The sequence below is a fragment of the Pinus tabuliformis genome, chromosome 7, assembly GCF_031772625.1.
Source record: "Pinus tabuliformis cultivar Carrire ecotype Pingquan chromosome 7, CPIR1, whole genome shotgun sequence".
Lineage (NCBI taxonomy): Eukaryota > Viridiplantae > Streptophyta > Pinopsida > Pinales > Pinaceae > Pinus > Pinus tabuliformis.
The window spans coordinates 1,466,820,307-1,466,892,395 of record NC_142293.1 but is presented as its reverse complement, the minus strand read 5'-3'; the positions used below and the strand labels follow the sequence as shown (position 1 = coordinate 1,466,892,395).

At 37.8% G+C, this 72,089-nt stretch overlaps 1 protein-coding gene and 1 pseudogene across 1 annotated transcript; one reads left to right on the top strand and one right to left on the bottom strand.

Moving 5' to 3' along the window:
• Positions 1-38,731: 38,731 nt before the first annotated feature.
• LOC149253327 (fasciclin-like arabinogalactan protein 21) lies at positions 38,732-39,172 on the top strand. Its single transcript, XM_089454442.1, has one exon. It carries the CDS (start codon positions 38,732-38,734, stop codon positions 39,170-39,172), a length of 441 nt encoding a protein of 146 aa, XP_089310568.1.
• A 1,293-nt stretch (positions 39,173-40,465) lies between these two features.
• LOC149253326 (UDP-glycosyltransferase 72B1 pseudogene) lies at positions 40,466-40,990 on the bottom strand (annotated as a pseudogene).
• Positions 40,991-72,089: the final 31,099 nt, after the last annotated feature.

The following is a 72,089-nucleotide window of genomic DNA, read 5'->3' as shown; positions in this document are numbered from 1 at the left end:
GCCCCTTCCATAGGCATAGGTGAATTGGTATAATTTGAACCTCGAACCTCCTTACAAACATAAGAGATAAATTTCATAACCATCACTAATTGAGTTTCCTGTCTAGGAATAGTTGACATTGTATTTTTATTTAAAGAATATTTCATTTTCACTTTAAAAGGGACTTTTGTAAACTCCATGTTAGGCACAAATGAAATTTCACATCACTCTGATATGGTGTTATAGAATGCACCTCTTAGATCAATAATTATTAGGTGGATGGAAGGGATTTAAATTCCATGGAGTATTCTAGAATATTCTTAGTAGTATACACAAATGAAAGGTTGAAATTTATCTCAAAAGTAGTTATTCTTTTTCTACTCTTTTAATTAAATTGATTAATTAAAAAATGTGATATAAACAAGTGTCATATGAAATGAGTTTTGGTATTTTAGGAATGTGGTATTGATAAGCCATGGTATTGTAGAAAATCCTATTTACTTATTAATAATCTCCATGGATAATAATAGTGGTCCATGTTTTATTAAATGTATATATGTTTAACTTTAAATACTCAATACATCACTATAAAAGAAAGGTCAAACTAAACATAAATTTTATTTCAAAAATTGTTTAAATAAAAAAAAAAATGTTAGTTCTTAGTGGACATAAGTAATAAATTAATACATGCATGTGACAGTGGCTACGACAGAGGTTATACAGTGGTTCCATAATTTCATTATGACTATATTGAATATCATTTATGTAAGCTGCCATCTCATTACGATCTTCATACTTGTGATCCCTGAGAATGTCCTTATTGAATTGGATATTTCGAAATTGCTCTACTATGGACTCCATGGCTATTGGAGCCACTACATGACCTAGAGAATGCGTTACAGGTCTATTTGGGCTCACTAATGATCAGATCAGTATAATTAGGGATCATCAAACCCTAATTCAGTTGTTACATGCCCTAGACAAGTCATCAAATTGAATGCTTCCATCCATGAAAGTTTCCTAGCTTGAAGCCCTGCTAAAATGCCTCCTTGGGAGACTAGCACAGCCTTAGTCAGGGGTAACTATGCTACAGATCATGTAGTCCCATTCAATCCTGCACTGTAGTGAACATCGGTAGACTTTAGCCTGCATTGGGTGAGAATGAGCGAAATTGACATAGGATTCTAGGAATATTCCTTGATTCTAGAGCATTCTAGAAGGATTCCCAACTCTTATCTCATCCTATGAGGTCAACTTTGGACAATATATGGATCAATTATCCCTCTATCCTCTCATTCCTTTCTCCATGGAAACTAGATCCAAATTTGCAAAATAATTCAATGCCCAATTTATGACATAACCACTTGCATTTCCCTATAAATTGACTACTCATCATAGTGATGAGGGGCTAGAATTTGAGGATTGTAGAGAAATACTATTGGTTTGAGATTTGATTTCATCTCAAGTAATGTTATGTTGCTGGATCGATGTGCTTTTGGTGTGACGAGGGTTAGGACTGAAGCTAGATGGGTGACACGTGCTCCAACCACATTGGGTGTAACTCCTCCTTCTACACCAATAAAGTCGTTTGTTACTTTTCCCATATTATTGTTCATATCTATGATGCATATATGTTTCAATGTTGTTGAGTCCATTTATTTATAGTGGATAGATCATATACTTTGATCGTTGTTGTCTTTTGTTTCTGTTGACATGTACCGATTGAACGAATTCAGTTCGAGCGGGAGCGACGAGAGCAATTCAAAGGAGATTAAAGGAAGAGAAAGATCATAAGTAATTTCCTTCATCTCATCTATCTATTATAGGAAAAGGTTAAACCACTTTCTTTCTGTTGTTCTAAGTGTAGCTACCCACTTAGGGAATATGTACTTATCGGTAGTTATAAATTCCATATAAAAAATTGGTGACTCCAATTCGAAACAAATTTCCTTCCTGGTAGTTTAACCTTATCATATTACATCATAGTAGACTTTACTTGATTTCATTGATCTCTTTTCAGTCATTTTGAAGTGTTTGTGGTTAAAAATTGTGCTTAAATGTCTCCTAATTAGACTCTCTAGCACCAGCGTAGTGTTGGTCTTAACACAGTGTGTTGTAGAGTAGCCTTAGATTAGAGAAAGTGCATTGTAGTGCACTGTCTCCCAGTCAGGGCTGTGCTGATCCCTGTTAAGCTAAAAAACCCACCTTTGGCTTGGTTTTTTCCAAATTTCCTTTTGATGTTGTTTGTTGAAAGATCAATGTTTTGTATGGTTCTGAAATAAATTTGCATTTCTTCTCCTAGCCCTGCTTTGGCCTTGATTGTTTAGTGTTTCTTAAGTGATTTATGTATCATTATAAAGTATGTTTTGAAAGTTATCTTACGTTGATTAGTCTTTTCTGAAAAAGAAGTGTCGTAAAGCCTTCATTTCTTTGAAAAAGAAATTGTCGTAAAGTCTTCGTTTCTTGTGAAAGGCATTGATTGATCATTTGTGCTTTTAGTTTCCTTTTATTCATCTAAACATTAAAGGAATGAAAAGAAAAACATGAATTATGAATTTAGATGTTTGTGTGTGCTTGTAGGAATAGTATAGGGAAAGTTGTTGATTGCTCTATCCCTTTTAGTTACGGTTTTCATGTTTCAGATCAAATGAAAAGAATGTTTCTCATCATAATTTCATTCTAGGAGTTTTAGAAACATCACACGGTGAACCTGAAAGGCAAACTTTTAAACAAGATCAACTAAAATTTATCTCAATAAACGTAATGGAGCATTGTAACTTAACGCATAACATTTATAGGTCTAGGCTAGAGATGTGTTCCAACATCGTTAAACATAGAATCTATCGCTAATTGTTTGTGATACATTCTGAGTGTGATACCTCATTCCACATACGTAAGTATATCATAGCTCATCCACATACTTTTGGGTATATAGGGTGGTGTTATAGTATGAAAAGTATAAAGGAATGTTGTCACTGTGCAGTTTCACATTAGACAATGCTAGCACGGATTGGACCTCCACATACTTTTGGGTGTATATGGGAGGACTACATTAGGTTGCTATCCATCCGTAGGTAACCGAGTCAGTCTCCTTGTACATTGTGATACACCGAACACAACATTCGAGGAGATTGTCTACATGTATGTTAAGTCCTTGGTTTACTAAGGCATTATATTACATTTCACAGTTACTTGGTAATCCTTTTGCCTAGATTATCCTCTCTTTTTTTATTTCTTTTTGTAATAAATGGAGGAAGATTAACCATTACCCCATTTTCCACAGAGGACATCAAGTAAACTACCTTTACCCCCTGAAGCTACACATATTCGACAAAAGCGGTCTCATTTAACTGAGTCCAGTACATCACAAACTTCTAGTTCTTCATTTGATTTACCAGAGTCAACTATACCAGTATGTGTTGTGATCACAATTACTCCTACTATTATTGGTTCATCTGCTATTGAATTGGAACCTTTAGAATTACCTAGGACACTAAAAGTGAACTTAGTGAAACAGTATCTGAAGTTGTCCAACAAGAAGTTGATCCTCAACTCAAAGTTGTTCAACAAGAAATTACTTTGGAACTTGAACTTGTTAAACCAGAAGTTGGCCTGGACCTATCACAGTTCAACCATAAGTTACTTCTAAACCAGAAGTTGTTCAAGAAACTCATCCTGAACCCATTGTTCTTTTATTAGAACACTTGGATCTCGAAGTTGAATAATCAGAATTCTTTCTCATAGCAGAAGACGATCAATCGGTTTATCCGCAAACATCTGTAACTGTTGAAACTTCTCCTTTACTACAAAGTCAAACACCAAAAATTTATTATGGACTTGATGGTGAAATCCTTCCACCTGGTTTGATTGTTATTGAAGATAAATCTGAAGAAGAAACACCCAGAACTCCAACTTGTTTTGGACTAGGGATTTATTTTTATCCTTCTTATCTTCAGTTAACTACTCCTTTAAATCTTGTTTACTTTCAAACTCCCGTAGATTCATTAGGACATTTATTGGGTCATTTGACTATGGATGAAACAACATCCTAGACTATGTCATCTATTACAGTTGTGACAACATCTACTGTTGTTTCTTCTTCGATGTTCACCACAACACTTGAGTCACATTTGTATGGTGTTCTATCCATCCCACTGGGTTATCAATCATTATCTGGAACTCACTTCGGTGTTGCTTATAGTCCATGGTCTTCACCCATGTCATTCACAAGAATTTTACCTAGTTCTTCACTTATGGATACTGAACAATTTGATCCATCAAGTCAATATCAAGCTAGTCCATCTGGTTACTGTCCAATGTATCCTCTTTACACTAGATTACCACCATATGGAGAAAAATATTCCCAGTCTGCTTATCCTCCATATTCTAGGGGGAAACCATATGGCAGTATATCGTCATCTTTAGGTCCAACTTATTCTAGAATGGCTATTTGCCAGTGGAAACCTACAATGCCCATTCAACCAAGGCTTGTTTATCTATCACAACCAATGCAATCTGTTTCATCCATACCTACTACACCTATCATTACGACTTTACCATAGTCGCAAACTCCATTGATTGTAGCTCAAACTTTGTAAGTGTGTCCTTCAATATCTAACCGTCAAGTTTTAGGCTCATAAACTCAGTCTTCTTAGGCCATTTTACAACAACCATTTTCATCTAGAATCCAACCTCAGGCCAATTTACCATTAACTTGGATGACTCAGACTTATACTGGTCTAATTTATTCACAACCTGGTCAAACTTACACTGGTGGGAAAATACTGTTACATCAACAATCGTGGCAGCCACAATATCAACAACAACAATTCCAATAGTAGCAAACTTATCCTAGACTTGGTCAAAAAGCCTATGCTAGGTTTGGACAATAGAAAATTTATCCTGGTTCCCAACAACCACCTTATACTGGATAGGCTCAAAAACCTTACCCCTATCAATGTTACCAATAATAGATTCCATATGTTGGTATGAAAAGGCCTATTGCCCATGAAATTCCATCTTACCCTAGTTATGCTCAACCTGACCTAAATCGATAATTGCCTTTTATCACAACACTTGAATTACATGATTTAAATTAGCTTACTAATGATCCCATTCTTTATGCACCTTGGTGGCCAGTGATTCCACACAAATTTCCTTCTGATATTCCTAAGTTCAATGGAAATCCCAGAGAATATCCATCCAACCACGTTATGACTTTTCATTTATGGTGTTCATGCAACTCCTTAAATGATGATTTAGTTAGAATACGTCTTTTCCAGCGAACACTTACTGGTTCGGGTGAAAAGTGGTATATTGAATTACCATGAGTTTCATTTGACAACTTCACATCCTTAGCCACTATATTTTTAAGCCACTTCCAGTTACCCATCAGATATGAAACTTTTACAGAACTATTGACCAACTTTAAATATACCATTGCTACTCACATTTCTGATCATATTCATGAGTGGTGTCATCATCGTCGAATGGTAAAAAAATTTGTTCCTGATTATCTTTTAGCTGAGTGTTTTATCAAATCCTTGTTGCCATCTATCACCGAGGATGTGGCTAAAGGAAGAGTTGTTACTCAAGAGCAAGTAATTGCTCGTGCCCAATACTTAGACTTGATTTACACCCAGTCTGGCACGCTCTATGATAAAATTCCAAATGCACCCAGACCAACTTTCACTGCTCCACCACCTCCAGCTAGTAAGGACTCTCATGCCAGTGATGGTGTGATAGTTTCTTCAAGCACTCAAACAACAAGTAGACCATCTAGTTAAACACTTTATATTTCAAATCAAACTTCTAGTGCACCTGATAATACACTTTCTTTCGAAATAAATGTTGTGTCATCTGACAAAGGTAAAAATGAAAACCTGGAAGCAAGAAAAAGGGGAAAAGAAAAAAGAAACAAAATACTCCCCCTCAAGAGAAATCATTTGATTCCTCTTCTCTAGCTAGGAAACCTCATTACCCATGTTTAATTTGTAATGAGGATCATTTTACAAGAGAATGTCCCCACTGCTCAGAAGTATCAAAACTTCTTAAGACTTCTAGTGCATCCGCTATGTTGACAGACCCTTTTCCAAACCCAGAGACTCATATGGTTTACAGATCATGCTTCCGCTTCACAAGTATTTATGCTATCTACCACTAATCCTAAGACTGATGTTTTGGTGACCACATGAAGTAAAGATTACGGTAATCCAATGTCATCGTCGAATAACTAGGCTACATATCAACACAGTGCTTCGACATCGACTTCATCTGATTCCATTCCACCACCCATTGCACTAGAGTTAACAATAAAATTATCCAAGGGACTTGTACATAAATCTACATCCAACCCTCAAGCTCAATTAGCACAAATTTATAACATAGTAGAATATTTTGCTCAGTCACCTTCTCCTATGTTGATGCTTGAGGTACTTCATAATTGTCCCTCCAAAAAGCAAGCTTTATTGTCAGCAATTGGTGGAATTGATCCAACAGATTCCAATCTCATGGTTGTTAACCATGTCGGTTATATGCCACAATTACCAGCACAGTTAGCATTCTTGATCCAATTAAAATCTTTGAATAAACTTGTTCACCGAGCCATTGTTGATGAGGGTGCATCTACTTGTATCATGTCAATGAATTGCTGGAAAACACTTGGTTCACTATCTTTGTCATGATCACCTGCAACGTTAAAATATTTTGACGGTCGCACTTATACACCTTGTGGAATTTTAAGTAACTTGCAGATAGAACTAGGGGGGAAAACTGTAACTGTTGAAGTTAAGGTTGTTGACGGACCCCTTGACTACAAAATTTTACTAGGAAGACCATGGTTTTACGCTATCGTTGTTGTGGTTTCGACATACTTTCGTATGATCACTTTCCCTCATAGAGGTGGAATCACAGTAATTGACCAAATCAACTTCTTCACCTCTAATTCATAGGAAAATAGAAGCGTTCCATTAGTTCATGGATGCCCACTATCTCTTCAGAATGTTGGAGTAGGTCTCTTCAAAGATTCTTCCCTAATGGGCACTTTTTCACTACCGTCAACATCACAAATGGCGAAAGTTGCAATAGTTGAGACCTGTAACATGATATATTCCACCTCATCTAATTCATGGAAGATTTCCAATAATTCCAAAGTTGATATGTGTAATGAAACCATGCCTCTAAGCCCCATTGAGCTCGCGTAGAAATCAATCTTTTTGGATTGTGCGACAAATCCAAATCCACTATCACGAATTGTATGGGTTGATCGTTCGTTAGAATATGGTACTTCCTCTGATCCTTTTTCACGTACATTTTCTATGGATGAAGGAATCATCCAATCAATTATGACAAAAGAAGAACCATGGATAGATTATCATCATCGATCCCATCTTTCAAATCCCATGAAAGATATTTCAAATGAACTAAATCACCTTTCAATTATTTCTTTCCTTTCGAATTTTGTATTTATAGACAAAATGGATTATGAACGAAACTTATCGAATATCAAAGAAACCATTTCTATCGATATTTTGACCAAACCTAGAATTGTAGAAAACATCCGTGTTGGCAAATCTTGTTCTCCATCGGAACTTGAAACTCATCATGCTATTTTTTATGAATTCTACAATATATTTGCTTGGTCATATAAGGAAATTCTAGGTATTGTCTCTAGTATAGTTGAACATGAAATTAAACTGTATCATGGCGTCAAACCAGTATGACAACACCTCCATCCTGTTCATCCAAAGAAGGTTGCTGCCATAAAAGTAGAAATTGAAAAACTTTTGCATGTTTGTTTCATATACCCTGTTCCTCTTAGCGATTGGGTTTCCAATCTTGTTCCTGTCATGAAGAAACAAGTAACAATACAAGTGTGTGTTGATTATAGGGATGTTAATCATGCTTGTCCAACAGACAACTATCCCCCTCCCTTTATTGACCAGATAATTAATGACTATGCCAGATGTGAAATATTTTCATTTATGGATGGTTTTCCAGCTATAACAAGATCAATATCTGCCCAGAAGACCAATATAAACCTGCCTTCATTTGTCCTGGGGTACATTCGCATATAGGAAAATCCCTTTTGGTTTGAAGAACACTGGGGAAACTTTTCAAAGGGTAATGAATTATGCCTTCCATGACATCAAACACATTGTTCAACACTATCTAGATGATTTACCTGCTCATTCACATAAACAGGTTGATCACCCACAACATCTGAGAGCCATTGTTTTACGCTTCTGACACTAAAAAATTCGACTCAACCCACATAAGTGTGTGTTTTGTGTTAGTTCTAGTCATTTGCTTGGTTTCATAGTGTTTAAAGAAGGAATTCGACTCGACCCTTTGAAGGTTAAGGAAATTCTTGATTTGCCTCCACCTTCCAATTTACTTCAGTTATAGAGACTCCAAGGGGAGGCTAACTTTCTAAGGAGATTCATTCCCAACTATGCTGAAATGGCTAAAGGATTTACTCATCTTTTGAAAATGGGAATTCCCTTCCATTGGGACCAGGTTGCGTAAGCTTCCTTTGATTCTCTAAAATATACCCTGATCCAAGCATCATTAATGTATGCCTCTAATTATCAAAATGACAATTTCATGTATCTCGTCGCTACAGATACAACCATTTCTATGGTTTTAGTCTAAGAAATAGATGGGATTGAACATCCGATCTATTATTTGAGTCACAATCTCAATGATATGGAATTTAAGTACTCTTACGTCGAAAAGATAGCTTTGGCTATTGTTCAAGTTGTATAGATATTTTTCCATTATATCTTGCTTCGAAAGACCACTGTCATTTCGGATTGAAGCCCTATGACATAAATTTTGTCATGTCAATTACTGGGGGGAAAATATTCGAAATGGATCGTCATTGTGCATGAATTTGATTTGGAATTCATCAAATCCAAGTCAAAGAAATATCTAGTTTTTGCCAAGATTATTTGCGACCTTCCCTCTATCACCATCGACTCAATAATGGAAGCATCAATTCTGGATGAGTCTCTATTTCTGATCTCCTCATTTGACCCTTGGTATGGAGATATATTGATTTATCTCCAAACTCAAACTTTTCTCCTCGATACCTCTTGCTTGCAATGATGATGTATTCGATATCAAGCCAAAGATTATCTGATCATTGGCGACACCCTTTACCGTCGTGATATCGATACAATTTTATGGAGGTGCCTCACACATGAGGAATCCGAGAAAGTTATAGATGATTTCCATTCTCATGCTTATGGTGGACGTTTATCTGGTTATGCTACTGTACAAAAGATTCTTTGTGCTGGTTACTTCTGGCCAACCATAATTAATGATTGCATTATTGCGGTCAAAAGTTGTCATACATGCCAGATCTTTGACTGTAAAACTCGATTACCACCTGCACCATTGCATCATGTCTTCGTTGTTGCACCATTTGCAAAATGGGGCATTGATTTTATGACATGTAACCCTCACTCAGCCAGGGCGTATGGGTATATTATTGTCGCCCTGGACTATTTTATGAAATGGGTCGAGGCGATGCCTACATTAAACAACAGTGGTGAGACAACTGCAATTTTTTCCTTCAACCATGTGGTTGTATGGTTTGGTGTAACACAAGCTATAGTTATAGATCATGGTTCACATTTTCACAATCACATGATGACTGAATTAAATGCCAATTTAGGAGTTTCACGTGATAGTTCTACTCCTTATTACCCACAAGAAAATTGACGAGTTGAAGCCATCAAGAAAATATTTAAGCAAATGCTTCAACGAATGATAGGAGTTCACAAACAAAACTGGCATTTGATCTTGTACTCAGCTTTGTGGGCTTACTGAACCTTGGTAAGAAATGCAACTGGATTCACACCTTTTCAATTGGTGTATGGTCTATAGGCAATCTTGCCAATACAATGTGAAATTTCATCATCAAAACTTGCAATTGACTTGTTACATGACACTTCTGATGAGGAAGCACGTTTCTTAGAACTCATCCATCTAGATGAAAAATGTCGTGAAGCCGCATTAGCCAACGAATCACATAAGAAATGAATTAAGGTGCAATATAACCGTAATGTCAAGCCTCGCATATTCTTAGAAGGAGACATGGTCTTGCTTTATGATCAGGGAGTCGATAAATTAGGAGTAGGGAAATTTGAACCATTATGGATGGGACCCTATATTTCTAAGCGTGTTTTGGAAAAAAACGCTTACGAGTAAGTTGATTATGATGGAATTCCATTGTCGCAGCCTCGAAATGGGTTTATCTTAAATGTTACTATGATTAATTATGCATAGTAAAAACATTGTGTATATGCTTTAATTGCATGTGTGTGTGTCACAGTGTGACTTTTAGAGTTTTTATGTGGTTAAGTAATCTGCTTTGCATTTGTTGCAGATGTCAGAATCTTTGGAACCATTTGTTGGTTATGCCAATGGTGCTAGTCATACTACGCAAAACCTATCTTCTATAGCATGGTCCATATTCTGTTGGGTCCCTATAATACTAGTGATTACCCCATTACTATCGTAGTTATACCCCTTATTTATATTGGTGTCCCCCTATTACCCCCATATTGTTATTTTTGTGCCCCATAGAATCCCTCTATTGTTATTTTTGTGGCTTTATATTATTATTGTTAGGTCGGCTGGATTATATTGTGACTCCTTAGACTCCTATATATAGAAAGGAGGTTTTGTCATTTGTATCATCCAAGAATTGTTCATTTATGTAATGTAAAGGAGGTTTCCCCCTCGAAGAGGCTGAATTCTAAGGCGTTGATCTATCTTTTCTATCTTTTCTTGAGCTAGTTCCATAACATTTGGTATCAGAGCTTTGGATTCTAGGGTTTCACTGCTCCAAACAGGTCATCGTGGCATTTTCGCTATAACTTTTTTTCTGTGACGTTTCAGAAGTTTCAAAAAAAACCCATTTGAGAAGAAACCGGGCTGAAGCTTGGGTCCGAATTTCAGAGCTTTTCGCATGATATTCATGGAGACATGATCTGAGGAATTTGGTCTTTTTGCAGACTCCTAAATTACATTCAAAACAGGTGACCTGGGGAAAATCGTCATAACCTTCTCTCTGGGGATCGGATTGAAATTTCGTAAGAAGGTACAGAAAGAGGACAGACTATAGTTTCTTGTGTGTGTGTGTTAGATTCAAAGGTTGAAACAGTGACTCGTGGCACGTCGTACAAGTTCGCTCTATTGAACCAATCTAAAAGCAAGTCACTGTGGGAGATTTCACATAACTCTTCCTTGGAGAATCCAATTTGGCTCAGACTTGTGGCATTGGAAAGAGGACGCAGAAGGCTACTACAGGTAGCATTTTCAGAACTAGATGATCCAAAATTATATAGATACATCAGATTCAATATTGGGCTTCTATAAAGTGAAAAAAGGTGTGTAGTTATTTTTTAAAATTTTTGTGTAATCTTGGTTTAACAGAATTCAAAGGGCATAGTAAATCATTATTATCAGTAACTGATGACCCGAGGAAAGAAAATGCAAACACCTAGTAAGGAACCTGAAAGCTATAGCATGACTCATGAAGAATAGGAAGAAACGCTACATGATATATCAAAATTACAAGAACAAGTGCAACAAATGTCACACTCACAAAAGCTAACAGATGCTAAGATAAATGGCGTGGAAGCTAAGATAAGTGGCATGGAATGTAAGGTAAATGGCTTGGAATCTAAGATAAAGGGCAAGGAAGCTAAGATGGATGAGTCGAAGGCAGATTTGAAGAGAGACATGGCAGATTTGAAGACAGACATGGAAGAATTGAAGAAGTTGCTACAAGAAAGGGTCACTAATGGTGACAAGGTAGTAAAGAAAACTCATGATGAGAACAAAAGAAATGTTAATCATGATTCCATAGACGCGAATGTTGGATCGAAGAATCACCATATTCCAAAAATCGATATGAGGAAGTTTGATGGCAAGGATCCCGCCACATGGATATTACAAATGGAGCAATTCTTCGATCTCAATAATGTGCAAAACGCACAAAATGTACGTATGGCAACTGTATATTTGGAACCAAATCATTTTGTATGGTATCAATGGCTTTGTTCTCGTAAACAATTTATTACTTGGGCAATTTTTACGAAAGAATTGATAGCACATTATGAAGATACAAAAAGCAACACTTTTTTTAGCCAATTGATAAGTCTCAAACAAAAGGGTTCAGTAATGGAGCACATTGAGGAGTTCCAAAAATTGAACATAAGGGTAAAAGATATTCCAGAGGAGCATAGGATTGATGTGTTCATAGGGTCTTTAAAGGATAATATCCAACATGATGTTCGCCTTTGGGAACCTGATTCATTAGAGAAGGAATTCAGGTTAGGAAGAAAAATGGAAAGCAAAATTATGGCAACCAAGAAGCATACCACTCACAACTATAAAGAAGGAAGTGTTGCTGCCCCTAGTCTTCCACAACCTATAAGGTTGACACCACAAAAATTGGAAGAAAAAAGAGCAAAAGGGCTTTGTTACAGTTGTGATAGCAAATACACTAAAGGTCATAAGTGTGCTGAGAAGAAATTATTTTACATAGATTGTGAAGAGGAAGAAGAAAAGGAGCAAGAAAGGTCAAAAGAAGAAGATATACTCTAGGAACGAAGCCTAGATGAAGAACAAATAAACCCGACCATATCTTGTAATGTATTGGCAGGAATTACCACTCCTCAAACCATCATGATAGAAGGACAAATCAAGAAGAAAAAGGTAATAGTGTTGATTGATTCAGGAAGCACCCACAATTTTATTCATTGTAGGGTAGCAAAAGAATTGAATTGCTTCTTATATCCAGCACCAGAGTGTCAAGTTATGATTGCAAATGGAGGAACAATAAATTGCTCTGGAAAGTGCCATAATATCAAGCTATCCATGGGAGAATATGTATTGACTAGCCCAATGATTTCCATTCCAATGGGAGGTGCGGATGTTGTACTAGGAGTCCAATGGCTACAATCCTTGGGTATAATAGCTTTTAATTTTCAAGAAATTTTCATCAAAGTTTCTACGGAAGGAAAGGAAGTTGAATTAAGGGGTATTGCAGGGAAACCAGGAAAGATAATCAGCTCTCATGGTATGAAAAAGCTTCTAAAAAAGGAGCAAAGAGGTGTAATTGCACAATTATGCTCGCTAGATGTTTCCACATTGGAATCATCTATTTCTCCAGAGCTCCAAAAAGTCCTGGACAATCATTCAAAGGTATTTGAGACTCCCATGGGTCTCCCACCTATGCGTGATCATGATCATGCTATTCATCTGATTCCAGGAAGTGTTCCTCCAAACATCAGGCCGTACAGATATCCCTATGTCCAAAAAAGTGAAATTGAACGTATGGTTGCAGAAATGCTAGAGGCTGGTATAATTCAACCAAGTCAAAGTTCTTTCTCAGCTCCAGTAGTATTGGTGCACAAGAAGGATGGATCATGGCGCATGTGTCCGGATTATAGGGAGCTCAACAAGCTCATTATTAAAGATAAGTTCCCCATTCCTATTATTGATGAATTACTGGATGAATTGCATGGATCAATTTACTTCACCAAGTTGGATCTTCGTTCGGGATATCATCAAATCAGAATGAAGATTGAAGACATTCCGAAAACGGCATTTAGAACTCATGAGGGTCATTATGAATTTTTGGTCATGCCTTTCAGCCTTACCAATGCACCTTCAACATTTCAAGGTTTGATGAATTCAATTTTCAAACCATTCCTTAGAAAATTTGTGTTAGTATTTTTTGATGATATACTAATCTACAACAAGTCTTGGAAGGATCATGTTGAACATGTTGATAGGGTGCTACAGCTATTGGAGGAGAAACAATTATATGCAAAAAGATCCAAATGTTTCTTTGGAGTCCAGGAGGTGGAATATTTGGGTCATATTGTATCTCATGAAGGAGTTAAGGTAGACCCTAGCAAAATTAAAGCCATTAAGGAATGGAAAATCCCCACATCCATAAAGCATCTACGGGGATTTCTTGGGTTGACAGGGTATTATCGCAAGTTTGTTAAGAATTATGGGAGAATAGCAGCACCTCTAACAACATTATTGAAGAAAGATTCATTTTCATGGACTCCGGAAGCAACAAAGGCCTTTGAACATCTTAAAGAGGCAATGTGCCAAGCACCGGTCTTAGCTACAACGGACTTCACAAAAACCTTTATTGTGGAATGTGATGCTTCAGGAAATGGAATTGGTGTTGTTCTAATGCAAGATGAAAGACCCATTGCTTTTGAAAGTCGTCCAATCAAGGGAAAGTTTTTAAGCAAAGCTATTTATGAGAAGGAAATGTTGGCAATACTCCATGCACTTAATAAATGGCGACCCTACCTAATGGGAAGACACTTCAAGGTAAAAACGGATCATGATAGCGTTAAATACTTTTTAGAACAAAGATTATCCTCTGAAGAGCAACAAAAGTGGGTCACAAAGATGTTGGGTTATGACTTTGAAATCATCTACAAAAAAGGGAAGCAAAATGTGGTGGCAGATGCACTCTCAAGAAAGGATGAGGATGTGGAAGCATTGTTGTGTGCCATTTCTATTATCCAACCAGATTGGATAAACGAAGCAAGGGAGGAATGGAAGAATGACGAAGAAGTGTGGGCACTTATTCGAAAGCTACAACAAGATTCCAGTACTTCTGATACATTTAGCTGGCAAAATGACTCATTATGGTACAAAGATCGCTTATACCTCTGTAAGAATTCCCAGCTAAAACAAAAGATTCTTATGGAATTGCACACTTCTCCCTTAGGAGGGCACTCAGGATTTTTAAAAACTTACCACAGGGTTAAGAAGGAATTTTTTTGGGATGGCCTTAAATCAGATATTCAAAAGTTTGTGGCGGAATGTTTGGTTTGCCAGCAAAATAAAGTTGAAATAATTAAGACACCGGGTCTATTACAACCTTTATCCATTCCAAGCCAACGTTGGGAGGAGGTTTCAATGGATTTTATGACAGGTTTACCCAAGTCTGAGGGAAAGAGTGTCATCATGGTGGTAGTTGACAGACTTACCAAGTATGCACACTTTTGTGCATTATCACATCCATGTAAAGTAAGTACAGTTTCTACTGCATTTATGGAAACAGTTCAAAAGCTACATGGAAACCCAAAGATTATTGTAAGTGACAGAGATCCCATTTTCACTGGAAATTTTTGGACAAAATTATTTTCTTGTCTTGGTACTCAGTTAGCTCATAGCTCATCTTATCATCCTCAATCTGATGGGTAAACTGAGATAGTAAAAAAATGTTTGGAAGGATATCTTCGTTGCTTTGTATCTGATAAATAGACACAATGGGTCAAATGGTTGCCTCTGGATGAATGGTGGTATAACACTTCCTTCCATACAGCAACAAAAATGACCCCATTTATGGCACTTTATGGGTATCAAATACCATCCATCACATCATATTTAAGAGAAAATTCTAAGGTTCAGGCAGTGGAACATCACATCGAACATCAACAACAAGTCCTCCAACTCTTAAAGGATAACCTCGTGTTGGCACAAAATAGAATGAAATAACAGGTAGATCAACATCGCAGTGAAAGAAGTTTTGATGTAGGTGATTGGGTATTCCTACGCTACAACCATATAAGCAAATGTCCCTAAAGCAAGCTAAGAAGGATAATAAATTATCACCAAAGTATTATGGTCCATACAAGGTGTTGCAAAAGATTGGTACTATGGCATACAAATTGGAGCTTCCTGCAGCTTCTCGATTGCACCCAGTTTTCCATGTTTCATGTTTAAAGAAGGTTATAGGTGACAAGTTCCCAATTCAAACAATATTGCCAGAACTTGACGAGGAAGGAAAAATTATATTGGAACCGGAAGCAGTCACAGAAACAAGAACTCGACAGCTACGAAATCGATCAATTTCAGAGTATCTTATCAAGTGGAAGAACTTATCTGCTGAAGATTCCACATGGGAGGATGAGAATTTTATGCAGAAGTATCCAGAACTACTCAAGCATTGAGGACAACACTTTTTTGAAGGAGAGGGGCATGTTGGGTCCCTATAATACTAGTGATTACCCCCATTACTATTGTAGTTATACCCCTTATTTATATTGTTGTGCCCCTATTACCCCCATATTGTTATTTCTGTGCCCCATAGAATCCCGCTATTGTTATTTTTGTGTCTTTATATTATTATTGTTAGGTCGACTGGATTATATTGTGACTCCTTAGACTCCTATATATAGAAAGGAGGTTTTGTCATTTGTATCATCCAAGAATTGTTCATTTATGTAATGTAAAGGAGGTTTCCCCCTCGAAGAGGTTGAATTCTAAGGCATTGATCTATCTTTTCTATCTTTTCTTGAGTTGGTTTCATAACATATTCACTCCAAGTGGTGAGTTAGTGACTTTTCAAGGGATTTGTATCAGTCATTCTATGAACAATATCGTTGAGTATAGCGCATTGATAGAACTCCTCTCTAGTTCCATTTCACTTGGCATTTGCCAAATCATCATTAGGTTGGACTCACAATTTGTCATACTGCAACTTACAAATGTTTATACATTCTGAAATATAACTATCTATTGTATGTTCCTTAGAGTTTGTCTCTTGGAAAGACATTTTTATTACATTTAATATCAACACATTTCTAGGAACTTTAACACATTGACTGATTCTTTATCAAATTATGTGTTAAAAAGACATTCACGACACATGTAAAAAAGTAAATTTGCAATTCACATCAACAGTTGAATAGGATTACACATAACCATATAAAAACACTGAAAGTAAAATAGATAGATGTTTAAAGTTTTTACAAAAAATTGTGTCCAAGACATGTTCATCATCTGACCTCAAAACTCAAAATTCATAGAGTAAATTATCCTAAGTAGATCTAATGATTCTCATGATAACATGTCACTTCCTGAGCTATCATGTGCAATAGCCTCATCCAACGACTAGGGACACCAATAGTATGGCATTGTAGCCTCATCGGTAACTCCTCGATCTGGACATCTAGTATACTTAGGGTTATCCCCTCTATAAGATCCTGCAACTCTGCCAGTGTCTCAAGTTAGATCCAACTCCTAGAGAACTGCTCTTCCAACATTTCCCTGTGTTGGTTCACCCGCCTCCTGTTGATGACCCATTAGTCTAACAGTGCCAACATCTGTATGCATGAAAAAAAATAGTTTACTCTTGGAAACATCAAAAACATAAAAAATGTAAAAACTCAAAAACACATGGTCAAAACAATTTACCTATATCACCCCATTGAGCACCCACTTGTAATCTCAAATTTGGATCTCCACGAAAATCCATCGTAGCATATGGATGCTCCTTGATGACAATGTGTTGTCGACGGAGCCAACTGAAGAATGTGGGAGGAAATGAGATTGATGACTAACCAGCATGTCTAGCCATCAACTCAACCCATCTTTGCATTCGTGGATCTCTAGGACCATTTAAAATCAGTGACACATGCTGAGGTTGCATCAATGGAATTCTCTCCAAAGTAAAGGCAATCAAGAATGAACCATAGCTAAAAATTTTCCTCTTACCGCTCTTTACTTTGGCCAACTGCTCTTTCATCAAAGAGAGAACTACCTCACACTAGTTGAATATAGTTGGCTCAAGACACTCAAGCACATACTGCATGTATGATTTGTTCGCCAGATGAAGTGTCACACTACCCAGCAACTTTGTGATAGTGAAGAGGATTGTTCGCAAGGGAAAATCACAAACATCCCTGATGTTTATCTTCCCATATTTGCTAGGCTGTGTACCTGATCGACAGAATTGTTGAATATATTCCCTCACTGATTCACCCCCACAGGCAGAACCTGAAAGATAAATGGGGGCACCACGTCTCGATAATCCTGTAAGGAAGTAAATATCATCGATCAATATAGGGATCAATATAGGAATTCATGTTCTCTTTCATGCCAAGTAATATCAATTATGATTCGATCAAAGTCTAAAATCAAACCATAGGCTTAGTTAGGATCTATTTCATGCAAAAAACTGAAGAGATTTTGGGTAAAACATATGAAAAAAATTTCTAACTACACCCAGCGCATCCCTGGTCTTGAGACAGTGCACTGCAGAGCAGCTACCCTTCTGCTTGACTACACTGCAGTGCAGTTTTTGATGCATTGGGTTGTTTTGATCCTAGGGTGAGGTATATTTTCCCTAGGGACCCCAAAACCCTAAACAATTTTCCTAAAACTGAAAAAAAGTGACCTTAAATAAAAGAGAAAAGGTATATCTCCTACCTGGTCCTGACAACAAGAAGAATGATCCATAGAATCCCCCACAATCAGTTGCTGAAGTTCGAGGTAAAAATTGGTTCAGATCACAAAACCGAATGGTAAATATCAAATGGTAAAATGAGTTGGTAAATTCTTGTTTTATGGTTATTTCATGTTCATTAAATGAATAAAATATAGTTTTTACCTATTTTTACCAATGAAACGGGTATGTTTAATATGTTTGGTGGCTCTTTGAACAGGTTTACAGCTGACATAGTGAATTTGACATGCCTGATCGTAAATTGTACTTTTGACCACAGAGCATACTTTTATCTCTTTTTTTATCTCTAATAAACATAAAAAAAGGATCCCCCGGGAGTCTTCTTTAAGCTCTTTTCAGACTCTCGACATATGAAAATATTGTCGAGCGCTTGTCATTTTCATCTGGTAAATGAATTGGAAATGACATCTACTCAGTATAAGTTAACCACTTTTCCAGACTGAGATAGATTATTTATGAAAATGAATACGTTGATTGAACATGGTCAATAGGTTCTCTCTTGTATTATTTTACAATTTTTTGAACATGAGAGACAAATTTACGAAAAATAACTTGTGGAATTTTCTTTCTGTCCTTTTTCAAACTCTCTAAACATGAAAAGGACCGAGTTCTCATTGTCATTAAACTCGTTAAAACATCAAATAGCGACAAACTTTTCCATCATGAAAAGACCGAGTTTCACCTTATCCAGACTCGTGAAAACATCACATAGTGATGGATTCACCCGAAGGGTGGAATTATACCATAATAATATGTTATAATCCTCAAGCTTGTTTAAAAAAAATAAAGAGGTACTGGTCAGCAATGACTAGGGAAAATGGGAAAAGGGATAAATCAGTTTATGGTAGCAAGTCGATCTTGAACATGACACTTTCACTTCATCTCTGTGACTACTTCGGTTGGGTTACCTGCTTGATGGTTATCATACCTATGGTCTATCACACCATCCATCACTTTAGTTTTGGGTCAACGCTACCAATTCTTTCAGTGTTTCCGACATGTTCAAGAGAAGTCACTCAGTAAACTTCACCCTTTGCAATACTCATAAACCTTCATTTTCATGACCGGCATTCCTGAACATTGTGTCGTCAGTCATATTCCGTTTCCAAAATCATTACTCTCTTTTTTTGTCATTGATGGAGGATACATCAAGGCCCTCCTGTGATGAGTCACTTCTTGTCGACATCAACACATTATCCAAGAAGTTTACTTAAAAACACCCTTCTTGTACCTTGAGGCTTGCATACATCAATGGAAAGTTTCTCGCTTCTAGTGACATGTTGACATCACTGGCCTTCGACCGAAATACTTTGTATGGTGTTCGACATCAAAAAATCTATTCACACCATGCAGAATGTATTGTAGTACCTTGAGAATCATAATCATTATTGGTGATCTCTCGCGTTTGTTAACAACGTACATAATTGGTTGGTAATCAGACGGTGTCTTCCCATGTTCAACTTCAGATCACATTTTCACATGGTTATACCATACTTGAGTGAACGATTTGACGAGATAGAAGACCTCGTATCTAGTTTCATCCATCCAAGCTAGGATTTCAGGACAGTACTAAATCATCTGTATGATGGCTTTACACAGATGGTCATCCTATCATGGGTCTATATCTATATATGACTATCTGATTTATGTAAATGTAATGAAAAGTTTATATGCTAAGTATGGGTATGCCTTCCCTCAGCAATTGATGAAAAATTCAAAGATATGATGATATTATGTATTGTTATCAATGCAGGTCACCATCCCTTCAGATCCTCCTCATCACATCATAAAACATATCACTCAACATTATCATTTTCAACTTCATGATTTAGGGGGAAATTGTTACAAGTCTATTTGGGCACATCACTCTTGATGATTAGATTAGTAAAATTAGGTCTCATCAAACTCTAAGTCAGTTGTTACATGCCCTATACAGTATCCATGAAAGTTTGCTAGCTTGAAACCCTACTAAAATGCCTCCTTGGGAGACTAGTGCGGCCTCAATCAGGGGTAACTACGCTGCTGAGAAGGTAGGCTCATTTAGGCTTGCACTGCAGTGCACTTAGGCCCACTTTGACCTGTGCTAGACAAGAATGAGCGAAATTGACATAGGATTCTGGGATTATTCCTTGATTCTAGAGCATTCTAGAATGATGTCCAGCTCTTCTTTCATCCTATGAGGTATACTTTGGATAGGATATGGATCAATTTTCCCTCTATCCTCTCATCCCTTTCTCCATGGAAACTAACTCCAATTTTGGAAAATCAATCAATTTCAAATTTATGACATAACCACTTGCATTTCCCTATAAATTGACCACTCATCATAGTGATCAGGGGCTAGAATTTGAAGATTATACAGAAATATTGTTGGTCTGAGATTTGAGTTCATGTCAAGTAATGTTATGATGCTAGATTGATGTGCTTTTGGTCTGACGAGGGTTAGGACTGAAGCTGGATGAGTGACACGGGATCAAACCGCATTGGGTGTAGCTCCTCCTACATCAATAATTTTTTTTTTTCGTTTTACCATATTATTGTTCATATCTATGATGCATATATGTTTTAATGTTGTCAAATCCAATTATTTATATTATATAGATCGTATACTTTGATCACTGTTGTCTTCTGTTTCTATTAGCAGGGACTGATTGCACGAATTCAGTTCAAGCGGGAGAGACGAGAGAAATTCAAAGGAGATTAAAGGAAGTGAAAGATCACAAGTAAGTTCCTTCATCTCATCTATCTATTATAGAAAAAGGTTAAACCACTTTATATTTGTTGTTCTAAGTGTAACTATCCACTCAGGGAAGATGTACTTATCTGTAGGTATAAATTCCATATAATAGAATGAGCTACAGAAAGAGCCACTAAACCCTTAGGTTCCATGCTAGTCAAGTTCCTAGAGGATGAGCTATTTCTTGACACAGGACATACCACACTGATTTGCTGATAGCCCCCTCCCCATGGCAAGACTGGCCCCATTGGTGAGGCATTCCATGTACTAATGAGTGGTAGGCAAGAAGGGCGTTGAAAGAACCTTCTAGGAACTTGCAAGGAGAGTGGCATACCCCATGACCAAGAGACAAATAAAAATAATTGAGACACACTAGAATCCAAACACCACAGGCTTTGAACTAGGATGAGAAATATCCTACCGAGGCCGAAGAACTTCCCAAAGCATATGAATCTCTCCAACCCACTAACACTCTGAGATAGACGACACTTCCCCAGGTGGTCGAAGGGTTTGTCTCAATGAGACCTAATGTAAATGGATATCCGTGCAAACAAAAACACTAACTGGATACTAGAATACAACAACCCCCACAAAGATAAACCCTACAAGTGACTTACAAATAGGAAATTGATGGTGGGGCTCCCACAAGCAACCCAATAATTGTGACCTCCATATGAAACTAAAACTAGAATGACTAAGAAATGATATGGACACTATTACCTTTTCTCGCACAATGGTAGAGAGTTCTAGGGGCCTCCTACTCCAACTTGAAATACAATGATGGGGTTTCTAGATCGAGGTGTGGAGCCGACCCAAAACACCATTCAAATATGTTCTCATATCCCAGGTGTAAGACTGAAGGCCAAATTCAAACCAGACCAAGGTAGGTCGAACTTGCACTTCACATATCATCCAAGGCCATGAACCCGATGATTCTCCATGGATCTTGTCTCTCGTAATGCAATACTCCACATGACCCAAATCATGGCCAAAAATTCTGAACTAGGGAGGAACACTCATTTTCGATTGAATTTAGCAGATGCATTAGTTGTATGGATCTTCACTTGAGTGGAATGAATGCATGGATGACACATAATTGCAAAATTAATGACCACATGGAGGACGTGGGAGCCCCAAGGGCCTCATATATGCCAATTGGTTACTCAAATGATCACCCCCATCGGGGGAATTTTAGTGCACATTAAATACAATACATTCATGTTATTACTTTACAATCTGGGTTTGTGATATATATGTTCTAAAATTTTATTTATATAACATATAATAATATATATATTATTTGTAAATTATAAATTATAATATGTACATAAATTAAGAGTTCATTTATGTATTAATAATTCATAAACAATTCTATAAAATTTAGTATCTACATATACTTATAATATAATACAATTTATAATACCTACTTTACATTAATTTATAACATTTGTATTTACATATTTCAAAAGGGAATTAAGTCAAGGTGAGATTCATCAAAACAACTAAAAGGAGGAATTCATCGAAGCAAGGTGCCAAAATGATGAAAGTAGTCAAACCTCAAATTTTCCAATGGAATGCACTAAGATCCATTCATTAGGAAATTGTTGAAAGAATCACATCAAACAAGAGATCATTCAAAGTGATAATAAGGTAAGATAAAGAAATCAAGGCAATAATCGTATAAATGATAACAGAGTATATCTTAAGACATGATCAAATCCTAAAGAACCAAAGAGCTTAAAAGTCAAACAAGGAGGATAAGAGGAACCATAAACTACTCAAGCGCCAGTAAATGGGGAATTTTTCAAAATTTTAAGTAGGGGCTCCATCATTTTGATCAGAAATGTAGGGGAGTTTTTGGCGGGACAACAAATGATGACATAATGGGTGAACTAATTATCTCTAGTGACATGATTTAAAGGTTTACAAATTCCAAGAAACAAAGGATAAGGGTCTTCTTGCACTAAATAATTCTCAATACCATGATTTATATTTGTTAATTGATCTTTCATAATATATTGGAATGAGTAGAAATGGTTCCAATATTATCCAAATAACTTTGAAGAATAAGAAGCATATTTATGATAACAAAGCACACTTTACCAGTTCTTAAAAATTACCAGGTTTTCAAATGAATAACTAGTATATAAGGATTGCCCCATTTCCATGGGTATAATTGTTGCTACATGCTGATGATCATACCCTCAACAAGGATACCTTTTAACCCTAATTAGACACTCATGTCCCATTATAATGATCAAACATTTGTAGTTAAGCATCCTACTTATTTTCTACTGGGGAAGTAGAATCAGAAGACCCTTAAAGGCATGTGATGACATGTAGATTATAAAATATTTACATGTTTTGGAATCCCTTGGTCTCCTAGACACATTTTACTTGAATGTTTTTATCCCATGAAGACAAATTAAAAAGGAACTAAAACCATGAGAGATTACCTCTAATCTTAATTGAGATTATCCAGTAAATGGGGGACCAAGTCTAAAATCTCCTTAAGAGACAGGATGGAATAAAAGGTGAAATGTTTATTAGAGTCATTGATTTCCCTTCGTTTTTTAATTATAAATTACAATTGAATTTTTTTAAGATAATTTCTAAAAAGGTATTGTCTTTCCATAATTAATTGGAAACTACTTGATTCTTCAATCAATAAAAAGACAATAAATATTGTACCACAGTAGCATATTTCAGTAGAACAATAATTTCCTAAAAACGAATTTCCTTAACATAAAAATTTAGATTTATTTTGAGAGATATATAAAAATAAACCTAGTATTGAAACCCATGTCAAAACAAAGGAAAATGAAACCATAAAAGTAGGCCAAGGACTATTTAACATCAAAAATATCAAATCGTAAGTTATTAATGATAGAAAAAATGGATCAAACTTCAAAAGATAAGATTATCATTGATAATTTTAAACATTTCCCAATTTGATATTCTAATAATAACCTTGTGTAATAATTTAATTTAATTAATCCTTTTATACAATGTTTCATAGACCTAGCCATATTATTAAATGTTAATGAAATAAAAATGCTCAACTAGAATAACTAGAAATCAAATGTGGAATAATGATACAGATAAGAGCCATAAATTTTCCATAAATATATATATTTTTATGAGTAATCAAAAGTATATTATTTCACTGTAAATATTCTTGTTTCAAGATCTTTATGATTCTTTAAAAAACCATTCAACAAGAACATAAAAAGGAAAAGAACGGAAATAAAGAAAACGTCTTTGATGGTGACTTATCCTTCGATGATGGTTATATGACTGCATTATTCCAACGAGAAAGAGTGAAAATCATATAGAAACTAATATATTTCCTATAGTAAACTATTTGATGGCCACCCCACTAAGTCATATGTTTAGTGCAACCATCAAAGCAGCTCCAATCTTGCAATGACAAAGAAATATCTAATTAGTTCAATGATTTGGAGACATTTTGAAATTAAAATTAAACAAGTCATGCAGAAAATAAATACAAGTATGACCTTACCATTCTCATAAAAAAAAATGAATCTTCAGCCCTTCTGCAATCATATCATAAGCCATGAGATGCAAATTATTGCTTGGATAAGTTAAATTTGTAAATGGAATGTCTATCATGTGGATTCATTATGGAAATGAAATTATTGCTTTGAGTCTTCCCATTGATTAAATCAATTGATTCAAAATGTGATAATTAAGTACGAAGATTATATTTAATCAATGGATGATTAGGGAATATAGGATCTTCAAATTCGAAAAGGGAGGGTGTAGGGTAAAGAATAAATGAAATAAAGTTGTCATAAAACATACATCTCTTCCTTTTGAATGGTTGAAGAAAAGGAGGATCACTTTCTACTTTATAAATATCATGTTCAATAGGTACGCCACTTATACTCATCATATTGTTAGAGATATATTGTGATGGCACCGTGTAAGATAAATTAGAAAAGAGTATCCGTCAACAATTGTGACCAGATTAGGATATAAAGAATAAAAAGAATTCAAAATGAGTAAATGAAAGGGTTCTCTTGAATCATCATAGTTATGACCAAATATAATTTCAATGGATATTTGTTCACTTACCCAATAATCTACATTATGTTTAGATGGTATTTAATAAAAAAATATATTATTGTTAATATTTTCAATAAGTCAAAATATTCATGAGAAATTTTATGCCAAGTATCCAACTTTCTTGAGGTGTAATTTTTTCATTAATATTTATAGTTTCATTTTCAAAAAGAGGTCGAATATCCCTAACTTGTTGTATTTGGACATTAGAATAGTTAAGATCATTATCTATATTTCATTAATAATTTAATCTGTGAATGGATTAGCTTGAGAATTAAATGCATCTTGATCAACAATTAAACTCTCATTCACTATATCTCTAGAAAAAGATTGTTCAAAAGAGATACTAGTTTGTTTATCAATACAGTTATGCTCAATTTATTGCACCCCTCATACTTTTTGTGACACTCCTTTGTTGCATGTAAAACACTATTTACCTAAGCTAATAAAATATAGGTGTGAATGAAAGTAAATATTTTATTATTAAATAAAATAATTTAATCGCTTGGAAAAGCGAGACACCAAGAGATGAGATTCTTACCAAACTCATTGGTGAATGGGAATGGATAATTATTTCATGATAAGACTTCTAGATATAAATATCCATTAAGCTACTTAGCTGGAAAAAGATGTTAAGTTAAGAAAAAACATAAAATCCTTGAGAGAGATAAAGGCAATCTTTTATGAGGAAAAGCCTCTTGGGTAATAAAGGTGAGCATTTATGGGAAAATCCTAGGAAAAAGGAGAAAAAAGATCCATAAAAGTGGGACGCTGCTATGGAAACCATATCGTGAAAGAGGGCATTAAATACCCATTAAGGAGATCAGTAGGGGCAGTTGATCCATGGCAAGAACTCACGGCTTGGGGGTGAACTAGAGGAAGTCAGTTCTAGGTTTGGTGGTGGTGCTTGATTCTCCAAGTGACATTATTTCCAATTTCTCTAGTCTCTTAGTCCTTACTTTTCATGTTCTTCAATCTCTCAGCATATGTGTATGGTTGTTTGTGTTATCTTCATGAGGAGGGTTGAATACTTATGCATGTGACCACTATTGAATCCATATAGATTTCATGATGGGAGCATAGTTTTTAATTAGTAATATTGGACCAATGATTTATATGGTACATGTGAATAATGGAATAATCTGCATGTGACCACTATGCATGTTAAGAATTGACCGTGTTAATGAGATGATTATATACAAATGCATGGGATAACTATTGAATCTAAATTTAATCACAATTGAATTTAGTGAAGGAACATAATATGTGTTTTCTAAGAATGTGTTAAGGAGGTATGTGAAAAATGGTATCAAATCTCTAAGTTGAAATATTGAAGCCTAAGGGACAACCCACCTCTGTAGGATATGGAATGGTTTATACACTTTGTTTCATAACAACAGAGGAATTCATGGTTGTACGTCAATGTAGTCTCTATTATGTTAGAACATATGTGAATATAATATGTTGACATCCAAGGCTTATGGATGATTTGAATAATGTAAGCAAGGTCTTGCCACTGGTGCATTTGTATTCCCTTCGAATAAATATTAATTTCTAAGAATTCCTTCACTTAGATCATAGTTAATGTTTGAATGATAGAGATACTATCACTGACATAAATTCATTATTGAATAATATGAATTTCACTAGATAATTAATTAGAAGTGAATAACTAATGCTAGTCATTGTGTCCTGAAGGATACAAGTTAAATGATCTTTGTGGTTTGCATTATTCATATAGTAGCGCTATCGTCAAAGAATTTTTTTTCACTTTCTTTATATTTTTAAGGTTGCAATGGTATAGCATGTGCCTCAAGTTATCTATGCTATGCATTATGCATCATGGGTTGAATTGCATCCATTGAGGCTCATTTTAGCTATCACACACCTTATTCACTATGATTCGTATTTCATAAAACATATCACATTATTGCCTTCAACTATATGGAAATACTAGCTACAATGTAATTAGGACAACGTAAGCATGGTGGGTGATAACTTACCCATTGAATATGGAGTTGTGATTTCTATGGAGTGTATTATTGGTTGTTTTGGTTATCAAAGGAATGAAATCAAAATGCAAAATCTTATCATGTTGAATTCCCATGTTGACTCTTTCCTTTACATATAATGTATGCATAGTAAATATAGAAGGGTTCACTTGGAGTGTAGTAATTTGTTTTATTAATTTGGATCTAAAAGTCCACATTGTTTGATTAAATAACTTCCTCAAATTTCCATGTAGTGCGAAGAACAATACCAAGGTGATCAACACCCAAACAAAAAACAAAAACATGAGCACAATTGCGAGAAGAGAAAATATTTTAAATTAAGATCTCTACACTCAAACAAATTCAGTAATGAGTAGTGTACTTCTTGACTCGAATATAATAGAGAAACACAATCACGTAGCAGAGTTCAAGGAAGAGTTCAGTTCCACTCATGGTGCTCATGAAAAGGTTATTGGGTGATATAAATGGTAGGACATACCATGAAGAAAGCATGCAATTCAAAAGTGTAGAAACATAAGGGACTCCAGAGAAGTCTCCATCGATTTCGTCTTTATAATTTTCTTGAACGTAATCCTGCAGCATCAATTTAGAAATAGTTAATGAAAATATCAACATCAGTAAGCTTTATCATTAAAATTAGGTTGTATTATCATTAAAATTAGGTTGTATGAGTTAGAGAAAAGTCACAAGGAATCTAGGAAGAGTATGCGAGGAGTAACATTTCCTGTCATGAGAAAAAATGTTCTGCATTAAGTAACCTACAAAAAAAAAACTCGATGTGACCCCATATTTATATTAAACTAAGCATTTACAAAACAATTATTAATACCTAAGGTCCTGAAAATGAAATATGCAATAGACATTTTCTTAGCTTTCAGTGTGATTGCCCTGGTCCCAACTAAATGAATGCAAACACGTTAGCATGTAGGGTTTTACCATTATGAATAGAGGTGATGCCCCATAATAGTTCATGGGTTTCTTCCTTATATTGGCAAGCATGTCTAGATGAATCAAAACTTGGAATCGAGGGTTTGTGAACCCAAAAAAAATCAGAAGTAAGCCAAACGAGAAGCCACGCCAAAGTTGTATGACAGAGATCATGACAGTAGCAAGAACAGGTTCACCAAATGTGATTATCATGTATGACATCACAGCCCATGTCAAAAAAATTCACACAAATCCCGCCATGTGGGTTGCCTTGCAATTTTTCATGGTTATTAGTTCGTACTCTTAGAAATAAGGAATGGTCGTGTTAACCTTTACATTAGGATCAATAAACATCATGAAGAGTCATGTATTAGCAATGTTCCACCAAGCTTTCCAGATTGGACTCCATGTTTTGAGTGGAAGCAGGGAAGTTAACAACCCTGTGCTACTGGAGCTAGGCATTCCTGAGGGAATCTGGGAATAAGGGCACATGAAAGACTGTATCTATGTTAGAAGTGTTTCCACAGGGACTTGATTAGAATAGACGAGTGTGTCTAATAAACGTGCAAGGTAAAAATATCATGGGTATGGGCATGGGAACATGATCACATACAATTTTGTCGTCATAGCGGTGGACACAGTTGCCAACATCAAACGGGAACAGTTAACTGTCCAATGCGATGACAGGGAAACTGCACCTCGCAATCCCACATTCCAATCTAACCATCTCTTGATCTAAGCGAGAGAGAATAACACATTCTTCAATTGCCTTCAAATTGAATTAATGCTTGTCATGCATCTCGGGAGTGTTGCCAAAAAATGTCGTGCCTTGTAGTCGTTGAGGCACATTCGACAATGGAAGCTTTAGGAGGCAGTTCATTTTATTGGTAGATTTAAAGCTAAAGAGACACCTTCCCAACTAGGTTGTTGGATAAAATCCCATTAAGGGTTGTTGTTTCCCTTTCGGTCCCCAATAATGCCTTTTTGTTGGCCCTATTCACTAATCTGGAGGTGTTCAAAGGAATTTGGTGTGGGATAATGGTTATCCTCTCTTGGTTTCAGGGAGAACAATGTGAGTATCCACCTCATCTGAGAAAAAGAGACTTGGTTGGACATTCCATGGCCAAGTATCAAATTGTTATCGCTCACTGCTCAAATAAGGATAAAGAGTGTCTTTAATACCTTAAAGCGTTGAAATTGCATTCCATCTTGAAAACAATAACCTTATTCACCTTCAGTAATCCTAATACTTGTAAAGGTCTTATGAAATTATGAGTTTCTTTCTTGTTTGGAAAAGTAAGAAGGCGGCTAGGTGTTCTCCTCACCAAATACAACTATCCCTTAGGTAGGTAAGCAAGCAAATGGTAACCTGTTGCAAGTGGTTATTCTCTTGTCTTTTCACGTAATTTGGATAAGGCTTATCCTTACTTGCATGTGGACAAGTCACAGTAGGAAATTCTCACTAATCTTATCTTCTCCTTGCATGGAGGTTACATGGTGTCTATTCGATTAGTAGTTCTTCGATATAAATACTCCTCCTACCCATATGTTGGTATCAAATTTCATCCTCTTCGGTGCTAAAACCGTATTGGATGTATTTTCCTTTAGATTTCCTTTGAATTCTTCCATAGAGGGAGATATCGCAAGGTGTTGCAGTCGTTTAGTAAGGGAGGCCGAGAAACATCCCTGAGGCCATCATCATAGAAATTTCTAGCTCGAGAGAGCTAATACATGCGTTGTAGAATATCTAGTGCCCTAACAAGCAGGGCTAAGAGTCGTGTGGAGCCTCGCCATTCTAAGGAGGCTTGCTGGAGCAAAGGTATATGGTCACAATGATTCTCTCAGGAAATAATTGAGTCACTGGACATGTTCCCTTGTATGCGTAAATATCTCCTAATTACAGGGACCCAAGAGCTGTGAGGGTTTCCTGCTTAATTGAGTTCAATTTCTGAGTGGTTAAGAGAGCAGAGTTAAGATCATCTACGCATAATTGTGTGTGGGTTCGAACCACCCACTCAACAGTTTTTGAAGGGAGAATAGTTCAGGAAAATCGATTATTCAACTCTTCTTATGAATTTTGGTGATGTTTGGATCCAGTACCTAATTTTTTTTTTTTCAAGCCACAAGAATATGAATATTTTTTTGTTGATTTCATTATTCTTTGAAGATTGTATGGTTATCTTTCTCATTTTTCATGACAAGTGTTGTGATAATGACCAAATGTATTCATGTACTTACATGCAGGTATGACACATTGTGTTCTTACCATGAGTTCCAATTGTGTGCTTCATGCAGTGATGGCACAAAATTTCATTATTTATCCTGGTTTAAAAATTGATGTAAGACACATTACACATGATAGTTAAAAATTAATGACACATGATAATTACGCCGTAAGGCGTTCCCTCTGAGAGGAACTCCCCTCCATGCCGCGCTGTCTGGTTATGGGCCCTTGGATCGATTGTTAGACGATGGAATAAACTCCAGCCATTACATCGTCTTCCATCCTTAAGACACTTCTCCCACCACATCGCCAAGGGCCTCTTCACCTAGGCCGATCTGCAAAAGCTGCCCAACGGAACAAACCTGGAAGCCATTGCCGCCCACTGCAGCCTCGTCGTCACAGGTAATTGGCAAACCTGGAAGCCATTGCCGCCCACTGCAGCCTCGTCGTCACAGGTAATTCTCACGGAGGTGGCCGCCAAGATTCCATCTCTCCCTCCACTCAGATGCCGGCCGAGTATCATCCACTGTACACCATCTTTACTCTCAGCGACGATTCCGTTTTCTCAAGCGAAGGCCAAGAATTTTCGAACAATGTGAGGTACCATGAACAGGGACTACAGAAAAAGCCAGAAGAAAGACTGTTTCGACCTCGTTAGGAGGATTCAACTGTTACTTCCATTGTTTGAAGAACTTCGAGAATTGCAGGGACCCCTTCCTCGGGTGGCAGCGGAGTGCTTTTCTTCGCTGCGAAAAGACTGCTTCAACGAATTGCATGGAAACATTTTCATGGTGTTTTCCAGCTGTCTTGTATCAGATACAGAAATACACGGGAAATGGTTTGGTAACTTACAGCTTTTGAATCCAATATGGAGGTAATCCAGGCTTATGCATGAGAGGCATAGGCTTAGGCTAATGGTTTAAGTTCTTTGCAATCGATAACTACTTTTTAACGAATACCTATTTTTTTATTCATTTTATCTGGAGAAAAAACTGTAATTTCATTCATAAGATGATTGGAAATTACATTCTTCATATACACATCCTGTGTGTATTCTTAGTCAAAAAAGACGACGATTACCTATGTATTGTGTGGGTAATCGCATTAATTTAGTTTGTGTTGTTGGGCAGATTACTTGATTTTACAGTTTCCTCTATGTTTCTGTGGCACATGCTCCGTATGGTCTAGAAGGCAACCCAAGGATTTCCTATAGTCTATATTGTGTGGGTAATGGCATTAATTTAGCTTGTCTTGCTGAGCAGATTGCCTAATGTTAAATTTTCCTATTTTTCTTGGGCACATGTTCCCTGTGGTCTAGAAGGCAACCCTTGGATTTACTATAGTCTGTGCCCTGAGATAGGGGATGCCTTGGAAATGTGCCCCTCTGCCATTTTTCTGTAGTCAATGACTTGAGAATGTCACGGAATTTCCCCTACATCAAGGTAATGTTGAGAGTCGAGACATTCCTTACAAATGCTAATGCTGGGGCATCCCCAATACAGAGAGCTAGGCCATTCCCTGTGGCCTGCAATCTGACAAAAATATTTACAATTTTTATTTTTTGTTCCAGTGGTTTCTCAATTGATCTAACAATGACTGTCTGCCTTTGTGTAAGAAACTTAACTATGTAAATTACTTAAGGACATGCATAAACTCTTTTGTAGCATTTGGAAGACATGAGTGGGATTTGTATGAACCAAGCAATTCTGGAATATAGAGCGGATGATCCTGCAAAATATGCATAATATGACTGAATGTGGGCTTTCTATTAGTGGTCAGTTTCTCCAATTTGAATGCTGAGATTGTGATATGTACAAACAACTTACGTCATCCAGACATATTTGTTAGACAATTTATACATAGCTGATTGTATTGGGATACATTTACTGATTTGGACTGCCTGTGCTAATAGTTTCTGTGGTGAAAACTGCATTTGGAAATTTTACATGGACTGCTTTTTAATGATACATTATGCAAGCAATATTTACTTATTTTATTTTATATTGTTTTATGGGTTGATTTATTTCTTTTTCCAAGTAAAAACTTGCCAGGAAATCTGGGATGCTTCCACATTCGTAGATGGCATCCCCAGTAAACTATTTTGGCTAGTGCACCTCACCCAGGGGTATTTGAACTGGACACGTGCTGGCATGAAACTAGCCAAATGTTTTTATGGGTTGATAATCAGATATATTTAAGGAGAGGGAAGGAAATTTATCCTGTCAGTCTGTGTTGTTTTTCGCTTAGGAAAGGCAGTTTATCGTTTTAGTCTGTTGTCTTTTGCTTCTGTCTATCCTTTTAGTCTATAGTTTATACTTGTATGTATGTGTTTTATGGGATGCTGGGATGCTGTTACATGAAAAGTGAGGGAGTCTAACAACTTGTCCTTGAAACTTGCCCCCTTCTTACGGAAACTTGGTTGGAAATTTGTTTTCTTTTCCATGGATCAAGTGCTATGTGCTTATGAGTTGAGGAAGTTTATCTCTTTTTAGCTGTGGCTTTGTCCTTTGCTTCCTTTGTCATTGAAAAATATGCATATCTCCTTTTCTTTAGTATTTCTTGAGATAGTTTTGGTTGTTACATAATTGGGCAGACTAGATTAATCTGAATTGACTTCACAATTTTCATTTCAGATTAAAGTAGGATGATTTTAAACGTGTTGAATGATTTGAAGATTGTATATGTAGTAAAAAATTGGAAATCTGTTCCCTAGACTAGTGTTTGAGTGAAAACTAGGGTCTGAATTGTTTGAGATAAATCTGTTGTGTTCTTTGAAACACTTTCCCTTTTAATGTTTTATAAGTTATTGGGCTTATGAGGTTTGTTCTATTTTGCTGGTTCCCTATAAGTAATAACCATTATACCCCAAAAGGGTATATTTGATGAAGTAAGTGACTTTGTTAATAATAAAATAAAGCATATTATTAAGAAATACATTCGACATAAAAGTTGCAAGCTTATTCATGCTTTCTTTGGTTGTTTCTGTTTCATCCTTGAAATTTCAGTTAAAGTGTTCTGATTGGTCCAGCTACATTTGAGTTGCAATCAGACGTAGGGTGCTGGACAGATAGTTTAAGGTTGAGACAGTTCTCAAAGGTCAATTATAATTCTCTTCAAGCAATTCCCCTTTTTAGCCTTTCCTTTTGCTTGCGTGTAAAATATCTTTCTTTTAGACAAACATCCATTGGCTTTCATTGCATTCCCAAAGTTGTCAGACATCAAATATTTCATTGGCACTATCAATTTACACTGGTCCCTTAGTGCTGTTCTCATTTGTTTTTGAATGCATCTCTGCTGTTTGCTCAATTTATAAGCCATAGCCCCAAATATCACACATCCTTTATGATTCATTCTTCTACCTCGGAGTTTCTTCTATGCTTTGTAATTGATATTGTGCAGTTTAGAGTGGGATTGGAGAAGTTCCATTTCATTTCTTCTGATTTCTGCTGATGCAAAATGGTAGACTAAAACAAAGCCATGGAGGTCGTTCCCATCCCCCCCTTTATGTGCTATCCAATGTGGCTGTCAAAACAATGTTGAGTGTGGAGAAAATAAAATGAATGTGATTAGCGAAAATAAAATCTGTTCCCTAGACTAGTGTTTGAGTGAAAACTAGGGTCTGAATTGTTTGAGATAAATCTGTTGTGTTCTTTGAAACACTTTCCCTTTTAATGTTTTATAAGTTATTGGGCTTATGAGGTTTGTTCTATTTTGCTGGTTCCCTATGAGTAATAACCATCATACCCCAAAAGGGTATATTTGATGAAGTAAGTGACTTTGTTAATAATAAAATAAAGCATATTATTAAGAAATACATTCGACTTAAAAGTTGCAAGCTTATTCATGCTTTCTTTGGTTGTTTCTGTTTCATCCTTGAAATTTCAGTTAAAGTGTTCTGATTGGTCCAGCTACATTTGAGTTGCAATCAGACGTAGGGTGCTGGACAGATAGTTTAAGGTCGAGACAGTTCTCAAAGGTCTGACAAATTAGTTTGAATTATGTTTTGAAAGCTTAAAATAGTTGCATCATGGGACAAATTGAGGTTAAGAAACATCATCTGGTGCCATATTCACCACAAATAGCCTAAAAATGTTGTTGACGTGTATAATCATTTAATATAATTGAATGCACTTCATATTTTTGGAATTCTCCATTAACTAGCATTTTAAAATCCAGACTTCTAATCTATTCTAGGCTCTAGCTTTAAGGTCTGACTTGTTAATAATAATTAATGTGTATTTTTACGCGGTAAGGCGTTCCCTCTGAGAGGAACTCCCCTCCATGCCGCGCTGTCTGGTTATGGGCCCTTAGATCGATTGTTAGACGATGGAATAAACTCCAGCCATTAGATCGTCTTCCATCCTTAAGACAGTTGTCACTCAATGATGGCCCTTCTCCCACCACATCGCCAAGGGCCTCTTCACCTACGCCGATCTGCAAAAGCTGCCCAACGGAACAAACTTGGAAGCCATTGCCGCCCACTGCAGCCTCGTCGTCACAGGTAATTCTCACGGAGGTGGCCACCAAGATTCCATCTCTCCCTCCACTCAGATGCCGGCCGAGTATCATCCACTGTACATTAATGGAGTTCTTCAAGTCCCCTGAGCTTCTGCGCCTGCAAAACCTCACCATCTTTACTCTCAGCGACGATTCCGTTTTCTCAAGCGAAGGCCAAGAATTTTCGAACAATGTGAGGTACCATGAACAGGGACTACAGAAAAAGCCAAAAGAAAGACTGTTTCGACCTCGTTAGGAGGATTCAACTGTTACTTCCATTGTTTGAAGAACTTCGAGAATTGCAGGGACCCCTTCCTCGGGTGGCAGCGGAGTGCTTTTCTTCGCTACGAAAAACATTCCATTCTGTGAAAAGACTGCTTCAACTCTGCCATGATGGCAGCAAACTGTACCTGGTAATGATCACTTCATTCATTCTCTTCTCTATGCCTCTCCTTTGCATCAACTCTTTCTGGGCAATATGTTTCTTGGTCGTTCAGAAAATCATTTGGAATACACAATGCTTCACCTATTTTCATAGATAAAATTGTGTTTGAGCACATTTCTTTATCTTTCAGCTACACATTACATAGAGGTTTGTTTTCATGGTTTTTAATCACGGCGGAGGATTAATTTGGGGTTTCAACTTTAATGGCGTGATCCAGGCTTTGGACGGTGAAGCAATTTCGGGTAGATTCCATGCTCTGACCGAAGAACTAGATCGTATTCTAGATGGCATGCCATATGATTTATTAGAGATTTCAGATGAAGTCAGAGAGCAGGTGAGTATTGCCTGTTGTCCAATCTCCTCTTCCTTACCCCTATCATATCGATTTTTTCCTTCTCAACATGTCTTGGTACCCCACGCTACATCTTTTCGGTTTCTATCAGTAGGCTCTCGATGCAGACATATTTCAATAATCAAGAAAGTTGCAAATGAATGAGTCCAAGTACTATTCGAGATCAAAACAGAGGATCATTTTGAATCCGCTGAACTGATTCTATTATATTACCCTGTTGTAAATGTTGCGGGAGAGGACATTCCATAGTGTGTCGAATATGCTAAAGGGTAGGAAGATATGAAGATCTGTAAGGTAACAAAAGAGAAAACATACATTTACCCTATCAGGTAGAGATATCCTCTTTTTAACTAACCAGGTTTGTCATAGTTCTACCAAATGCCTTTCCAGACATCATCCAATCACACTACATTCCTAACCTATTTTTAGAATCAGTTCTGGACTTTAATTTTAGATGTAAAAGTTTTCATTTGATGCTTCCTGTGTGGTTCATCTATCTACTTCATGCAGTACAATTCCCATATACGAGCCTTATGAACAGAAGGTATTATAAGCAACAGATATTTGTATGACTGACTTTTAAGAATGCCAGATTACCCATGTATACCCATTTATTGCCTTCTTTATATTTGTTTGAGACCAGATTGTTTCACAAGTAATTCTTTTGGCAAGATTCATCTTATTTTTATAGATAATGATAATATTCAGATGCTTATTTTTTAATTGTTTGCCTGTCTTGGATAATTTTATGATATTATTTTTCATTTTTATGTAACTTCTCTCAAGACTCACCCCACCCTCTGGCCTGTAAGCAAGAGTGAGATACACTTTCATTGCTTATGGAAAGCCTCAATCAACAATTAGCTCATGAAGAGTGAACATGTCACATGTGTGGTTTGAAGCAAGGTGGAGATGATAACAATTACTCCTCTGAACCACTTTAGCCAGATCAAAACAAAATTCTATGATGTTATCTGTTCAATGGGACAGACCTCTCCACTTATTTTCTCTGTTTATTCTTTGTTGAAGATATGCTGCTGTTCTTTTTTTCCAAATCTCTAGCTCTATTTGTTTATTTTGACCTACAGAAACCATAGCAGCTTTATTTATTCTTACTTGTGAATCTTTGTTTCATATTTATATTATTTAGTCTGCCAGCAAGGGGATTTTTTTTTAGTGATGTTGGTTTTCCCTCTTTAGTTTGCATTCCATTCTGATGTTTGGTCTAAAAAATTTGGACGACATTGCGCTGAATATTCATAATGAAATTCTTTTATTTTTCCAATGGAAAACTTTGTAACTTTTATATTTATGAAAGAGAAAGTTACATTCTGAAGGAGTCGAGGAATTGTAAACGTGAGAAACCATTAAGTGAATTTTGCGTATTGGTTGGATCTGAAATTTCATTCCGCATCAGATGAGTACGTACACTTAAAATTTGAATAGACCTTCAAAGAAATAAATTGAAAATGCGACTAAAAAAGTAGCTTGCTTTCTTTCCCTCCAAAATATTGACAAGAAACACATTATTTCATGATTTCCAGTTTATCTCACTCTGGGTCTGTCCAAAGTATGCAGGGTGGTGCTCGTTGGATCCAGAATTTAAATCTGTTGGACACCTAATCTGCCAAGGGTTAAGGTGTGGGCGCTGAACGGTCTAATGGAGTCCAAGAGACCACTTGGAATGTGAAACCAAGGGTCACTCCTATGTATTATAAATGTGTATTATTGTGAATAATAATGCATTCAATACTTATCCTTCATATTTGGTCTTCCCCATGGTTATGTTTAACATGGTATGAAAAGTGCAGGGGATTTCCTACCCTACTCAAATTTGAGCCACTGGTTTTGTGGCGTCTCTGTGCATGACAATTCTACTATTAGTCCCAAATGTAATGAATGTGCCATCAGATAAATTCTAGCTGCATTTTTTGCCAGTTCTGTCATAGTAACTCCTTTGTTCTTTGTCTACGCTTCAGGCTTTCAGGCACCAGCATGGGCTCCTCCGACGCCTGTCACCTGCGCTCTTCCTGTCACCTGAGTTTTATGCAATTCTCTATGTGTTGAATGCTATCTTTTGTGTAGGATTCTCCTTCGACTAGCACGCTGCCCATACCAAGTTACTACGCTACTCTCCCCACTTGCGCAACGAAACTGTGCGTTATTTTCTGTTCTTTTGATAGTCTTCATACGTTGCGGCACCCACACCACCTCTCCAATACATACATAGTTGCCACTCCTTAGCTCTGTGGACCTCCTCCCAATCCAAACGCCTTACACTCCAAACGATGTATTCTCCAAACGCTTTAACTGAAATACCATTCATGCTTTGTGTGTTATTGATATTGTTATCTGTTTTTGGAGGAGTCAAGCTTCTTATAGAGAAGCGTGATATGTGCACTAATATGATGCATCAATTGTCCTATTGGGAGCGAAAGAGAATGAGATCACAGGGATCAAAGGCTATTATATGTCTCTACAACGTATTGCCATCCATAGCTCTCACTGACTTCGTAACTCAATATTCTTTTGGCCACACAGAATTCCAACCGAGAATCTTGTTACGCCGTAAGGCGTTCCCTCTGAGAGGAACTCCCCTCCATGCCGCGCTGTCTGGTTATGGGCCCTTAGATCGATTGTTAGACGATGGAATAAACTCTAGCCATTAGATCGTCTTCCATCCTTAAGACAGTTGTCACTCAATGATGGGCCTTCTCCCACCACATCGCCAAGGGCCTCTTCACCTACGCCGATCTGCAAAAGCTGCCCAACGGAACAAACCTAGAAGCCATTGCCGCCCACTGCAGCCTCGTCGTCACAGGTAATTCTCACGGAGGTGGCCGCCAAGATTCCATCTCTCCCTCCACTCAGATGCCGGCCGAGTATCATCCAGTGTACATTAATGGAGTTCTTGTCTCGCATCCTGACATTCTCAATGACGGGCTGTTAGCGATCCATGGCGTCGACAAGCTGCTTCTTGATCTTGATCTTGATCACAGTAATTATGACACAACTGCGGGAGCCCCTGTTCCTGCAATGATGTCACCATCACCATCATCATCAACTAGTCCTGGTCCTGATCATCCCCTGAATGTCATAACGCCCTTCATGCTGTAAGATGCAGCGCTCAGTCTTAGAGATCGCGGTTACAGCATCCTCGCCTTGGCCATGCGCATCAAGTCCCCTGAGCTTCTGCGCCTGCAAAACCTCACCATCTTTACTCTCAGCGACGATTCCGTTTTCTCAAGCGAAGGCCAAGAATTTTCGAACAATGTGAGGTACCATGTGGTTCCCAACATGAGGCTGCCTTTGGCAGATCTGGTGCAGCTTCCGGCGGGCACAAGACTGAAGACTCTCCTCCACGGGCAATCGCTGGTTGTGAGCGACAGCAAACCCTTCTCTGTCAATTATGTGGGTATAAAGATTGCGGATGTTTTCAGCAACAGATGGGTAGTCGTGCATGAGATTCTTCGGCCGCTCATAAGCTCTGTGGATCCGATGGAGTGGGCTTCCAGCGACAGCAGCGAGATTCTTCGGTCCCTCTTGATGAGCTCAGAGGATCAGATGGGGTTTTACAGAAACAGCAGCACTGGTGATCATCATGAGTAGTAGTAGGTCAATAAGGAGCTAAAGATTCTTTTATTTTAGTTGTTGTCTGTGTATTTGTGATGTATTTTGCCTTTGCAATTTGAGTACAGTGGTATCCATGAGAAATCATGTCCAGGAAGCAAGCAATTAAATGTCTATGAATGCAGCATGTTATGTTCCTCTATCAAGAAGCCACATTTTGCTTGAACTGTAATGGAACAATGGCAATTTATATAATGGTTCTGATTCCTTTAATTCTTTTCTTTCATGGTTTCTTAATTTTCTGTATGTCAAGTATGACTTCGCGCTTTCAATTCTTTTCTCTGTCATGAGAATCTCCTTAAGCCATGGATTTTCTTTATCAATGGGAAACAACCATAGAGCTGAGATGGTTCAAAGAGAAACTAAAATGGAATGCCAGTAAACGAGTAGAATTCACAGAAGAGGCCAGATCGCCATAGATACTGCATTGCCAATAATAATAATAAACATGCCATTTCATCCAGATCCTTCAAAGAAATGTGAGGGTGCAATCTTCTGATCGAAACTAGCAAAGTCTGCTGAGCGTTGTTAAGAGCACACGTAATGAAATTCAAGATTGCAGAATATTAAGGAAATTTGATTACTAAAATGTTTTGGAATCTGCAAATCAAATTAAATTGCCTGAAAGTTATATCGTAATTCAATCACCTGAAATTTATCATAATTACAAGGATGCTGAACACCATTTAGCACTGATATTTGCCATGCATGAAGAAGTCTGCAATTTTTTGTGTCGAAGAATAGCATTCAAGTCTAATGGGCTCAGAGAAGTAAATCTAGGATTATGGCACGAATGCTTATGCAACTGCGTGAGTGAACTCTTTGAATTCTGGCATGGGGTTGTGGTTCATAAAGCCTTGCACCATCTGCAAAATAGTTTTAAGAGTGGATAGGTATACCCTTTCAGGAGTTCGGAAATATTTACGCCGTAAGGCGTTCCCTCTGAAAGGAACTCCCCTCCATGCCGTGCTGTCTCGTTATGGCCCTTTAGATCGATTGTTAGACGATGGAATAAACTCTAGCCATTAGATCGTCGGTGAAAAATGTTGTAGGCGGTTCAGATTATTGGAATGTCGTAGGCAGTTGAGAATATTGCGCTTTTTAGAAACCATTTTCGTGATGTTTTCCATCCTTCAGACAGTTGTCACTCAATGATGGGCCTTCCCCTCAATTTTGCCATCCCCTTCTTCATTTCCATTCCCCCTCTCCTTCCATTAATTCCCTCGCCGCTCTTTCCACTTCCTCTCTCTTCACCAATGCATCTGCGCCCTTCTACGCTTCAATGCCCACCTTCATCTCCTTCACTAGAAGGAAGGCATTCATTCTCTGTTCAGCAAAGAGAGGCCAAGCGATCATCGACACTCCATGTAAGATGCCTTCGATCGTTGAATTCCAACCGCAATGAAAAAGGAAACCGTCTGTGGATGGATGAGAGAGGACAGCAATCTGAGGCGCCCATGAATCCACCACAAATCCACGGTCCTGGATTCGAGTCTCGAAACCCTCAGGTAGAACCTCCCTCATATCTGCTTCGGTAGTCATAGTGGATTCAGTTGGAGGAGGAGGCTCCTTACGCAACACCCAAAGGAACCGCTGCACACTTGCTTCTAGCCCCAAAGCTAGTTCCTGAATCTGATTCTCCGACAGGGTGCCGCGGCTCCCAAAAGAAACGAACAGAACTGTCGAGGCGGGCTGGCGGTCTAGCCATTTGAGGCAGCCCTCCTTCTCAAACTTCTCTTCAGATTCTGAAAGAGAAAAAGCTATTAGCAGCCCAACGGGATAAATACAAGGGGTCATTTCAACAGCGCTCAGAACCTTCCTTCCTTGAGAGCTTTTATTTGTGCTGGTTCCATTTCTTGGCATGTGTTTATCAGAATTCCATGAGCTTCCTGAAGCCGAAGGGAATGTTGAATGAACCAGTTGAATGAAATATCAGATCTGTATAGAAGAGGGTCTGGCAAATCTATTCCGAGAATCGGCGGAAGGCCCGTCAGAAAGAAATTATAATTAAAGTGGATGTAGTGTATATGTGATGTGGCAATGTCATGGCCTGGATTGTCAATCATAGCAACTCTCTGATTAGGATGTGGTTTAATATGGGGATATGTGTTCCAGCTTTTTGAATGCATGTGAAACTAAGCTGCGATGTTGTAGTCTTCTAGACTTGTGTAACTGGTTCTGTTTCCTTGGTTAAGTGCAGGTTTCAGTTGATCAAATAAAAACTGCAAATAAGTACACTGATGACACCATCTATGCTGGAGAAAAACTTATAATTCCTTGAGAGGGATATGGGAGCTCAGATTATATTTGAAAGTTTGTAGTACAGGTTGTCATGGAATGTGTATGCAGTAATTTTCACAACAGCGTCAAGTCCCCAGTCTTGATTAGATATAAGAGGTCGTCCAGTCCAGTTTGAGTTTTGGATTGTTTATGGTAGGTTATCTATCACAAATTTTAAGGAAATATGTGATAAGCCAGTTGGAAATGTATTTGTTTTGTTTATACAGGTTTCTTTTAGATTTGTTACTCAGGGGCATGATGTCATGTTCTAGAGATACCCTGTCCATGTATCTTTACTATCTCATAAAATGCAAGTTGAATGCTAATCATGCCAGAGTCCAGTGATTCTTTGGAAACTCATGTAGCATATGGGTGATTGGTGTGCCCTGCATGACAATGCTACCCTGCGTTTATTAATAAGCTTTATCGTTGTATTGAACTCTTGTATTTTGGTGAGTGGTTTGACTCTATTTATCAAGTATCTTTATTCTTTGTTCCACCTTATTGTAGAGCATTTCTTAGCGTAGTTGTTGTTCAGCTTTTTGAATGCATGTGAAACTAAAGTTTCCATCTTGTTCCCTTCTATCCATTGTATAAGACTTGTGTAATTGGTTCTGTTTCCTTGGTTGAGTGCAGGTTTCAGTTGATCAAATAAAATCTGCAAATAACTACACTGATGACACCATCTATGCTGGAGAAAAACTTAGAATTCCTTGAGAGGGATATGGGAGCTCAGATTATATTTGAAAGTTTGTAGTACAGGTTGTCATGGAATGTGTATGCAGTAATTTGCACAACAGCCTCAAGTCCCCAGTCTTGTTTAGATATAAGAGATCGTCCAGTCCCGTTTGAGTTTTGGATTGTTTATGGTAGGTTATCTATCACAAATTTTAAGGAAATATGTGATAAGCCAGTTGGAAATGTATTTGTTTTGTTTATACATATTTCTTTTAGATTTGTTACTCAGGGGCATGTTGTCATGTTCTAGAGATACCCTGTCCATGTATCTTTACTATCTCGTAAAATGCAAGTTGAATGCTAATCATGCCAGAGTCCAGTGATGCTTTGGAAACTCATGTAGCAAATGGGTGATTGGTGTGCCCTGCATGACAATGCTACCCTGCGTTTATTAATAAGCTTTATCGTTGTATTGAACTCTTGTATTTGGTGCCTCCAGAATTATTAATTTCCAACCCATATTGCGATGTGAATGATTAGTATTTGTCATTTGGTATGCATAACAAGCTTTAACTTCTTTTGATAATAAAAAATGCAAGCTGCATACTGGCATTTGCCTCTCAATTGGACTATTTAACAGTTATTTTCCACAAGTAAATAAACAGTGTTCATTTCATGAATGTGAAACTAAGCTGCCATGTTGTTCCCTTCTATCCATTGTATAAGACTTGTGTAACTGGTTCTGTTTCCTTGGTTAAGTGCAGGTTTCAATTGATTAAATAAAAGCTGCAAATAAGTACACTGATGACACCATCTATGCTGGAGAAAAACTTATAATTCCTTGAGAGGGATATGGGAGCTCAGATTATATTTGAAAGTTTGTAGTACAGGTTGTCATGGAATGTGTATGCAGTAATTTGCACAACAGCCTCAAGTCCCCAGTCTTGATTAGATATAAGAGGTCGGCCAGTCCAGTTTGAGTTTTGGATTGTTTATGGTAGGTTATCTATCACAAATTTTAAGGAAATATGTGATAAGCCAGTTGGAAATGTATTTGTTTTGTTTATACAGGTTTCTTTTAGATTTGTTACTCAGGGGCATGATGTCATGTTCTAGAGATACCCTGTCCATGTTTCTTTACTATCTCATAAAATGCAAGTTGAATGCTAATCATGCCAGAGTCCAGTGATTCTTTGGAAACTCATGTAGCAAATGGGTGATTGGTGTGCCCTGCATGACAATGCTACCCTGCGTTTATTAATAAGCTTTATCGTTGTATTGAACTCTTGTATTTTGGTGAGTGGTCTCACTGTATTTATCAAGTATCTTTATTCTTTGTTCCACCTTATTGTAGAGGATTTCTTAGCGTAGTTGCTGTTCAGCTTTTTGAATGCATGTGAAACTAAAGTTGCCATCTTGTTCCCTTCTATCCATTGTATAAGTCTTGTGTAACTGGTTCTGTTTCCTTGGTTGAGTGCAGGTTTCAGTTGATCAAATAAAATCTGCAAATAAGTACACTGATGACACCATCTATGCTGGAGAAAAACTTATAATTCCTTGAGAGGGATATGGGAGCTCAGATTATATTTGAAAGTTTGTAGTACAGGTTGTCATGGAATGTGTATGCAGTAATTTGCACAACAGCCTCAAGTCCCCAGTCTTGTTTAGATATAAGAGATCGTCCAGTCCAGTTTGAGTTTTGGATTGTTTATGGTAGGTTATCTATCACAAATTTTAAGGAAATATGTGATAAGCCAGTTGGAAATGTATTTGTTTTGTTTATACAGATTTCTTTTAGATTTGTTACTCAGGAGCATGATGTCATGTTCTAGAGATACCCTGTCCATGTATCTTTACTATCTCGTAAAATGCAAGTTGAATGCTAATCATGCCAGAGTCCAGTGATGAGTTTTACTATCTCGTAAAATGCAAGTTGAATGCTAATCATGCCAGAGTCCAGTGATGCTTTGGAAACTCATGTAGCAAATGGGTGATTGGTGTGCCCTGCATGACAATGCTACTCTGCGTTTATTAATAAGCTTTATCGTTGTATTGAACTCTTGTATTTGGTGCCTCCAGAATTATTAATTTCCAACCCTTATTGCGATGTGAATGATTAGTATTTGTCATTTGGTATGCATAACAAGCTTTAACTTCTTTTGATAATAAAAAATGCAGGCTGCATACTGGCATTTGCCTCTCAATTGGACTATTTAATGGTTATTTTCCACAAGTAAATAAACAATGTTCATTTCAGATGGCATTTTCTCTTTGAAACTGTGCCTCTGGACAACAACTTGCTAACTTAACTGAACATTCATAAAGCTCTGCAAAATCTTAGTAGTTCATGGCCTATTTTAAATTCTATCAAACTTATTCGAACTAACACAGTATTTACTTAAGCGGGGTCATTTCACACTACTTAGTACAATAGAATGATCTTTCTTGAAATAGAATAAGTACTTCAAAAAAGTACCTATGAATTTTACTCATAGTTATTTGACTTTAACCTTAACAGAATCCTCTGCGGAATCCCTATATGTCTTCTGGTACAATGTGTCTCTTGTTTTACCCAAAAAAAAAAAAAAAAGAAGCAAAAAGGGCATCGTGGCCTTACAGAGCCCGACATTAGAAACTGCCAATGTCAAGTATAGTAGCTCTGCTATCCACCTAAGGAACCTTGAAGGTATATTTTTAGGGAGCAAACGCTCAGCTCCCGCGATAGCCTGCAAACAATGTTTTAATTTAGAATAGAATTATCATGGTAAATTGGTATAAGAATATTAGTATAAAAAATCACCGAGTTATAAGCCTAAATATTGGCAAAGGCTAATTCTTCATGTGGCATAATCGATAAGCCATGTTATCTTGCTACATGATGCAAAAAAATGACCCATGGATCCTAATACCTTTTAGGGCTCTTTTTCAATTCAATAGGCTTTTCTTCTTCTTCTTCTTCTTCCTGAGATGGTAAAGATAATGAATCAAGAATGACTCTAAGCTTACTAGATAACCAAATTCTCAACATACCTTGCAATGCATATTTGTTACACCTCTATTATAGACCAAGACAAATGTAACAAATCAATGTACACTAGTGCATCAATATGATTGTTTTCACATAAGGCTTGATCATTAAAAGGACATTAAGGTTTGTACCTTTTGGGACAATTGCTAGTATAGTCAACATCAGAGAAAATACAAACGACCCAGAATATGAGAGAAAATACAAATGACCTAGATCCATTAAAACCTTAAAAGTTTGTTCATGAACTCTCTGAATCTGGTATAAAATGTGTGTTGTATTTGAAACTTCAATTTGCCATTAAATTAATGGGACATGAATTCCCACAAAGCAGTTCAAAAATGTGCAATTAAGTTGAGCTTTCATCTTGTCATTCAATTGATGGACACTCAATATTAAATATAAGATAAATATATAGGAGTAGCATGTGAGTGTTAGATTTATAAAGAAGATTCTTTTTATTATTAATAAAAATATAGATAGTTAGTTTCATTTTAAAGGGTTATAAATATGAGTTATAAATACAAGACTTAATAGGTTGTAAATATTTGAAGTGTTGTAAATATGAGTTATTAATTGTTTTTACTCAAAATCTGATAAATAGCAATTTAGCAATTTCTTTTTAATTGAGTGACTTAAATTCATGTTTTTTTAGGTTGAAGGTAAAGCCTCTAAAGTGAAAAAATTGTGATGCCAATAATTAGAGGGATTGTCATCATGGGGTGATAAGAAATTTAATATTCCAAGAAGAGGAGGTAGTAGTAGATTCTAAATAAATTAGCAATGCAACAACATAAATGTTTGCAACAAATTTAGAGAGATCCACCTTGTTGAATAATGCACACACTACATGGATAATGGATTTCCGCACTTTATGCCTTACGGCGTTTTCTTTGCAACATCTGATGCAAATGCTAGTATAAAAATTGATGCACGCCACATTAAACATGATAGAACAAATGTTAGTAGAGTTTGATGAATGAGAAAGGTTGGATTTAATACTTGCACTTTAGATTGAAATTCTCAATCTAAGCTATAGTATCATTACGGGGATGAGAAACCTTGTAAGGTTATATTGGAACAAAATATTATGCAATATTGTAAAGGGTGGAAGATGGGTTTTTGTGGTGTGGTCGGCCTGTTTTATAAATATGAATGCAGATAAGGAAAATTGAATCCCATGTTTCATGGCATGCCAATAGGTTTCTTTTTCCATATTTTCATAATATTAATTGCTCATATTAAAATTGAAAGTATGAGTTGTACAATTTCTATGCATAGTTTATGCAAGGACATAGCTTAATAGAATTAAGTTTATACTTGTAAGGATCTTAGGAAAGGATGAATTTGAAGGGAAGAAATGTTGAACTCTTAGGAGGTAACCAGTAAACAAAAATAGATAAAGTGTCAAGTGTTTTTATTTCCATAGATCATGGCCAACATGAGTAAGAAAATAAAAAATAAACATATACAAATGGAAATTAAATAAATCATCAGGAAAGAAGTTCATGACATAATATGAACATTAACAGAAGTTGATGGTTAATTAAGTGGGTTCCATCCTGGAACAAATTCTAAAGGTTTTATTTAATGATATATCTTCATGAAATTTTCCCATGGAATATCATTAAGACAAGTCTCTATAAATGGTATGAGACTACATATTTCTAAAATTTTCTTTCAAATTAATATTTGTGTGCATATACATGTAATGATAGAGTTCATTTTTGGATGCGGGTTGCCACTAGTTGAACTGTTTAAATTCACCCTTAAGGGGAAAACGCTTCAAATATATACTACTGAAAGGAACTAAATCTCACTAGGTCAATATTCAGATATTCAATAGCAACATGCATATTTAATTAGACATGCATACTTTGGAACCTACAAGTTCCTTTTGAGTAAATAAACATCTAAATAATTATAACTAAGAGGTGTAAGAGGTAGCTAGATCGAGCTAGGGTTAGAGTTGTGAAGTGTATGCACACATGTAATACAACTCAGTGTATGCATGATAATGTATGACTTAATAAGAAGGTCAACGGACTGTAACCCAATAGTACATCTGGTATAAGTACATAGTAGGAGTGTAAAAGCAACTCCTAGTGCTTCTCAATTAATAGTAGTCAAATAATATTAAATACAGCTTCAAGGGCACATTCACAAGTGTCAATTATTCAAACTCAAATTCTATTGTGCAAAAATTTGTAACCTCAAACTTCACCACCTTAATATACATATCCATCCAGATATAAATGGGCTTTTAAGAACCTTTCAAAAAGATGTTTCCAGTAGAATGATTGAAGATATTACAAATGTACTTCTTGTGGAAAGTGATAAGGTAAAAATGATGAGTGTATTTCTACTTTATATGAATAAAGTATAATTGCAAGTTAGATATGTTGGTTCTTCATGCATTAGAGCAATTCAGATAAGCCTAATGACTAATAGGAATTGTACACTAGATTGGAACATGACTTGTTTGAATTAAAACACCAATATTTGGTAAACCAAAGGGTTTCGCATTAATAAATCGTATGATAATCAAAGGATCTTAGGCTAGTAGTAAAATAATGCATGCATAAAGTAAAATGGAACATATAAATGTTCTAGACAAGGAAGGAAGAGGATAACAAATCATGCAATAACTTGTTGTTAAATTAAGAAGATGATGGATAAGTGGCAATGGTAACCAGGATTGCACAAAGATATTGGGTATCTAGAAATATATTCAAATAAATGGACATTCGTATAATACGAAATTCATATTTTATACCACTATTCCCTATCAAACAATATTGAATAAGGTTGCCTGTTAGATTTCATTAATAGTGTTGTCTGGTTTTGAATAGGACAACATAACAAGTATTGCATAAATGACGCGGGATGAATTTGAAAATTGATAAATGAGTTATATTCTCTTGCTTTTTATAGGTGATTTAATGTTTAAGGTGAGGTGTAAACATGTAAATGACCTAAGTTCACACCTTGGTACCCATAGTGCCTAAAAACTTGGAGGGTGTGGAGTTGAGAATATTGTAACCTTCATTTATAACTCATGTATGGGAAATGCATGTATTTTCATAATGATTGTTCAATTTCTTTTAGACATACCTCAAATTATTCATGGCCAACAAGGTGTTGGAAGAAGTGTAAAAAGAGAAATAGTAAATCATATGACATGATTAGTTTAAGTGTGGAGTACTTTTGAGTACCAAATGATTATTTTCTTGGTTAAAGACAAAGTTAAGGTTGTTATTAGACTTCAAATATAACATTGAAGTCCATACTAGACTAACTATCATAGTCAATAGTCTGCTTTATGATTAAGCAGAGGTCATATTCCATTGTTGTTAAAACCTTGTCTAAGTGACAGATTTAATCCCAAAACTCAAATTTATGGGTATGATAAAGTTGTAGTATGCATGATTACCTCTATGGTACTATTTTTCTGACATTGTACTGCAACCACAAGACACATGAAAATGATTTTCTCAATAAAATCACTTAAATACTTTGAAATAAATTTATTCACTCATTGCAGAAGTTAAATAGGTTCATGAAACTCCTTATTCTCCAATCAGTAAACTGAGCATGATTTGATTGAACTTGCCTAAAGGTAATATGAATAAATGAAGGAATTTTTGGCATAATACTAACATGGTTGAAAACATGTGGATGAAGTATGTCATGTAGGTTATGCTATGGGCATTGATATTGGGTACATGTGTAGAGGTGGTATTGTGTACAAACGGTACATATGGTACGGGTATGGATGCATGAAGTGCATGATGATATATGACATACATAGTGGTATGTGTGTGTTGGTTTATGGGGGCCTAACCCAGGTTCGGAGTTATCTAGCCAAACAAATCGCTACACTACTGGCCCTTTGGGCATCAGCCCTGTTGGCCTCCTGTTCCAATAGGTGTTCATATTTCATGATTGACATTTTTACATACCAAATATGTCATTCTTTGCATGCTACAATGCTCCATATTTCCAAAAGAGGACAAAGAAGAGACCATGAAAGTGTGCTAGTCTAAATGCCACTGCTGTATTCTAATTTTGATGAGTTATTCCATGTTTGAAGAATTTTTCCGTTAAAGGGAAGGCCAAACAACTTAATCTTGGCCTCCCTAGGTTTCAATTTCCTGTTGTAGAATATAGAGAATCATTATCTGTCCAAACAGCTTAATCTTGGCAGATTTGTAGGTAGGTAGAGAAACAAGGGTGCTCAACAGCTTAATCTGAGCCCCTGGATGAAATAAGTGTAGATGTAGATGGGAGGACAGCAAAAAAGAAAAGAATGAAAAGCTGGGTTTGCTAGTTCAAGAGCACCCAAACCAAAAGAAGAATAAATGCTAGGTAAGTAGGTTGGGTAAGTAGTTTTGTGGTTGCAGAGTCAAGCTATGTGATCCATTTCATGTTTTCAAGTGTTATAATTATTCAGATCACAGTTTTTGAGGCACTTTTTCAATTCGATCAGATCAAGCAAAGCATGCCTAACACCCCTTCTTCCTCTTTCCCAAATCAATCACTAACTTTCCCCAAAGAGGTCAAGATCTACTTGATACCTCTTAGATTCATCATTTTCCATATCATTTGCCTTGGTGAAGATCTGCTCCACTCAAGGATTGTCCATTCTTCCTCTATGAGTCACTTTCTCCCCTTGATAGCTAAGATCCACATACTTAGCTCTTTCTGGTCATTTTCATATTAACTCCTAACTCTATTATTTAGCTCCCTAATTCATTTCCCTATCCCCTACTATGCAAAAATATATAAAATCCCAAAAATATTAAATAACCCCTCCTTGGCACTATAGCCATATTTATCTAAGTCTGGGAGGTAGTAGTTCATCTGGGGCTCCTACTAACCCATCCGTGTTCTAACTGGAGTTATTCTGACATCTGGTCAGACTTTTAAACCATTCCCCCTTAACCCTAACCCTACAACACCCATGTTCCGCCCTTATCCTAAAATTTTTCCTGTAAATATCTATCCCGCCCGCATATAATACCATAAACCCACTTGCCTAAAGTCCCCCCCCCCACCGAATTAAATAATTAACAAAGGCGTCGTGGGCCCTGTCCCTTATCCCTCCACTGCCTCATCTGTTCTGCCAGTCGTCCGATCGCCCGCGCCTAAGATCTATGGTGGGCGGGACTTTTCCCCACCGAACCTGTCGATGGTTAGCGTCCGAGAGATGTGCAGTTTTCCTGTTTTACTCCCGCCACGTGTCACCCTCTCGACTGTGGCGGAGCCCCCTCCTCCCAAACCACCTGTGCGCAGAAGGTGGTGCGATAAAACCACATACTGCCCCCCTTTGCATGACGTAAGCACCACGTCACCCTGCCATGTCACCCTACCACGTCACCCCGCCATGTCACCCTACCACGTCACCCCGCCACGTCATCCACTGTACTCGGTCCCACCTGTTGACGTGATGTTGACGTCACTACCGAAAAGGGCGCGAAGGGCAAAATCGTTGCTCGGGAAGCCCGGATTCAAAATCTGAGGCAATTTTTGATGCGCGATTAGCGCTAGTCACGCATCGCTAAGAGAAAAGGGCCAAAATGGAAAGCCTCAGTCCAGCATAGGTTTGCAACACTTATTTTTGCCTGAAAGAGCCAAAAAGGAGTGATTTAACAATTTTTTGAGTACCAGAGGAGCAGATAAAGCTAAATTTCATGTCAAAGAGTATCAGGATGTGGCAAAGAGTATCAGTGAAGATTTTTTCAGTGGCTCGAAGCAGATTGAACATTAAAGAGCCCCCCAGCAAAGTCAATAAAACATTAAAATCCATTTAAAGGCTCTCAAATCACAGTTAATGCACATCAAAGTCACATGAGATCAGTGGATCAAAACCCAAAGCACAGTTATTGCAGAAGCATTGCATCGAGCCACCAAGGGCACCAAATTAACTCATTTTGAAGGCGGTTTCCCCCAGCGCACTTAGATATTTTCTTGCATTTATTTCAAGATAAGATTAGGTTAAAACAACTCATTTTCCCTCAGACCTGTTTAGGTCGGTTGTAATAGTTATTTTTGGATATCTTTCTCTATATAAACCACCCTGATTCATTGTTTAAGGGTTGGTTGTTGCTTTGTTGGTTAATGCATTCCAAGAGAGACTCGCTCTATAACACCTGATATGTTTTCTTTAACCAAAGACTGCTAAAAGCTTGGAGAATGGATTGTTTGATATGTTGTTAATGGTTTTTCAAGACTGAATGATGGAATTCTTGTGCTGCCAAATGAATCAATAAGTGTTTCTTACCTCTGTTATTTCAATTTCATATATGCACAAGTCACAAAACAAAGGATTGGTTTAGAATTTGCTTTGCTGCACTCTATGCTCAGTTTCTGTGGCTTCTTAATGTTTTCCTCTTGATTTAGGCATAAATATTGATTCCTTTTTGGCTCATATTTCCCCTTATTCACCATGTTTGACAGTTATCTAGGGATTCTTAATTGTTCCTAGATAGAGTTCATTCGCTTTCCCCTTGTTAAGCTGAGTGAGAGATTCTTTGTTGCCTCTCACTCCTTAACCCTCATTCCATCCTTTTAAGCTTAAGTGTTGTTTCATGTGCAGCTAGCTTGCTCCATACTTTTCTCTTGTGACCAAGAAAATGCACCAGCAGTCCTACTCCATGACTCCATGCCCAATGGTTTGAAACTTACCACACTATGCATTGCCTCTCTGCTTGAAAGCATCCTCCTTCCCACCTTCCCACCTTCCCACCAAAACACAAACAAAACCCCCTGAACCCAATAGCTAGCCTAAAATCATCATCAACAAAGCTAAATCCTAAAGAGAGAGCCCTCTCTGACTGCTGGTGGGCTAGGACCAGTAGCCCAAAGATTGGTTTGTGGTTACCTTGGCCATATCCCTTAAGGAGCCAAGGGACAACCTGAGTGATAACATAATAAAGGCGACTCCACTGGGGAAATCCTCAGATAATTTCACAAACCAAGAAAGAATTTTCCAACTGTTGTTTACTTCTTAATGTTGCAGATAAAGTCTGAATGACAGCCAGGAAGCCTTGGAAACTGCTTTTGCTTTGCATTTGCAGGAGTATATAAAAGCTGCTTCAGTCAATCTTTATTCGGTCTTAAGCCCTAAACAGTGGTTTCCAAATTTGCTCAGTCTTTTCTAAACCACAATTATTCTGAGAAAAATCCCCAAAAAACAAGCTAGAAGCTGGCTCCCAAGAAGAGTTCACGTTATACAAGGTCAAATCCAGACCCAAATCCCCCAGCTGCTTTTGAAAATCTGAATTTAATCCAAAGGAACATCAGAAAATTAGACCAAAAAGAGGATTTTGCTGATTCTAGTCCTGAAGCAGTTCAAACAAGCTGTGTTCCAACCCCTGTCAAACTTTTATTTTGTTCAACCCCTAGTTCCCCTTGTTCTTCATCCAACTCTCCAAGCACTTCTTCCACACATGCGTTCACTACACATACTACCACTACTACTCCTATTATCCCAGTTGTTCCAGTTGTTCCATTTATCCCTGTTGTTCCACTTATCCCTGTGAATATGGCTAATAGATATGCACCTTTACAGCTGCCTGCTAATCCCGGGGCTATGCCTCAGGATTACCAGACTAAAATAACCTATTTTGATGGCACAAGTGCCTGCACAGCCCTTCAGCATACAAAGAAAATGCAGGACTACTTTGAAAGCTATGAGATTGATGATAATATTGTGAGAATGAAGATATTTGTCAAAAGTTTGACAGGTGATGTCAGGACTTGGTTTAGAGCACTCACACCCAATTCCATAGCAGACCCGGAAGCCTTATATCAGTCATTTATCAACAGATGGGAGAAAAAGAAAGACCCCTTGCACATACTAGTTGAATATGATACAATCAAAAGAGGCCCTCAAGAGACTATTTTGGACTATTGTGCAAGATTCAATAATGTTTATAATGCAATACCACAGAATTTAAGGCCCCCACCTCACTTTGCCTTGTACAAATTCCCTGATGGATTCGACCCAGATATGGCCTACCAATTAAAAGAAAGAGCCCCTAATAGCCTTGCCGAAATACAAAATGTGGCTATCACTGTGGAGGAAAATCTAATTGCCAAAAGAAACGGAGCTAGAATGGAGAGAAGAACCACCTTTAAGGAAGAACCCTCAGCCTTAGATCAAAAGCCAGATGTTATTATCAATGGCATGCATAGACTAGGAGACAGAGTAGAAAGTGTTGAGAGGAAATCATCATGGGAAGGACAACAACCAAATACCATAAGGAACCCAAATTTCAGAAAGAATCAAAACCCAAACGTTGGAACGTCTAGCCCAGATCATGATATTAGGCCTCCTTTCCAACAAAACTACACAGAAGCATCTACATCTAGTGAGCCAACAAAGGACACTCACATGAACTCAATAGATTTGAAGGGTGAGCAACGTATTTTTATAGCCCAAGAAGACCAAGATGAGCATGACTTTAATCAATTTCAGACTAAGTCTGGTGAGTCTTTTGACTTTAAACAAGGTTATGATTCAGCTGTGTATGAGGTCCACAAACAATATAAGATGAGAACTAGAACCATTGATATTCTTGAACCTAGCAAACCAAAGGAGGGCAAACAGCCCAACAAGATTAGAGGCAAGGCTATTATAACAGAACCTGCTGACAAAACTATCCCAAACCCGCATCAAGTGACTATAGAGGACATAACAGACACGCAGCCTTCTATTGATCAGCCTCTGCCTCCTTCTTCCTCAAAAGAATATTTGAACAACACTCCTAAAAGCCTTCCTAAAAAATAAATACTGCAAGGTATCATTCACCACAACGCTGATAATCAAAAGGAAACTGCAGAGAATGCACTTGAAAAGGAGAAATCTACTACTGCCAACATAAAGATTCCATTGGAAAAACCATTTAACTTAGAAGCAGAGATTGGCAAGCTTAAGATATCCATCCCCCTCTCAGAACTTGCCAAGCATGATGTTTATAGGCAGCAAATTCAAAGATCACTTCAAATGCGAGAGGTCAAGGATGATGTAAATATTTTAGATGATACCCCTGACCTACTTTTTGGTCCAGAATTTAATGGAAAATCAACATATGGATCTGTTCTACCTTTTTATGTCAGTTTGCACATACACAAAAAAAAATTGCACAATGCCATGTTTGATTCAGGAGCCTCACACAACCTTATGCCCAAAGTTGTAATGGAAAAGCTAAACCTTGACATAACAAGACCCTACAAATATCTATTCTCCTTTGACTCAAGTCAGGTGAAGTGTTTAGGCTTAATCAAAGATCTTTGTGTGTCTTTAGTCCAATTTCCCAACAAGACAATCCTAATGGACGTAGTGGTTGCTGACATTCCGCCAAAGTATGGCATGCTCCTGTCAAGATCATGTGGAGCAAAAATCCAAGGATCTCTCCAATTAGACCTCTCTTATGCCACCATTTCAGTCTTTGGGCAGCCAAAGAGACTGTATAGAGAAACATTGATGAAGTATGTGGTAAGTAGTGAGGAAAAGCCCCAAAAATTTCCTATCTATTCAATCTATTCTGATATGGATTCTTTTATTTTGTTTAATGATGAAACAAGTCCTCCAACTGATGATAAGCCTTTGGTTTTAGAACAAGAAACATGCATAAATGAGGAATCGGTTGCCCAAACCCTAGAAACTGTCACAACATCCAATGCAACCAGCATGCAAGAAAAACTTCCCCAAATAGAAAACTCACATCTGCCCAATCCTGAAATGATTGAAACTCTTAATACTAACCACAAGCAAGAAATCACATGGTATTTAGAGTTTTATGGTTCTGTTAATAGGTTAGGAGTAGGGGCATGTGTATGGATTCACAATACACATAATAATCATGCAGAAGGCCATGCCTACAGACTAAACTTCAAATGCACCAACAACATGGCAGAGTATGAGGCTCTCCCTTTAGGCCTTAAGCTTCTCAAGGCTCTAGGAGCTGCAAAAGTATCCATTCTAGGTGACTCCGATTTAATCATACAACAAATGAAAGGTAACTTTGTTACTAATGACAATAGAATGAGGGCCTATAGGACTGCTGCCACTAATATACTCAATGCATTCACTGAATCCAAGCTTGCCAAGATTTCTAGAAATCATAACATTCATGCACACATCCTAGCCACTTTTGCTAGTACATGCAAGCTTCCCTTTGAGCCAAATCACCATTTCACTGCTAAGATAAAACATAGGCCTGTTGTCCCAAATAATGTTAAATATTGGCAAGTGTTTGAAAGCAATGAACAGATTAACAATTTCCTCACTCTTGAGCATGAATTCTCAAATATTAACATTGACATAGATGCTATGATGGATGATTCCCAACAACAAACAAATGAAAATAAGCAGGCTGTAATAGCTGCAACAGCAAAACAAATCCTACACCCAACTATTTTTGACAATCCAAACATAGAAGAGTTGAAACAGATGCATTTGGAAGAAATAGCCAAAACAGAGGATCTCGAAGATATTTTCTCCCTACTCGCCTCACTCCATTAGAAGACATGTTTGATGAAAATGACATTCCCAAAAAGCCAAAAATGCAGCCCATAAACATTGCTATAGAAGAACACAACATTGGGACAACAAAGAAGCCCAAAATGATCAAATTGTCCAAAAATCTACCACATGATCAAAAGCCCAAATATGTCAATTTGTTCAAAGAATTCCAAGATGTATTTTCTTGGAGTTATGAGGACTTGAAGTCCTATGACACCTCAGTGATCCAACACACCATTCCCTTAAAACCAAACCAAAATCCCTTCAAACAAAAACTTAGAAGAATTAACCCTATGCTTCTTCCCCTGATTGAGAAGGAGGTAAAGAAGATGTTTGAAGCGGGTATCATAGCACCCACCAGGTTTTCTGAATGGGTATCCAATCTTGTTCCCACAAGAAAGAAGATAGGTGAGATTAGACTATGTGTAGACCTAAGAAATTTAAACCAAGTCTCCCTAAAAGACCACTACCCACTGCCAAAAATGGACCACATTCTGCAAAGAGTAGTAGGGTCATCTAGAATCTCTCTACTAGATGGAATTTCAGGTTTCAATCAAATACTTTTTCACCTGGATGACCAAGACAAGACAGCCTTCACTACACCCTGGGGAACATTTAAATATGTTAAAATGACTTTCGGCATAAAAAACACTAGTGCAACCTTTCAAAGGGCCATGGACATTGCATTTGCCAAGGAAATCCATGATTTCCTAGTTGTTTACCTTGATGACTTAACCCCTTTCTCCAAATCTGATCAAGAGCACCTCAAGCACCTTAGGCAAATATTCATGAAATGTAGGAAATATGGCATTTCCTTGAATCCCAAGAAGTCCCTCTTCGGCCTAGAATAAGGCAAATTACTTGGCCATATCGTCTCAAAAGATGGGATCAGAATTGATCCTGAAAGGATCCAAGCCATTTTACAAATTCCTTATCTGAGAAACATCAAAGAGTTGCAAGCATTCCTTGGAAAGATCAATTTCCTAAGGAGATTTATCCCAAATCTAGCTGAACTAATAATATTGTTAAGCAACATGTTAAAAAAGGATGCCAAGGTAAAATGGTCTCTTGAAACCAAGTAAGCATTTGAGAGTATCAAAACTACCTTAACCCAAGCCCCTGTCCTCAAAAGTCCACAATTTGACAAAGATTTCATCATTTTTTCTTTTGCATCTGAACAACCATAGCTGTTGTACTTTTGCAAAAGTATGATCAAGGAAATGAAAAGCCAATTGCATTTTTTAGCCGAGCCTTAACAGATGCACCCCTGAAGTACCAAATCATGGAGAAGCAGACCTATGCCCTTGTTAAGGCTATCAAAGACTTTAGAATTTATATTTTATATTCACACGTGATTTCTTATGTGCCAAATGCTGTTGTAAAAGACATATTAACCCAAGAGGGGTTAGAAGGCAAAAGAGGCAAGTGGATTGCCAACATTCTTGAATATGACATAGAAATAAAGCCAACCAAGCTGATAAAGGGACACGTTTTAGCCAAACTGATGTCCGAAACAAATTTTCAGGCCTTAGACATTAACCAACTGGACAATGAACAGGAGCTAGCGACTCCATAGATCAATGAGACCTTTTTGCAATCCCCATGGTATGCTGATATTTTCTTTGTACTGTTAAACCTGTGTGCTCCCCCAGGATTGTCCAGAACCAAGAAAATATTTTTGAAAATGAAGGCTTTAAAGTTTTGTGTTTTAGATGGTGCATTATTTTGGAAAAATCATGAAGGCATATTGCTTAATTTCTTGACTATGCATGAAACTAACAATGTCATGAAAGAATTCCATGCAGAGGACTGTGGAGGACATTTATATTGGAATTCAACTGCTGATAAGATTTTAAGGGCTGGTTTCTATTGGCCCTCTTTGTTTGCAGATGTAAAGAAGTTTGCCACCTCATGCCACAATTGCCAAATCTTTGAGGGCAAAAGAAAGTTGTTGCCTTTTCCCCTTAAACCCATTTCAACCGAGAAACCTTTTCAACAATGGGGTCTTGACTTCATTGGAGAAATCCATCCCTCTTCCTTAGGCCAGCACAAGTGGATCCTAACATCCACCGACTATTTCACCAAGTGGGTTGAAGCCATCCCATGTAGGCAGGCCAATGACTCCACCATTATCCAATTCCTTGAGTGCAATATCCTTTCTAGATTTGGCTTCCCTGAGAAAATCATCACTGACAATGCCGCTACCTTCAAATCCAAAAAGATGATCAATTTCTGCCATAAATTTCACATCACCTTGGGCCACTCTACAGCCTATTACCCTCAAGGTAATGGCCTGGCCGAGTCATCCAATAAGAGTCTGATCAGTATTATCAAGAAGATATTAGAAGAAAACAAAAAGAACTAGCATAGGAAGCTCACAAATGCCCTATGGGCAGACAGACTTTCAAGCAAGAGATCCATTGGGATGAGCCCTTATGAATCAATATATGGCATGGAGGCAAAATTTCCTTCATCCCTGGGCATTCCTACTATCAAACTTTTACAGGAGATTCAGGCTGAACCAAATGACATTCAAAGAAGAATTAATCAGACTATTCATCTTCAGCAAACAAGAGAACAGGTCTATGACAGAGCTCAAATTTTGCAAGAAAAACTCAAAAAGATGTTTGATAAGAGAGCTAAGGCTGAGGATTTTTATGTTGGCAACAAAGTTCTAAGGTGGGACCACAAGGGCAAACATGCAAAATTTGATTTTCTATGGAGAGACCCATTTGTTATCAGTGTTGTGCAAGGTAATAACACATATTTCCTCAAATCTACAGATGGCAGCACAACTGAAGAAGGCCCTATTAGTGGCTGAATGTTAAAGAATTATCATGATCCCTTTTGCTGAACAAAATGTAGCTTTAGATATATCTCTTTGTACATAAATGTTTGTATATATCAGCACCTTGTTTTATTTATGTACACCAATCCAATTGTTAGAAGAGCAACACCAAAATTCTGAAGACATAGACAAAGCAAGTTCTCAAATTTAGATCTTTGTCATTACATTAATCTCAGCAAAAGGGTGTTGTTTGCAGTCTTTAGTCAAAAGTATCAAACAGAGGAGGAGTTTCAGTTTACATCAACACCCTTGGTCAAAGCAAAAATAAGGGAAGCGCATCAGTTTTGATCCATGTTTTGAGGCAATTTCAAAGGGCAGTGCTCAAGCAACATTATATATAATATCAAGAACGCAGAAGAAAGCAGGCAGTGCTTCATAGTTCAAAGCAATTCACTTGAGGGAAAGTGTTGTTCTTATTCCAAAGTTTCAATTATCCAACAGCCAACACAAAGAAGTGTTTCTAGTCCACAGCAACAATAGAAGATCAAGGCAGTCTGACCTGCTGTTCTTGGCTTTTCACGAGGAAAAGCCATCCCCAAGTGGACCACTGTTGGCCTCCTGTTGCAACAGGTGTTCATATTTCATGATTGACATTTTTACATGCCAAATATGTCATTCTTTGCATGTTGCAATGCTCCATATTTCCAAAAGAGGCCAAAGAAGAGGCCATGAAAGTGTGCTAGTCTAAATGCCACTGCTATATTCTAATTTTGATGAGTTATTCCATTTTTGAAGAATTTTTCAGTTAAAGGGAAGCCCAAACAGCTTAATCTTAGCCTCCCTAGGTTTCAATTTCCTGTTGTAGAATATAGAGAATCATTATCTGTCCAAACAGCTTAATCTTAGCAGATTTGTAGATAGGTAGAGAAACAAGGGTGCTCAACAGCTTAATCTGAGCCCCTGGATGAAATAAGTCTAGATGTAGATAGGAGGACAGAAAAAAAGAAAAGAATGAAAAGCTAGGTTTGCTAGTTCAAGTGCACCCAAACCAAAAGAAGAAAAAATGCTAGGTAAGTAGGCTGGGTAAGTAGTTTTGTGGTTGCAAAGTCAAGCTATGTGAACCATTTCATGCTTTTGAGTGTTATAATTATTCAGATCATAGTTTTTGAGGCACTTTTTCAATTCGATCAGATCAAGCAAAGCATGCCTAACTCCCCTTCTTCTTCTTTCCCCAAATCAATCACTAACTTTCCCCAAAGAGGTGAAGATCTGCTTGATACCTCTTAGATTCATCATTTTCCATATCATTTGCCTTAGTGAAGATCTGCTCCACTCAAGGATTTTCCATTCTTCCTCTATGAGTCACTTTCTCCCCTTGATAGCCTAAGATCCACATACTTAGCGCTTTCTGGTCATTTTCATATTAACTCCTAACTCTATTATTTAGCTCCCTAAATCATTTCCCTATCCCCTACTATGCAAAAATATATAAAATCCCAAAAATATTAAATAACCCCTCCTTGGCACTATAGCCATATTTATCTAAGTCTGGGAGGTAGTAGTCCATCTAGGGCTCCTACTAACCCATCTGCGTCCTAACTGGAGTTAGTCTGACATCTGGTCAGACTAATAATCATTCCCCCTTAACCCTAACCGTACAACACCCATGTTCCGCCCTTATCCTAAAGTGTTTCCTGTAAATATCTACCTCGCCCGCATATAATCCCATAAACCCACTTTCCTATAGTTCCCCCCCCGCCGAATTAAATAATTAACAAAGGAGCCGCGGGCCCCGTCCCTTATCCCTCCACCGCCTCATTTGTTCTGCCAGCCGTCAGATCGCCTGCGCCCGAGATCTACGGTGGGCAGGTCTTTTCCCCTCCAAACCTGTCGATGGTTAGCGTCCGGGAGATACGCGGTTTTCTCGTCGTACTCCCACCACCTGTCACCCTCTCGACTATGGCGGAGCCCCCTCCTCCCAAACCGCTTGTGTGCAGAAGGTGGTCCAATAAAACCACATACCGCCCCGCTTTGCGTGACATAAGCACCACGTCACCCTACCACGTCACTCTACCACGTCACCCTGCCACATCACCCCGCCATGTCATCAGCCGTACTGGGTCCCACCTGCTGATGTCATTCTGACGTCACTACCGAAAAGGGCTCGAAAGGCGAAATCGCTGCTCAGGAAGCCTGGATTCAGAATCTGATGCAATTTTTGATGTGCGATTAGCGCCTAGCGCTAATCGCGCATCGCTAAGAAAAAAGGGCCAAAATGGAAAGCCTCAGTCCAGCACAGGTTTGCAGCACTTATTTTTGCCTAAAAGAGCCAAAAAGGAGCGATCTAACAATTTTTTGAGTACTAGAGGAGTAGATAAAGCTAAATTTCATGTCAAAGAGTATTAGGATGCGGCAAAGTGAATCAGTGAAGATTTTTTCAGCGGCTCGAAGAAACTGAACGTTAAAGAGCCCCCCAGCAAAGTCAATAAAAGAGTAAAAGCCATTTAAAGGCTCTCAAATCACAGTTAATGCACATCAAAGTTACTTGAGATCTGTGGATCAAAACCCAAAGCACAGTTATTGCAGAATTAGTGCATCGAGCCACCAAGGGCACCAAATTAACTCATTTTGAAGGCGGTTGCCCCCAGCGCACTTAGAAATTTTCTTGCATTTATTTCAGTATAAGATTAGGTTAAAACAACTCATTTTCCCTCAGACCTATTTAGGTCGGCTGTAATAGTTATTTTTGGATATCCTTCTCTATATAAACCACCCTAATTCATTGTTTAAGGGTTGGTTGTTGCTTGGTTGGTTAATGCATTCCAAGAGAGACTCGCTCTATAACACCTGATATGTTTTCTTTAACCAAAGACTGCCAAAAGCTTGGAGAATGGACTATTTGATATGTTGTTAATGGTTTTTCAAGACTGAATGATGGAATTCTTGTGCTGCCAAATGAATCAATAAGTGTTTCTTACCTCTGTTATTTCAATTTCATATATGCACAAGTCACAAAACAAAGGATTGGTTTAGAATTTGCTTTGCTGCACTCTATGCTCAGTTTCTGTGGCTTCTTAATGTTTTCCTCTCGATTCAGGTGTAAATATGGATTCCTTTTTGGCTCATATTTCCCCTGATTCACCATGTTTGACAGTTATCTAGGGATTCTTAATTGTTCCTAGATAGAGTTCATTCGCTTTCCCCTTGTTAAGCTGAGTGAGAGATTCTTTGTTGCCTCTCACTCCTTAACCCTCATTCCATCCTTTTAAGCTTAAGTGTTGTTTCATGTGCAGCTAGCTTGCTCCATACTTTTCTCTTGTGACCAACAAAATGCACCAGCAGTCCTACTCCATGACTCCATGCCCAATGGTTTGAAACTTACCACACTATGCATTGCCTCTCTGCTTGAAAGCATCCTCCTTCCCACCTTCCCACCTTCCCACCAAAACACAAACAAAACCCCCTGAACCCAATAGCTAGACTAAAATCATCATCAACAAAGCTAAATCCTAAAGAGAGAGCCCTCTCTGACTGCTGGTGGGCTAGGACCAGTAGCCCAAAGATTGGTTTGTGGTTACCTTGGTCGTATCCCTTAAGGAGCCAAGGGACAACCTGAGTGATAACATAATAAAGGCGACTCCACTGGGGAAATCCTCAGATAATTTCACAAACCAAGAAAGAATTTTCCAACTGTTGTTTACTTCTTAATGCTGTAGATAATATTTCACGTTATACAAGGTCAAATCCAGACCGAAATCCCCCAGCTGCTTTTGAAAATCCAAATTTAATCCCAAGGAACCTCAGAAAATTAGAGCAAGAAGAGGATTTTGCTGATTCTAGTCCTGAAGCAGTTCAAACAAGTTGTGTTCCAACCCCTATCAAAGTTTTATTTCATTCAACCCCTAGTTCCCCTTGTTCTTCATCCAACTCTCCAAGCACTTCTTCCACACCTGTGTTCACTGCACATACTACCACTACTACTCCTATTATCCCAGTTGTTCCAGTTGTTCCAGTTGTTCCATTTATCCCTGTTGTTCCACTTATCCCTGTGAATATGGATAACAGATATGCACCCTTACAGCTGCTTGCTAATCTCGGGGCTATGCCTCAAGATTACCAGACTAAAATAACCTATTTTGATGGCACAAGTGCCTGCACAGCCCTTCAGCATACAAAGAAAATGCAGGACTACTTTGAAAGCTATGATATTGATGATAATAGTGTGAGAATGAAGATATTTGTCCAAAGTTTGACAGGTGATGTCAGGACTTGGTTTATAGCACTCGCACCCAATTCCATAGCAGACCCGGAAGCCTTATATCAATCATTTATCAACAGATGGGAGAAAAAGAAAGACCCCTTGCACATATTAGCTGAATATGATACAATCAAAAGAGGCCCTCAAGAGACTGTTTTGGACTATTGTGCAAGATTCAATAATGTCTATAATGCAATACCACATAATTTAAGGCCCCCACCTCACCTTGCCTTGTACAAATTCCCTGATGGATTTGACCCAGATATGGCCTACCAGTTAAAAGAAAGAGCCCCTAATAGCCTTGCCGAAATGCAAAATGTGGTTGTCACTGTGGAGGCAAATTTAATTGCCAAAAGAAACAGAGCTAGAATGGAGAGAAGAACCACCTTTAAGGAAGAACCCTCAGCCTTAGATCAAAAGCCAGATGCTATTATCAATGGCATGCATAGACTGGGAGACAGAGTAGAAAGTATTGAGAGGAAATCATCATGGGAAGGACAACAACCAAATACCATAAGGAACCCAAATTTCAGAAAGCATCAAAACCCAAATGTTGGAAGGTCTAGCCCAGATCATGATATTAGGCCTCCTTTCCAACAAAACTACACAGAAGCATCTACATCTAGTGAGCCAACAGAGGACACTCACATGAACTCAATAGATTAGAAGGGTGAGAAACAAATCTTTCTAGCCCAAGAAGACCAAGATGAGCATGACTAAATAATCAATTTCAGACTAAGTCTGGTGAGACTTTTGACTTTAAACAAGGTTATGATTCAGCTGTGTATGAGGTCCACAAACAATAAGCTTAGAACTAGAACCATTGATATTCCTGAACCTAGCAAACCGAAGGAGGGCAAGCAGCCCAACAAGATTAGAGGCAAGGCTATTATAACAGAACCTGCTGACAAAACTATCCCAAACCCGCATCAAGTGACTATAGAGGACATAACAGACACGTAGCCTTCTATTTATCGGCCTTTGCCTCCTTCTTCCTCAAAAGAAGATTTGAACAACACTCCTAAAATCCTTCCTAAAACAGAAATACCGCAAGGCATCATTCACCACAACGCTGATAATCAAAAGGAAACCGCAGAGAATGCACTTGAAAAGGACAAATCTACTACTGCCAACATAAAGACTCCATTGGAAAAACCATTTAACTTAGAAGCAGAGATTGGCAAGCTTAAGATATCCATCCCCCTCTTAGAACTTGCCAAGCATGATGTTTATAGGCAGAAAATTCAAAGATCACTTCAAATGCCAGGGGTCAAGGATGATGTAAATGTTTTATATGATACCCCTGAGCTGTTGTTTGGTCCAGAATTTAATGGAAAATCAGCATATGGATCTGTTCTACCTTTTGATGTCAGTTTGCACATACACGACAAAATTTTGCACAATGCTATGTTTGATTCAGGTGCCTCACACAACCTTATGCCCAAAGCTGTAATAGAAAAGCTAAACCTTGACATAACAAGACCCTACAAAGATCTATTCTCCTTTGACTCAAGTCAGGTGAAGTGTTTAGGTTTAATCAAAGATCTTTGTGTGTCTTTAGTCCAATTTCCCAACAAGACAATCCTAATGGACGCAGTGGTTGCTGAAATTCCACCTAAGTATGGCATGCTCCTGTCAAGATCATGGGGAGAAAAACTCCAAGGATCTCTCCAATTAGACCTCCCTTATGCCACCATTTCAGTCTTTGGGCAACCAAAGAGACTGTATAGAGAAACACTGATGAAGTATGTGGTAAGTAGTGAGGAAAATCCCCAAAACTTTCCTATCTATTTAATCTATTTTGATATGGATTCTTTTATTTTGTTTAATGATGAAACAAGTCCTCCAGCTGATGATAAGCCTTTGGCTTTAGAATAAGAAACATGCATAAATGAGGAATCGGTTTCCCAAACCCTAGAAATTGTCACAGAAGCCAATGCAACCAGCATGCAAGAAAAACTTCCCCAAATAGAAAACTCACATCTGCCCAATCCTGAAATGATTGAAACTCCTAATACTAACCACAAGCAAGAAATCACATGGTATTTAGAGTTTGATGGTTCTGTTAATAGGTTAGGAGTAGGGGCAGGTGTATGGATGCACAATACACATAATAATCATTCAGAAGGCCATGCCTACAGACTAAAATTCAAATGCACCAACAACATGGCAGAGTATGAGGCTCTCCTTTTAGGCCTTAAGCTGCTCAAGGCTCTAGGAGCTACAAAAGTATCCATTCTAGGTGACTCCGATTTAATCATACAACAAATGAAAGGTAACTTTGTCATAATGACAATAGAATGAGGGCCTATAGGACTGCTGCCACTAATATACTCAATGCATTCACTGAATCCAAGATTGCCAAGATTTCTAGAAATCATAACATTCATGCACATAGCCTAGCCACTTTTGCTAGTACATGCAAGCTTCCCTTTGAGCCAAATCACGATTTCACTGTTGAGATAAAACATAGGCTTGCTGTCCCAAATAATGTTAAAGATTGGCAAGTGTTTGAAAGCAATGAACAGATTAACAATTTCCTCACTCTTGAGCATGAGTTCTCAAATATTAACATTGACATGGATGCTATGATGGATGATTCCCAACAGCAAAAAAATGAAAATCATTAGGCTGTAATAGTTGTAACAGCAAAACAAATCCTACAACCAACTATTTTTGACAATGCAAACATAGAAGAGTTGAAACAGATGCATTTGGAAGAAATATCCAAAACAGAGGCCGAGATAATTGATCTAAAAGATAATTTTTTCCCTGCTCGCCTCACTCCATTAGAAGACATGTTTGATGCAAATGACGATCCCAAAACGCCAAAAATGCAGCCCATAAACACTTCTATACAAGAACACAACATTGGGACAATAGAGAAGCCCAAAATGATCAAATTGTCTAAAAATATGCCACGTGATCAAAAGCCCAAATATGTCAATTTGTTCAAAGAATTCCAAGATGTATTTGCTTGGATTTATGAGGACTTGAAGTCCTATGACACCTCAGTGATCCAACACACCATTCCCTTAAAACCAAACCAAAATCCCTTCAAACAAAAACTTAGAAGAATTAACCCTATGCTTCTTCCCTTGATTGAGAAGGAGGTAAAGAAGATGTTTGAAGCAGGTATCATAGCACCCATCAGGTTTTCTGAATAGGTATCCAATCTTGTTCCCACAAGAAAGAAGACAGGTGAGATTAGACTATGTGTAGACCTAAGAAATTTAAACCAAGTCTCCCTAAAAGACCACTACCCACTCCCAAAAATGGACCACATTCTGCAAAGAGTAGTGGGGTCGTCTAGAATCTCTCTACTAGATGGCTTTTTAGGTTTCAATCAAATACTTGTTCACCCGGATGACCAAGATAAGACAGCCTTTACTACACCCTCGGGAACATTTAAATATGTTAAAATACCTTTCGGCCTAAAAAACGCTGGTGCAACCTTTCAAAGGGCCATGGACATTGCATTTTCCAAGGAAATCCATGATTTCCTAGTTGTTTACCTTGATGACTTAACCCCTTTCTCCAAATCTGATCAAGAGCACCTCAAGCACCTTAGGCAAATATTCATGACATGTAGGAAATATGGCATTTCCTTGAATCCCAAGAAGTCCCTCTTTGGCCTAGAAGAAGGCAAATTACTTGGCCATATCATCTCAAAAGATGGGATCAGAATTGATCCTGAAAGGACCCAAGCCATTTTACAAATTCCTTATCCAAGAAACATCAAAGAGTTGCAAGCATTCCTTGGAAAGATCAATTTCCTAAGGAGATTTATCCCAAATCTGGCTGAACTAATAACACTGTTAAGCAACATGTTAAAAAAGGATGCCAAGGTAAAATGGTCTCTTGAAACCAAGTAAGCATTTGAGAGTATCAAAACTGCCTTAACCCAAGCCCCTGTCCTCACAAGTCCACAATTTGACAAAGATTTCATCATTTTATTTTTTTTTGCATCTGAACACACCATATCTTCTGTCCTTTTGCAAAAGGATGATCAAGGAAATGAAAATCCAATTGCATTTTTATCCGAGTCTTAAGAGATGCACCCCTGAAGTACCAAATCATGGAGAAGCAGGCCTATGCCCTTGTTAAGGCCATCAAAGACTTCAGAATTTATATTTTATATTCAAACTTGATTGCTTATGTGCCAAATGCTGTTGTAAAAGACATATTAACCCAAGAACTCATATTTCATTAAATTTGGAAGTAAATAGTGGATCTAGAATTTCAAAATAACCAAAAAGCTCAATTATAGTGATATCCTTGTAATAAAATATTTCCAATTCTAATGAAATATGTGTTCAAGAGGGGTTAGAAGGAAAAAGAGGCAAGTGGATTGCCAACATTCTTGAATATGACATAGAAATAAAGCCAACCAAGCTGATAAAGGGACAAGGTTTAGCCAAATTGATGTCCGAAACAAATTTTCAGGCCTTAGACATTAACCAACTGGACGATGAACAGGAGTTGGCGACTCCACAGATCAGTGAGACCTTTTTGCAATCCCCATGGTATGCTGATATTTGCTTTGTACTGTTAAACTTGTGTGCTCCCCCAGGATTGTCCAGAACCAAGAAAAGATTTTTGAAAATGAAGGCTTTAAAGTTTTGTGTTTTAGATGGTGCATTATTTTGGAAAAATCATGAAGTCATATTGCTTAATTGCTTGACTATGCATGAAACTAACAATGTCATGAAAGAATTCCATGCAGGGGACTGTGGAGGACATTTATATTGGAAGTCCACTGCTGATAAGATTTTAAGGGCTGGTTTCTATTGGCCCTCTTTGTTTGCAGATGTAAAGAATTTTGCCACCTCATGCCACAATTGCCAAATCTTTGAGGGCAAAAGAAATTTGTTGCCTTTTCCCCTTAAGCCCATTTCAACCGAAAAACCTTTTCAATAATGGGGTCTTGACTTCATTGGAGAAATCCATCCCTCTTCCTCAGGCCAGCAGAAGTGGATCCTAACAGTCACCGACTATTTCACCAAGTGCGTTGAAGCCATCCCATGTAGGCAGGCCAATGACTCCACCATTATCCAATTCCTTGAGTGCAATATCCTTTCCAGATTTGGCTGCCTTGAGAAAATCATCACTGACAATGCCACTACCTTCAAATCCAAAAAGATGATCAATTTTTGCCATAAATTTCACATCACCTTAGGCCACTCTACACCCTATTACCCTCAAGGTAATGGCTTGGCTAAGTCAGCCAATAAGAACCTGATCAGTATTATCAAGAAGATCTTAGAAGAAAACAAAAATAACTGGCATAGGAAGCTCACAAATGCCCTATGGGCAGACAGACTTTCAAGCAAGAGATCCTTTGGGATGAGCCCTTATGAATTAGTATATGGCATGGAGGCCAGATTTCCTTCATCCATGGGCATTCCTACTATCAAACTGTTACAGGAGATTCAGGCTGAACCAAATGAAATTCAAAGAAGAATTAATCAGACTATTCATCTTCAGCAAACAAGAGAACAGGTCTGTGACAGAGCTCAAATTTTGCAAGAAAAGCTCAAAAAGATGTTTGATAAGAGAGCTAAGGCTGAGGATTTTTATGTTGGCAACAAAGTTCTAAGGTGGGACTCAAGAGAGAAGACAAGGGCAAACATGAAAAATTTGATTTTCTATGGAGATGCCCATTTGTTATCAGTGTTGTGCAGGGCAATAACACATATTTCCTCAAATCTGCAGATGTCAGCACAGCTGAAGAAGGCCCTGTTAATGGCCGAATGTTAAATCATTCTCATGATCCCTTTTGCTGAACAAAATGCAGCTTTGTATATATCTCTTTGTACATAAATGTTTGTATATATCATCACTTTGTTTTATTTATGTATACCAGTCTGATTGTTAGAAGAGCAACACCAAAATTCTGAAGACACAGACAAAACAAGTTCTCAAATTCAAATCTTTGCCATTGCATTAATCTCAGCAAAAGGGTGTTGGTTGCAGTCTTTAGTCAAAAGTATCAAACAGAGGAGGAGTTTCAGTTTACATCAACACCCTTGGTCAAAGCAAAAATAAGGGAAGCGCATCAGTTTTGATTCATGTTTTGAGGCAATTTCAAAGGGCAGTGCTCAAGCAACATTATTTATAATATCAAGCACGCAGAAGAAAGAAGGCAGTGCTTCATAGTTCAAAGCAATTCACTTGAGGGAAAGTGTTGTTCTTATTCCAAAGTTTCAATTATCCAACAGCCAGCACAAAGAAGTGTTTCCAGTGCACAACAACAATAGAAGATCAAGGCAGTCTGACCTGTTGTTCTTGGCTTTTCACGAGGAAAAGCCATCCCCAAGTGGAGCCACTGTTGGCCTCCTGTTGCAACAGGTGTTCATATTTCATGATTGACATTTTTACATGCCAAATATGTCATTCTTTACATGCTGCAATGCTCCATATTTCCAAAAGAGGCCAAAGAAGAGGCCATGAAAGTGTGCTAGTCTAAATGCCACAGATGTATTCTAATTTTGATGAGTTATTCCATTTTTGAAGAATTTTTCAGTTAAAGGGAAGGCCAAATAGCTTAATCTTGGCCTCCCTAGGTTTCAATTTCCTGTTGTAGAATATAGAGAATCATTATCTGTCCAAACAGCTTAATCTTGGCATATTTGTAGATAGGTAGAGAAACAAGGGTGCTCAACAGCTTAATCTGAGCCCCTGGATGAAATAAGTGTAGATATAGATAGGAGGACAACAAAAAAGAAAAGAATGAAAAGCTGGGTTTGCTAGTTCAAGTGCACCCAAACCAAAAGAAGAATAAATGCTAGGTAAGTAGGCTGGGTAAGTAGTTTTGTGGTTGCAGAGTCAAGCTATGTGATCCATTTCATGTTTTCAAGTGTTATAATTATTCAGAGCACAGTTTTTGAGGCACTTTTTCAATTCGATCAGATCAAGCAAAGCATGCCTAACTCCCCTTCTTCCTCTTTCCCCAAATCAATCACTAACATTCCCCAAAGAGGTCAAGATCTGCTTGATACCTCTTAGATTCATCATTTTCCATATCATTTTCCTTGTTGAAGATCTGCTCCACTCAAGGATTGTCCATTCTTCCTCTATGAGTCACTTTCTCCCCTTGATAGCCTGAGATCCACATACTTAGCGCTTTCTGGTCATTTTCATATTAACTCCTAAATCTATTATTTAGCTCCCTAAATCATTTCCCTATCCCCTACTATGCAAAAATATATAAAATCCAAAAATATTAAATAACTCCTCCTTGGCACTATAGCCATATTTATCTAAGTCTGGGAGGAAGTAGTCCATCTGGGGCTCCTACTAACCCATCCACGTCCTAACTGGAGTTAGTCTGACATCTGGTCAGACTAATAACCATTCCCCCTTAACCCTAACCCTACAGCACCCATGTTCCGTCGTTATCCTAAAGTTTTTCCTGTAAATATCTACCCTGCCCGCATGTAATCCCATAAACCATTTTCCTAAAGTACCCCCCCCCCCCCCCCCCCCCCCCCGCCGAATAAAATAATTAACAAAGGTGTCGTGGGGCTCGTCCCTTATCCCTCTGCCGCCTCATTTGTTCCGCCAGCCGTCTGATCGCCCGCGCCCAAGATCTATGGTGGGTGGGTCTTTTCCCCTCTGAACCTGTCGATGGTTAGCATCTAGGAGATGGGTGGTTTTCCCGTCGTACTCCCGCCACGCGTCACCCTCTCGACTATGGCGGAGCCCCCTCCTCCCAAACTGCCTGCGCGCAGAAGGTGGTGTGATAAAACCACATACCACCCCCCTTTGCGTGACGTAAGCACCACGTCACCATGCCATGTCACCCTGCCACGTCACCCTGCCACGTCACCCTGCCATGTCACCTCGCCATGTCATCCGCCGTATTGGGTCCCACCTGCTGACGTCATGTTGACGTCACAGCCAAAAAGTGCGCGAAAGGCGAAATCGCTGCTCAGGAAGCCTGGATTCAGAATCTGAGGCAGTTTTTGATGCGCGATTAGCGCCCAGCACTAATTGCACATCGCTAAGAAAAAAGGGCCAAAATGGAAAGCCTCAGTCCAGCACAGGTTTGCAGCACTTATTTTTGCCCAAAAGAGCCAAAAAGGAGTGATTTAACAATTTTTTGAGTACCAGAGGAGAGCTAAATTTCATGTCAAAAAGTATCAGGATGCGGCAAAGTGTATCAGTGAAGATTTTTTCAGCGGCTCGAAGCAGATGAACATTAAAGAGCCCCCCAACAAAGTCAATAAAATAGTAAAAGCCATTTAAAGGCTCTCAAATCACAGTTAATGCACATCAAAGTTACATGAGATCAGTGGATCAAAACCCAAAGCACAGTTATTACAGAATCACTGCATCGAGCCACCAAGGGCACCAAATTAACTCATTTTGAAGGCGGTTGCCCCCAGCGCACTTAGATATTTTCTTGCATTTATTTCAGGATAAGATTAGGTTAAAACAACTCATTTTCCCTTAGACCTATTTAGGTTGGCTGTAATATTTATTTTTGGATATCTTTCTCTATATAAACCACCCTGATTCATTGTTTAAGGGTTGGTTGTTGCTTGGTTGTTTAATGCATTCTAAGAGAGACTCGCTCTGTAACACCTGATATGTTTTCTTTAACCAAAGACTGCTAAAAGCTTGGAGAATGGACTGTTTGATATGCTGTTAATGGTTTTTCAAGACTGAATGATGGAATTCTTGTGCTGCCAAATGAATCAATAAGTGTTTCTTACCTCTGTTATTTCAATTTCATATATGCACAAGTCACAGAACAAAGGATTGGTTTAGAATTTGCTTAGCTGCACTCTATGCTCAGTTTCTGTGGCTTCTTAGTGTTTTCCTCTTGATTTAGGCATAAATATGGATTCCTTTTTGGCTCATATTTCCCCTGATTCACCATGTTTGACAGTTATCTAGCAATTCTTAATTGCTCCTAGATAGAGTTCATTCGCTTTCCCCTTGTTAAGCTGAGTGAGAGATTCTTTGTTGCCTCTCATTCCTTAGCCCTCATTCCATCCTTTTAAGCTTAAGTGTTGTTTCATGTGCAGCTAGCTTGCTCCATACTTTTCTCTTATGACAAAGAAAACGCACCAGCAGTCCTACTCCACGACTCCATGCCCAATGGTTTGAAACTTACCACACTATGCATTTCCTCTCTGCTTGAAAGCATCCTCCTTCCCACCTTCCCACCAAAACACAAACAAAACCCCTTGAACCCAATAGCTAGCCTAAAATAATCATCAACAAAGCTAAATCCTAAAGAGAGAGCCCTCTCTGACTGCTGGTAGGCTAGGACCAGTAGCCCAAAGATTAGTTTGTGGTTACCTCGGTCGTATCCCTTAAGGAGCC

Coding starts and splice junctions, on each gene's coding strand:
- LOC149253327 (XM_089454442.1), top strand. CDS start 38,732: ATGCGCATCAAGTCCCCTGAGCTTCTGCGCCTGCAAAACCTCACCATC.